Source organism: Stegodyphus dumicola, chromosome 1, assembly GCF_044657685.1.
Source record: "Stegodyphus dumicola isolate Sdum_Otavi_A_Nest chromosome 1, ASM4465768v1".
In the NCBI taxonomy this organism is placed as follows: Eukaryota; Metazoa; Arthropoda; class Arachnida; order Araneae; family Eresidae; genus Stegodyphus; species Stegodyphus dumicola.
The window spans coordinates 121,668,150-121,740,238 of NC_140768.1; positions in this window are offsets into that span (position 1 = coordinate 121,668,150).

Sequence of the window (72,089 nt, forward strand, 5' to 3'; positions counted from 1 at the left end):
TATGAACTTTTATATGCATCTCAATACATGCATTTCTTTCTCTGTTTCAATATTATGCAAAGCATAAAAGGTACTTTTGGAAAACGCGTAGTAAGATCCACATTTTGCTATTTTCCACCTAAAACTTTGTTCTATCTTTAAAACGGATATTTTGAGAAATGAAATCTTAAAATGAGAGGAAGAAGTTTAATTATCATACTACAGAAAATAATTATACTATCTGATAATTAATAAATCACATAGATAATTAATGTAAGATTTTCTCCCCAGAATTATTGCAAGACAAAATAAATATTTGCTTATAAGTTTAGTTCTTAAAATATTTACTCAAATGTAAATATCGCCTTATATTTGACTAGGTATTTTTTTAAGTAAATAGGGTATATATACTCGTATTAATATGGCACATACACGCATACATACACGGCGTATGTACTCGAGATAGGGCTCTATCGAGGAAGACTGAAGTAAAATGGTGTTGTACAATTGTGAACAAAGTAACTAGAAGTAAATTGACAATTATGACAATATAACAAAATCCCACTGCAGAAGTATTCAATAATATACAATAGTAATTTTATCATCATTATTTGTAGTATTAGCATTATTATTTATTTCTTTATTTTTATTTTATATGGGTACGCAGACTGAATGGTGACGAAGACGATGATAAAGTGAAGATGGCAACGACTTAAAGTCAACACACACTGCACTTCCAGCAGCAATGAATGACTGGTGACCTAGGAAGAATTTGAATTTTTTTGAGGCATTGTAAGTGGGCAACGGTAAGAATGGGCACATTTATGATACAGGGAAGTCTAAATGATGATTATCTTTATATATTACAACATTAATGATTGCATAGTACTAAGATTACATAGTAATGTTAACATATTACTATGTAATCTTAGTGGTGTGTAGATTTCTTTTTAAATTCCCCTGTGTAGAAGCAGCAACTTTATTTAAATTAATAAAAGTATTTACAGTGCAACAAGAGCAGATAAGTGATTGTGTTACATTCCAGTTCAGGATACATTAGCATGTCATAAATAGTCAAGTGCAAGACATAAAGAGAAAGGGTCTTAAATAATTAAAAAAAAAAAACCCGAAAACAACACATTAATCACATAAACATAAGGGACAGCAAAGTGAGCAGAAAGTAGGAAAAGCAATGAAACATGATGATAACAATGAAATAGCAAAACAAATTCTCGATGACCTGAAATCCGCTAAACTAAAATATACGTTTTAATATGGACATTTTAGGGTGTCCCGACACTCTTTATTACGGTAAGCTTTTCGCTAAATTAAAATAGTTTTTGCCAATCCTGTTGAATTTAGTTTAGTAAGAATTTAGTACATTTTGAAATAAGATATAATAATTTGATGAAAAAAACCTGCTTCAATTAACGCAATAAAATTATAATTGATTACAATACTATTTGCGCGCCTAAATTAAAGTGCCTGAATTATATCCTTTATGATACAGCTCGGTATATCTCATAGCATTATTTATTTTATTAAACTATGTACCTGAAACATTTTTACAGTAATTATCAATTATGGTAACACAGAGTACTTTTGTAATGTATCTATATTAATATATTTTTCATAATAGAGTTGCATTTGAAATAATTAGTTTTTCAAGCGTAAATATAATAATTAATTGCTTAAATATATTACGGATATGGTAAATATAATATGGTATTAATTGCTTAAATACAATATAGGTATACTTTTGTAGATATACCTAATTACTATTTATTCGTTGATACACAGTACTGTTGTTTTAAATGATGAAATATATATATATATGTGTGTGTGTAAAACGATTTATACATGTTTGGTAGACCACCATATTTCAATTCAATAGCCTAATGAGAAGCTTCTAAGGTTATTCTACGTCCTTGCGGCATGCCTTTGTGGTGTAATTAGAAAGCACTTTTAGCTAGCAGTTGGAAGTTTCCAAGTACCGGGAGGGCACCATAGATTTTCTGTCTATCCTTCTTACTTGACTATTTATGACATGCTAATGTAACCTAAACTGCAATGTAACACAATCACTCATCTGCTCTTGTTGCACTGTAAATACTTTTATTAATTTAAAGTTGCTGCTTCTACACAGGGGAAGGCGTGGGACATATGCCTGTTTACCACTGTTAAACACCAGGCGTCCCCGTCTTCCGTCACCTGTCACCTGTCTATCCTTCTTCGACAACCTAATGACTCTTCCTGTGGGGCTCGAACTAAATTGGACTATAATTCGTATTCACCAGGGTTGGCAATTGAATCCTGCCCTCCCCAGTCTCTTTTAAATGAAGGGAGAATGTAAAGGTTTTCCATCTATTTATCGCGTGTGTTCGTGGACGTGGTTTAGCATGTCCGGAGTTCGAATCCTGATAAGGGTACTGCACATTTTTTACGTCTCCTGCTCCAAAAGAAAATGCCTAATGATTTTTAAAAAGACTTACAAAAAGTTCAAATGTATGTCCAGGAAATAATGTGTGAAATCAAGTCCAAACTATTGAATGAATGAAATTGAATTAAAAGACAAGTTGTCTGTTCGGATGAATTCATTTAAAACTAGTGCAACGTAACTGTTGATGTAACATTTTAAAGAAGAGCTTGACACAAGGAAATGGTATACCTTCTAATATTTTTCAGGTGATTTTCCAGTTAGTTAGTTTACATGCCATTGCAGCACTTCCTTGTTGATTCTCGAAATTTGCAATGAATATAAATAGCATTTGTAACAATTTCTGCAGGATAAACAACCTCTTCAAAACCAGATACCGGCTGAATACAAATGGATGTCACGGCCAGCGGCCGGTCTGCGTTCCAAAATGCAAATGGTCTAGTTCTAAAGGACAATCATTCGACAGCCACTGTATTCGTTCCGTTTTCACTTACGAAGTTGACAGGCGCTTAATCCAATTTTAATTTATTGTTCTCTTGCCCACGGGGCGCCCGAATCGGAGTTTGTAACCTAATGAATGCTTAGTCTTCCGAAGAAACCGTCAAGTTGAGATCTAATTAATGGATAAAGACGTAAAGTAATTATAATAATATCGTTGGGAGGAAGCGCTATTATTTTACAAGAGCTGTAGCGTTTAAACTCGGTATCTAACGGGAATCTATTTAGAGGTTAGTTAGGCGTCTGGGACTTGGTTCAGAAATGCCAGGAGTCCACAGAGAAAATAGTTTCAGAATAGACGCGGGTGCAATTTAACTTGCTTCGGAAGTTGAGAGCGAGATGGGAAAAATTGTTGCAGCCTGGGAAAGAATTATTTCTGTTTACAAACGGGCATTGGGTAAATGTTTAGATAAGAATTTTCATTCGTGTTCTTGCTTTCATCTAAGGCCTGTTGTAATTACGCGGATTTATAGCCTTAACACTGAATTTAAGCACAAAAGTAAAAACTTTCCTAATGAGCATGAATAGAGATGTGAGTTATATCTGCACATGTTTTAGTATCAAAATTAGCAAAACATTTGTTTGTAGGAATCCTTGCAATACAGTAATGAAGAAACTAACATGTATTATTTATCAATATTTGGGTTGTCAAAAATTATATAGGTTCTTCTTTTACTGACTATGTGTTTATCTCCAATATACGCTAAATAAAATTAAATCAAACTGGTATTCTTATAATTAATATTTCCTTTAATTTATGTTTGGTACTATAGTACGAATTCCAAAACCGTATTTCAGGAAAATTGCTTCTGAAGGTTTGATGCAGGCTGGATTTTGAGAAAAATCACATTATCAAAGATTTATTATAATATTTCTCTTATGAACTTTTATATGCATCTCAATACATGCATTTCTTTCTCTGTTTCAATATTATGCAAAGCATAAAAGGTACTTTTGGAAAACGCGTAGTAAGATCCACATTTTGCTATTTTCCACCTAAAACTTTGTTCTATCTTTAAAACGGATATTTTGAGAAATGAAATCTTAAAATGAGAGGAAGAAGTTTAATTATCATACTACAGATAATAATTATACTATCTGATAATTAATAAATCACATAGATAATTAATGTAAGATTTTCTCCCCAGAATTATTGCAAGACAAAATAAATATTTGCTTATAAGTTTAGTTCTTAAAATATTTACTCAAATGTAAATATCGCCTTATATTTGACTAGGTATTTTTTTAAGTAAATAGGGTATATATACTCGTATTAATATGGCACATACACGCATACATACACGGCGTATGTACTCGAGATAGGGCTCTATCGAGGAAGACTGAAGTAAAATGGTGTTGTACAATTGTGAACAAAGTAACTAGAAGTAAATTGACAATTATGACAATATAACAAAATCCCACTGCAGAAGTATTCAATAATATACAATAGTAATTTTATCATCATTATTTGTAGTATTAGCATTATTATTTATTTCTTTATTTTTATTTTATATGGGTACGCAGACTGAATGGTGACGAAGACGATGATAAAGTGAAGATGGCAACGACTTAAAGTCAACACACACTGCACTTCCAGCAGCAATGAATGACTGGTGACCTAGGAAGAATTTGAATTTTTTTGAGGCATTGTAAGTGGGCAACGGTAAGAATGGGCACATTTATGATACAGGGAAGTCTAAATGATGATTATCTTTATATATTACAACATTAATGATTGCATAGTACTAAGATTACATAGTAATGTTAACATATTACTATGTAATCTTAGTGGTGTGTAGATTTCTTTTTAAATTCTTTCTTTAAACGAATATGGTGTGTGTGTATTTAATTATGGCAAATCACACTATAGCTATCTGTCTAACGGGAGGGATGCCTTCGTGGAGGACTTTCAAAGCGAAACTGGCTCGTATACACGTTACACATGGGGAAAACCACGAAAACACCCATGCAGCCAACTCGTTCGCGAGATTCGAACCTCAGACCGAACTACCAGTGTTCAGCGACTTTACCGCTCGGGCGCTGGTGGGCCTTAAACAAATATGAGAGTTACCGCAGTTTATTTATGAATAGAGCTGAACTACTTGAATGGCCTAACTACATTTGTTTGCTCTAACCGCATCCTTCAAACATGAAAGTGCTTTCATACCCTCTTTCTTGATTCTCATACAATAATAAAAAACAGGGGAATATGCGAGTAAAGACGGTATTTGATAAACGAAAATGGTCTTTACTCTTATACGAAGCAAAAATGGTCGAAAGCGAAAATGGTCTTTACTCTTATACATGTACTGCGATTTTATTGTAGACTGTGTTCCGAAAAAACTTTGAAGTAAAAAAGTACCAGCATTTGAATTGCAACATGTAGGATCAGAAAACTAGTAATGTATATTACTAATCACAAATGGAATATTCAGGAATACAGTTTGTGCCAGACTACAAAATAATGTAAGAGAAAATAACTTGGTATTAAATATATGTTTTAAAATGAATAAAACAATATCAAACACTTTTCGGAGATTTTCATTAACCTCTTCCTCGGTAAAGAGCTGAGCTGAATTAATATTAATTGTAATATATTTCAGGATTTTCTCGAGAGGAGTTAATACACTCTTTCTTTGTCTCTTGTCTACAGACCTGATCATAACACCCGAAATATTTTCCATAGAATTCAAATTCAGGATGTTAGGAAGGCCATTCAAGTAGCTCAGCTCTATTTATTTGAAACCACTTGATTGGTCTAAGATTCTATGCATGCTGACCAAATGCATGCTGACCTTACTTATCATGTGCTGGGGAATGTTTCGCTTTAACAAGGGTGTATTGGGCATTAGATTGTGTTTCTGCATATCTTGATATGCTTCAGCATTCACTTTGCTGTCAATGAACACAATAGGTATTGTTCCATATGATGCAAACATCTCCAATACCTGAACCGTCAACTTAGCATTATATCATTAATTAAGGATACCATGAAATTAATTCTTGTAACTCTACATACTGTACATACTTCTTGTGTAAATTAAATTTCAGTTCAAAGGAAAATGTAACTTGCTTCCGTTTGTTCTATCCCCACAATAGTTTTAAATAAGAAGTACTTTATTTACTGTATATTTAAATATGAAAACAATGAATTACACATACTCGAGATCTACAAACCTATTTAATGAGTTTAAGATAAACCGATGTTTAAGGACTTGATTTAAGACATTCGTTGATAACTGTACAGATTTAGCAATACTTAGGTCATTTTTCATCGAAATGCTTACAAGTGATCTTTTCCATGTGTTCATTTAAAGCATAATGCTTATGTTGTAAATAAAATATACTTCCATTTATTAAATATTTTAGACACCCATTACTTGTCAAAAATTATTTATCTAATTCCTAATTTCTGATGTATATGCACAAGTTCATATACATCAGAAAGGTAATGGTACCTATTGGATATCTAGTGCATTCAAAGCATAGTTGATGTTTTCCTGTACTTATTTTTTTACTGTACTTGTTCTACTGTACTTATTTTCGATCTAAGCATATTACTGTTATTCATTTGAATTTCTGCATACTACAGATTTGCAATCACAAAACTTCAGACATTACAATTACAGACATTATTTGAAACTTTAAGATATTAGCAACTAAACGTGCCGTACATTCTACGTAGCCGTTGAGTTTGATTTGGAAACTTGTTTTCAGATTCCGTAACTTGTCAGATTTGAAACTGAAAGTTAGTCGAGAAATAGATGTGCACATTTACAGTAAAATATCCAGAGTTTTATGCATATTAGAAACGCATAATTTAATTCGCTTGATGATGTGTGAATAGTTAAAAATAGAAAATTCTTGCCAATAATATTAGCCTATTCCAATATAAGACCTTGAGACACTCAAAAATATTATTATCAATGTTATCAAGTAGCTGTAGTTGTTCTCATACAATCCCAAATATTTGTAAAATAGCGAAATTGCAAAAAATCCAATTTTTGGTAAAGATATATGTATTTTTGCTATTAATTCTCAAATGTAAATGAACTAACTGACTTCTATTACCAGAAAGAAATGGATTGTCTATTAAGATGTATATCGCGTTGATATTTCAAACAGTTTGATGGACATTTGTTTAAAATTCAGGTCACGAAAGCCACACAATCTAGCTGTATCCCTAAACCACACGAAATAAATGAATGCTATTGGCGATAGTAATAATACAAAATTAAATCACTGACTGTAAAATTAAAGAAATAACCAAAATGGTTTAGTTTATTCAGCGATAGGGAAGCGTCTATCAATTCCTCTAATTTCAAAGTCGTGTTCAGACTATCAACTTCGTGAAATTAATACCTCCCGCGGAATATTTAAACGCCATTCGAATACAACTCACCGAAGCAGTTTAATTTTTTTTTAAATTTTCCTTTCAGAATTAAACATCAGTTTCATCGTTCATCGAGGAAATTTCAATTAACCGAAGCGAAAATTGTTTCCGTAATTAGTGACAATTAACCCGTGCATCCGCCAGTAACGCATGAATAGTATTATTTGGTTCATGCCCCTCCATCAGAATGATAGAGGTAGAAATGGAAAGTGCATGTCTGGAATTGATTTTGGGCATTTTGAGCATTGCAAATGATTGCAACGGTTAGTGAAACGCTTCTGGCGTTATTAAGCGTCAATGAGATTTAATAGTTGTAAACTGTGACGCAAGTTTGCTAGAGGCCAATAGCTGTGTATATATTTATAAACATAATATGAACACTATAATCTTAGAGAAAAGAACATAGTATCAATACTTTGTATTTTATCGGAGCTATCTGAAGTTGCCAAGTTGGTTGCACTGATTCTCATGGATTAAGTTTGGCGAACGTTTTGGCACAGTGCTATGAGAGTATCAAGCGCTGATCTAGAACTCTACAGATAAGCAGTTGTTTATATTTTACGGTTGCAGAACTCTCCAATTAGAATTCAGAATATCTGTATAACCATAGCATATTATTGGCCGACATGTGAAATAAGATTAGAATAGAATTAATCGGTGCGTATTAGTGGCCGTCACATGCAATAAGATTCAAATAGAATTTCCGCCGCATTTCCGAGTGAAATATTTTAGGACTTCAATAGCATCAGATTTTCTTTTCGAATGGCGAATAAATCTGCGAATTTTTAACCTATGAATTTCAACTGGAATTAAAAGCATTAAATTGTGTTTATATGTAATAATTTTAAAGATATATTTCTTGAAAGCATCCATAAAATTAAACAGGATTATTCCTTTCCAAAACTCAAAAGGCGATTGAAATCTGGCCTCCTAGACAAGGAAACAGTTAGTGACTTTGACTGGCCTACCGAGAGGCCCTTTTCCGAATGCCGGAGAAGGCATGAATATAATTTGTCTGTCCTTTCATAGGAGGTAACGATGGCCGCCTAATAGGTGCCTCCATAATAAAATGACCATCGCTTCTGGTTTTAGTAGTGATCAAAGCCTAAAACAGCTAGAGCCATGCATTAAAAAATGGAAATCTGGAACATTCCGAGTTTTGCTTGGTTTCTGAAATGAGTAAAAATGTAGTTTCCCAAAGTTACATGAATACGCCCTACGTTTCCTGTCAATACTGACAGACAATTTTGAAACCATATCATAATTTTCTTAAAAAATCATCCAATGATTAAAGAAAAGCTATGCATCAGTACAAATGTGTAACAACGCCGTACAATTGAATGATAATCTCAACCTAAAATAACAGTTTTGAATATGTTTACAGAACTTGACTGGTTTATAAATTCAGTTAAAAATTTATAACATAACTTTTATTTCCTTACATACTATACCTGTTTTTGTTATTGCTTCGCTTTTGGCACACTTCCGATTTCATCGCTAATGCAAATCCTTCATTGCAAAATTATTAGTAAATTCTAAAGCCGTGAAAGTTTAGCGAATCTTCATTACTCACCCCACGACCGCTCTGAGAATTTTGTTTTATTTTCGCCCTCCTCCCGATAAAATTACTGTCCTACATATAATAAACTTTTAATTTTCCTTTACCTTTTCCTGCGAAACTCTCACTGAAATGCACAAGAAGAAATCTAAAGAAATCTAAAGAGATCTAAAGAAATACATTAAGCTCTTCCGGTATCGTCGCCAGCACAGATCCTTAGCAATAATACTTTTTTCTTCATATAAACATGCCTCATTTATAAAAATTTCAATTCTATACTATGGTATACAATAAAACACATAATTTTAAGCACGTGATTTTAATTCCTTCTTTAAGCACGTAATTTGGTTTTAAGTTAGTTGTATGCTTATATCACCCTTTGCTGAATAACAAAATAAAACTGCGTTCTAAAGCCTGAATACAAGACAACATATTTATATTTTTCGAGAGAAATATACGAGGTATGTAAATTAAGTAAGGAGACTGAAAGCTTAGCGTTCGAAGCGGCAAAGTTGCGGACTTTTTGTTTGGAGGGTATGTTAATGAAAATTGGATGCAGTATTGCCAGAAATCTTTGAACTAAAGTAGCAAATAGAGAGTCGTCCACAAAATCTCCCTCAAAGATAAATGTTGAACCAGCACTTTTGCGAAGTTCTTGAAAGGGTCGCGCGTATAAGAATAAGAATCAAGACCACCTGAGCATCATGACAGTGCGCGTAGTCACACTGCATTTTACCTTATAACAAGATTGAATATGTATCTGAAAGGGGCGCCATTTTTTCACTCTAACCTCTCACTTTTCTAAAACCGCCGTAATCGACCAGCTGAAGGCACGTTCTGTAACCAAGTTCAAGCACTGCTATGAAAAGAGCCAAAATCGTGCCAACGCTGTGTGGCTCATCAAGATTATTTCTTAGAAGGACCGATTTGTGATATAGTAATTTTAATTGAATTATAAAAAAAATTAATCTTATTATTTTATTTACGAACCTCGTATATCCTTGATAATTAAACGGCCTCATTCACATTAATTTAATGCGCTGAGAGTATTCCAGTAGCAAAATAATTAAGCGGTCTAATTTTCCTACTTTGAGGTAAAAATGAATAAATAGCTACCTTAATGCTAAATAAATAAATTAATATAAAATTTAGGAAACACATATATTAAAATAAAGCTAAATATAAAATATTACAATAAAACTAAATATAAAATATTAAAATAATGCTAAAATTAAGTAGTAAATTAATATACGTATTTTAAGCTACTGTTATAAGATGAGCATAATGTTCAGGACATCATTTTAAAGAAATGATTATTATTAAAGAAATGATTAAGGAATACAAAGATCACACCGACTCATATCATACATTTAATGATTTGGTCTATCAAAATCCTGTTCTGAGATCACTGGTGATACATTAAACATCCGCAAGACACAAATATTTTCTAGACAGCATATTGACCACCAGTGAATCCATATAAAGAAATATTAGAAGTTCTCATTTTTCTTTTTATAAATGTTATTTTCTCATTTTTCAATTTATAAAAAAAGTTTTCTTTCTGTTACAATAATCATTTTCATTTCATATGGTTAATTAGTTAAAATGATTTAAATTGAAAGAAACATCTGATTCAGAAGTCGATTTTAGGACGCTTGGGAATATGAGAGTTATTTTAAATGCAAGCATTTAAAATAACTCTCTATTTTTTAAGATTATTTACAAAGAAAAAAGCACTGCACTTAGAATTAACTAAAGGGTGCAAATACACATTGTTAAGTAAATTTAAGTAAATGTGCTTTGTTGAAACTAAAACATAATAAATAAGTTTTAAATTTAATATAATTTTTAAATTTTAGAAAACACCTATTAAACAAATATGCTTGAAAAAGGCACTTCAAAGAAAAAACAAATTTTTTTTTATTGACACTATCACATTAATGCTAAAGCATTTAAAACAATGAAGAATTTTATGTTTATTATGCACGCTACCATGGCTATAAATTACTGCTAATGAATTCGTAGTAACTATAAATTATCACTAACGTGAAAAACAAAAAAAAGGAACAATATTATACTTTCATTATATTCTGAATGGTAAATCAGGGAATAAAATTCGTAGACAGGAATGCTTTATTCCTAATTGAAATTGATGAAATTTAGATTTTGTAGCTGAAAGAAACTGCTCATCTAATAAAATATGAGGTTAAAGCTTTTGTTTAAGAAAGTTTTATTACCTAAAAATAAGAAAGGCAAATTAAAATTCCCTTTTAAAACTACGGGCTGGCTGCATGGGCGTTTTCGTGGTTTTCCCCATGTGTAAGGTGTATACGATCCAGTTTCCCTTAGAAAGTCCTCCACGAAGGCATCCCTCCCCTTAGGCAGGTAGCCCTCGAGGCTTTGTCATAACTACACAAACAAACAAACCTTTTAAAACTATTGCATGTAAAATAAATTTTTATTTAAAATAATATGTATTATACGGCGCAAAATAACACCTTTTAATTTTAATAATTATAGAAGGCATTTATATGTTCTATGAACCCCTGAAAAGAAAACGTATCAAAACATTTCATTATGAATGAAATCAACTAATTCTTTCCAAGCAACAACCAAGTCGTAAATAATTTGTCTGTTGCCGAAAAATTTTCGACATACAGGCACGTCACATGCTGTCTTCAATGTCAGAATATGACCGACCTTATATAATAATATGTTTAAGGTTTAGCAATGTTATTTTTATTCCATATTTTGTAAAACTTACAAATTTTTGATAAACAAAGACTTCGATTTGAAAGCGAGCATTGGCAACACCTTTTGAAAAAAAGTAAGGCAGAGACTTTTGACACTCGGAAAAATCAGTATCAAATTATCGTATTCAGAGCTTTTAATTAATATCTCGGTTATTTAATCTCTCCGTCGTCCGTCACGCGTCTAGCACGTTCAAGTGAAACTTCCGCAGGGTGGCCGTAATGCGCTACAAGCGTTTTTCTACATTTAGAGACTTTTAAACGTTTAAAATGCTTTCTAAATGTTTACTTGTTTGAGTTTTTATTTTTGTTTATTCTAATACCTCCTAGAGGGCAACACTAATCAGGCATTCTATTTCTAATTGAATTTGCCCCGGGTGTTATGAATATTTGCGCCATTTTACATAAGATACAAGACAGTAAGAGATGGCTTCAACGTCTACTCAGCACAAAAAGAGAAAAAATGAGGTTGTGAATTGGAAAGGCAAGAAGGATATACGTTTGATGAGTACAGTCCATAATAACTCGATGATTGATGTTGGAACACGGAAAAGAACTGTAAAAAAAAAAACCAATAATTGTAAAAGATTACAACAACAAACAGATATTATCAAATTATCCTGCTGTTAGAAATAACCAGAGACATTATTTTCCCATTATGCATTATGCTTTATTTCCTTATAATTTTACTTAATATTCATTGACATTCAGCCACTACGAAAGTTATGTATGGAAAGTTATGATGTACAGAGAAAACAACATTACACGCTACCAAAAACAGACGGCCGCCGGGGAGAAATTTTCGCGGACAGGACAAGATGGCGAAAGGGTTAAAGTACGAAAATAAGAATGGTCGAAATACCTTCTTACGAATTTTTGGAATCCGGAAGGTACCTCTCTCAAAACTGAACTCCCCGCCGTTCCAGAGGAGATGATGTCACAAACAAAAATACAGACGCGGAGGATTTTAATAGTATAGATTCCATAAATATGATATATGGAATATAAGATACGTTTGCGAGAAATGGAAAGGAAACACTGATTGAGATATGTTTCCAAGGCAATGTTTGTTTTCTGAGTGTATTTTCTCTTTAACTCTGTATTTTGAACTTCTTACTGAGTTTTCAAATACATATTTAAAAAAAAATTTATGACCCGATTTTATGAGAATTTTAATTAACTAACTAATTACATGATGGTTACAAAACAGCAGATGACATTTCTATGCATTTTCCAGATTAATTTTGTTTTGCTTATTCTAATATTTTTCTATGAAAATAGTGCTTATTTCATAAAACAACCTACTAAAAATAATGGATTTTTATATGAGTTTCTACTGAAGTATTTATACTTTGTTTAACAGCTTTTGTTTGACAAATTCGTTTAACAGATTCACGTTTGGAATAAATGTAAACGTGAGTTTTTAAAAATATCCAAGTCCAACCACACGAGATTGTTTTCATATCCTTAAAATAAATTCATATGTAAACATCCTGCGAGAAAAAATATGTATTTCACATATTTTCATCAAGAATGTACGTATCACACAAATAGACGAATATGACCATGGAATTTCTATCAAACGTCACTATTCGAAAATTTCCTTTATTGCACTACATCCTATTTTATTGGAAAGAAATGCAAAATAAAAATTGACGTGAAAAGTGTCTCGCTTATTGATATCAAATTCCGTTTAAGAACAGGAAACAGTTTTCCACTTTTCATACAATACCAAACTGTATTCAATGTATATATACATTTTTCCAGGATTATAAATCAAATTTGATCATGAATTTGGGTCTGTGTATGAAATAATAGAAATTAAATTCTTTTCATTTTTAGCCCAAAACGGACGTTAGTCCCGAATGGATATTAGTTTGGAAACGGCATTTTGCGTTGAATCACTTTTCAGCTTACTGCCACCAAATATTATCGCCCTGCATTAAATTTAAATAAATAAAATAATGAGGAATCTACATAAATATATGCAAGTTTTTTGCATTCTTTTTGTATTGCTGCGAAGAAACAACGTACCTAGAGTACTACAGCCATCAAATTTTGATTTTGGTACCTAGAGCCATCAGATTTTGACTAACGTATTCCTCCACTCGAACATGGGCACCTAGAAGCCCGAATTTTGAATTTCGAATTTGCTTTTTTCTCCGTTTCATATTTTATAAAACTTTAACGAATTTTTGATTAACAAACTCAACGACTTCAAAGCCACCAGTGGCAATACTGTATGGAAAAACCTTTTTTACCTCCAGCTCGTGAGACTGTCTATCGGAAATTCTAAAAATATGCTGTTTTTAGATGCGTTGTGATTTTGCCGTTGAATCGAATTTTATATGTCGTAAGAACCAAGAATGTGATTTTTAATAAATAAAGTAAACATACAAAACTTTAATAATAAAAAGACAGAAAAAGTTTTGTGAAGCCATCTTAGTAAGAACTAAACATTTTTTTTAATGGTCGGGCGCTTTATTAATAGTCATTAGCTCTGCTCCACTACAAGGTCCGGAAGTGGAATTTAATTACGGAAGCACCTAATAGGTGGTCACAGTTGCCTCCTATGAACGAAGGGATAGTTACGACCATGCCTTCTCCGGGATTCGGACCCGGGCCCATTGCTAGGACAGCCAGGGTCTAGATGAATAAATCTTTTAACACATTTCAATGATATATCACATTTTATTGCATTTCGCATTATTATTCATGAATTTCTAGAATTAAAATACTTGAAACAATAATTCTGAAAATATATTAATAATTCATAACATAAGAAAGTTATTTTTAAAGCTAAAAAATACAGTTTCTAGCTTAATACTGAATTTATGCTGAGATAAAACGGATTAAAAAATTATAATATCGGAAAACTTCAAGCATTTTTTAATGGGAGGGCCAAAATTACATTCTGGAGCAAAGAACAAACCATTAACACATATCCCCTGTCTTTCAGCATTAACTGCGAAAGCTTTCGGGTAAAAGCAACTGCTTCGAAAATCCATTTATTCGCAGTTCCCTCCTGGAAGGCATTTGCGGTCTTGATCCATCTTGATACCATCGTCCACAACATACGGATCTGCCAAGGATCAAAATTTGACACTTTAAGATGCAGTTCCAGTGGTTTCGGAAGTTACCTTCGATATCAAATCGTAATGCCTTGATACCTAGGAGGTAATACAAACACGGTATGCTTCAGAGATTCCCATTAATTATTATTGATTACTACAGGACTGGATCTCGAGACTGTTGGCGGACATTGTTTATTCTGCGTTGGTGCCATAACTGGCTTTGCTTACATCATTAATAATTAAACAGAAATAATCCAAGGGATCCAAGGGATCGATCACTCAAGAAATAAAGGACCATAATAAATGAGAAGTATAAGTAGACTATTTTTTGGATCTAAATATTTAATATATTCAAATCTCATAAGTAAAGCTCATTCTTCATTTGTGGGAAACAGTTTGTTCAGTAATTTATTACGTAGAAAATACACCGCTTAGTTATATTAGTTTGGGCTTTTATGTAAAATATGCCATACTTTTGCTTAGAAAAAAATAAGTTCACTAAAGTGGTTTCGACTAACGCGTTGGATAATTTAGATGGATAATTTAGATAGGTCCTATTATGTAATGAATTATAATCGTCACAATATGGATTTATGTTAATTTTTGTTACACAATGCTTTATGCATCGCGTGTGCTGTTTAAATAATTATCTTTAAATTATCATTAAAAGTGTCTGTCTGTAACTTGTACACATTTCAATAAAAATATACTTTAAATTTCCGAAACTTTACTGTTTTCTTTTTAATAGTTAGCATAATAATAGCGATGCATGTTGTAAATCGTACATTGCTTTATTACATCAATCGGGTAGTAAAGTAATTAAGAAAAAATTGGAACCAGCCAATACTGTCTAAAACTGACTGACACCATTCGTACAATAGAACGGTCCATTTCTATACTAATGTAAATTAGACGCATTCGCAGCAAATATCTATTAAAATGAAGATTTGAAAGTAACAATTTTCACCCCTCTTTGGAAAATACTTATAACCTAGTATATTCATTTTGATGGAATAAAATAATTTTTTATTACCTGGTGAATTAAATATTTAAAATGTAGCACTCTTTTATTATGAACAAGGCGATGATATCATTGTCTTCATCATTGTTAACTCTGAACATATTTGAGCTTTTATTTCTTTCATGCATTCTCTATGCACGTTTTATAATTAATCTGGCGTCATGTTAAATGAATTACATTCATTATTATTTTCTAGTTTTCTTCAATGTTGTGAAAAAACTGTGAGGCATCTGAATGATTACTTAATCTTTACAAACACTTTATTTGTTTAAATGCAATTTATCACATTAGACTGTTACAACAAGCCATCTGTTGCCAATCATCCGTAAATAAATTAGCTCCATCCTTATAAGTTGTTTCGAGTGCAAATTGATAAGGTCCAATGCAACTGTTAGTTCATGTGGTAAATTCATATCGCTCAGCGAAAATATAATGAGGCTTCCAAATCAATAAAATGTCTAATCTTTCCTGTGTTGTGTTACTTCTAACGTCATAAAAAAGACTCCAGTAATCTTTATTTTATTAGTTTATGAATGCATGGTCTTTCATTTTCAATTCCAAATTTTGTGATTATAATGTTTTTTTTTTCAATACTTAGTCCCATTTTATGTTGCAGATTTCCTTGCTTTGTAACAATTAATTCCTCACAAATTTTCCCGGTTTTCAAATGACCGCTATCTGTTAGCAGCAGTGGGAGTAGTTATCTCTAGAATCGCAATGCTGTTTCTTAAAATAACATTAGTAATACTCGTGACGATAGAAATGGCAATTCAGCTCATACCATAAGTAATATATTTTAAATTCTGAACAATTGCATGTTTAAGATTGCAAATGATTCGATTACTCAAAAAGTCAAAATTGAAGCATTTAAATCTTATCTGCCATTTTTGAAAATGCACAGAATTTTTTCTCCACTTTTAATTTACAATACATTTCTGCTTTCAACCTGATCTCAAAATTTAATGCTCTATGTCCGTTCTGCTGCTCATGCAATTACTGAATGCCATACTATTCTGATTGCTGAATATATGCATATTCATAGGGTTTAAAATGCGTTTTGCTTAAAATGAGACATAATTTTAATTTTGCAACTTGCTAAAAGCAAATTTACAGTATATTTTTAAATTCTTTGTTTGTGAATTAAAGCATATTCATTACTTCTTAACACTAATTAGAAATACACCAAGTGCAGAAATATATACTATATGTAAGAAAAGCAGCGTAAATTAATTTCCCTTCTCTATTCTAAAAATAGTAACCTCTATTTGTACTGCGTCATTTCGAGAGAAATCTATGTCATATAATTTTTACGTAATTATGATGATGTGAATGGAACTAAAACTCATCCAGCCAATATTAATTTTACAGCAATATTAACTATCCAGTCAAAATACTTTGAGAACCTAAACTAACTCAGTCTGACTTGAGATTTTATCCTGAACATTACGCACTTTCTTTCTACGCGTTTTGGCTTAACTGAACTGCTGAGTGTCTGCTGCTGCTTTCTCGCTGCAAAGTTATCAAAAATGTCCCATCCACACTGCTAGGTGCATTCAAGAATGGACATCTCAATGACCTCAATGGCAATTGAACATCTCGCTTGGCCCCTTCAGTCTCCGGTCTTTAATATTATTGAACATTTATGAGCATATTTGGAATGGAGGTGGAAATCGGGAACCCCGAACTTTCGGAATTAGAGACCGCTCTGTAGGAGGAATGGCTTAATATTCCTTTAGATATTGTCCATGATTTTTATGCATCTATCCCACGTCGCATTCAATCTGTACTTCAGTCAAAAATTGGTCCAACGTCCTATTAATAAAGATTTTCCATTATTTTACAGATGTTCGTATTATTTTGTACTCCATCTGTATATAACGAAATATATGCATTATTTTCCAACCTTTGAATATACCTTAATACACTTTGAAACGCAGAATGGCTTTGACAGTATGCATAAATTTTGGAGAGGTACGCATACATATACAATGTACATAAATATATTATATCATTTCTTCCCATTACACATGTATACATTTGAAATCATGCTGCCTGAATTAAGGATGATTAGGAAGGAATAACTGTTAATTTTATAATAAATTAAATAAATATCTGAAACGATTCATCAAATCTGATTTGAACGTAAGTTTGAATATATGTACAAGATAATCCGCAGGTCCAATATCCGTAGAAAGGAGAACATCTAACTTATAAATTTGGATGATTATCTTGGAAGTCGAATTCAGAGCTTTCATTTCATTGATAGGTAAATTGAGATATTAACAATCAATTTCAAGTATTAATCTCCAGTAGCAACTTGGCGATTAATATTTTATTTTTGATGCAGGAATTGGGTATTAGCGACTAAGAAATACACTGCTTACATTATTAGTCGAAAGGGGCAATTTGCCAAGAAAGGCTGTGAATTTCGTTTTGGCATTTTGCATTGGTTCACTATAAATGTCGGTTCACTTTTCAAATTCTTGCCACCAAATATTTTCGTCCTGTATTATATTTAGAGAAATAAAATAATGAAGAATCTACATAAATGTATGTATGTTTCCCATATTGTGATAAAACAACGGTACCTAGAGTCATCAAATTTTGAATAACGTAGATTTCTATTCGAATATGTTGATTTGGAAGCGAAGCCCGAATTTGGAACCTGGAATTTGTTTTATTATCGATTTCATATTTTGAAAAACGTTAACGAATTTTTGATTAACAGACTCAACGATTTCAAAGCGAACGTGTATCGGCAAATTTAAAGATATGCTCATTTTAAAATTATTTTGCGATATCGCTATTTTTTGAATTTTATGATTTAAATGCGAAGAAATCATATTTAATAAATAAATGTAACACACAAAACGTTAAAAAACGCCCCTTTGGGCGTAATATAAAATCTGAAAATTTTCAGATTTTAATATTTTATTCTTTTATATACGCAAAATGTTTTTTCGGTCATGTTTCATGGAAGTCTGTAGAAGTTCTAAGATCCAGGCTATTCTATAATGTTTCGACATTGGTCTTTAATCAGTTGCACGATTTAATATAGGCAGGCAGCTATCGGTGATGCATCATAGCCGCGAGTGAGATTCTGAAACCTTTTTGTTTGAAAAGCACCACTTGAGATATTTTTTTCGACTAAAACTTCGTAGAAAATCTTATTATTAATCATTATTTTTGGAGTATTATTATATGTAGTATCGTTGAAGCAATCAAATATAATAAAACTTCTAACGATCTTTACATCCTGTACAAATGTTTAATTTCTTAAAGAATATGAAGAAACAGGAATTCCATAAAATATTGTTTTAAACTGGACCACCCAGTTCTGAGCATATCGAAATAGTTTATAAGATATTATTTTTAAGGACATTGTTTTAAGGTATGCGACATAAATGTGACCTTCTCTAAATTGCCCATCATATAGTTTACATGAGAGTTGATGAGTTATGCTTAGATGTTTCACAGAAGCAAAGAAAGAATTCATTTATTCTTATCCTGAGTGCTGAATCAAATATCTATGCCATATCAGACATCTAGGTACAATAAAGGCAGCCTTGAAAAGGATGGCCAAGAAAGACCAAGAACTTGACCAAAAAAAAGATATTGCATTTCATAAATGTATTCACAATATTTCATATTTCGTAATATTTTTAAAAATTTATATTAGTTTCTTTTTTTCTACTCCCCTAAGTAATGGACCAAAATATTTCGTTTCGTTTTTCATTTTTCAATATGATATGGTAATCAGTTCATTAAAAAAATCTTATTATATTTAAGTTTAGTTTTATACCAAGAGCCAAGTACTGCAGGCGAGAATGGAAATTTTAATTAAAATTTAGCTTTTTTTTTCATGGAAGCATGACTTCTTTAAAAAGGTATGTGCTGAGGTATAAATTAATTTAAAAAGTGAGAAAAAAGACAGCACATAAAAACTAAAGTTCTTCTTATGTAAGAACATCGCATGCAAAGTATATTTCCTAAATATATTGAAAGGTGCGTATAAAACATATTAAAATATGTATCAGTGTTTACTAAAATCAAATCTATAAGTACCAGATAACTTTCATCACTAACAATGATCCATTAAAGGAAATCCCGGATTGTTTTCGGACATTTTGTATAAATTCTTATTGCTCTTCGTTTTTCAGCCTTCAAATCTCTAACAGAATGTTTCAGTTGCTCAATTTCTTGTAAAACGTTCAGTACACTAATTTATATAAAGAAACACTTTTTAAATAAAATTTTGAGGTGTACTAGTAATTGAAGGAGAAATGATGAGGTAAAACGTTGTGGAAACATATCGTAACATATTTACTTTAAATATCTGGTATCATATACCGTAACAGTTATATAAATATTAATTCTCAGATGGATAAAATATATTTAGCAACCATAAAAGGGTTCGCAGAGAGCGCACACTATTAGCATAAATACGCTACAATAATATTAGCCGCTGCTGTTCATCGCATGTATGTTCCTTTCATTAGATACATTACCAACATCAGTTCTATGCTCGGTATTACATTTCTCATTGAAATCATTTCAAGTACTACACACGTTAATCTCTTAAATGCAAACTGAGTTTCTATGTGAAATTATTGGATTTGGTGCAGTTGCCCTAGGGCGTACTGAGTTACACTTTACGCTTTAATTCCAATAATCCATAACAAAAGAGGAAAATGTATCACATGGCCTGTTAAAGCAAAAGGACATAACAAATTTTCTTCTGTAAATATTTTGACGCATTAGTGGCTCTCAAAATGTATGATTGCTTCGTCTCTATGGGCGAGAGAAAAAAACTTTCAATTAAATAAATGGGAACTTATATGTAACTGATGTTGTGGATAGTATCATTTATTATTTGCGTATTTTATTCGTATAGTTAGAGGAGTTTTAAAAAAGTGTGTGACGTTTATGGGCACGGGCTGTGTTCCCTCTTCTCTGTGATAGCATCATAAATTTGGGTGAAAGATTGGTCATTCAGTTTGTCAGTATAACTATGTCAGTCTATATTTCTTGGAGACACATAAAAAGAAATTCTTCAATCGTACGAAACGTTTCATTACTTTTATTCCTGATAACTTAATTATTACAAAACTTTATCCAATCAGAATGCTTTCATATCTTTACAGTAAACAAGAACTCAAACTGCAGACGATAGAATCTCAGCTGTTATTAAAAAAAATTCCATTTCTAGTACAAATATTTATTTCATCTGCATCTTACAAAGCATATACCATCTAAACACATGAGTTTATGGAAATAATTCTTTCAAGGAAGTGACATTAGAAGATTTAAATGTGCAATGAACTTGGTATTGACATGCGAAATTTCGCTTATTTTAAATACATAAAACGGAAGTCCAAAGTTTTTCGTTTATAGATAAACATGCAATATTCTTTTTAGCATTTATTAAGCTTAAGTTTATTTCCACTTTTGTTTACTACATGGTAAACAATTCGTACAATTCCTCCCATTCTTCAGAAGTAATTTTAAACAAACTTTATTTTCCATAGAGTTTGTTTAAGTTTGTTGTAATTTTAAACCATAAAGTTTCCATAAATTTAATTCCAATAATGTTTATGTTTCCATGAACTTTGTTGTAATTTTAAACAAACTTTATGAAAAATAAAGTTTCTTTAAAATTACTCTATTATTTAAAGTCTTTTCTAAATTAGTATCTAAAATTAGCATCAATATTTTTAAAAAAATCCTAAAGTGTCCTGTTAATTTGATCTGAGTTTTCTTATGTTTTAATTTAAAATATCATTATTTCCAGTAGGGGGGATTTCTGTGTCTGCGTTCTTTGAGATTTTAGTCTAAGTAGCCTTGGAAACAATAACAGAATGTTACTGGTTTCCTCTATACTATTAGAGAGAACTTCGCAATAAGCCATTTGAGTCTATTTTTTTTTTTTTTTTTTTTGTAATTTACAATAATGTTCTATCATTTCTACCTTTCTGAACAACTAAGACTTTGAAATGTTCTTCATATGGTTCTTACTTAACTATTCATATTCGCAGCATATATCTCAGTAAAATTCGGAAAGCTTGCTGTTTATACGTGTTTCAGCACGAAAACTAAAATTAATAACCAGAAACTGCAACAAAGATAGTCTGTAATTGCACACATTTTGTATGCGAAATCGTACATTGTACACAAAAGACTTTCTAAGGAATATTTGAATATTTTTTCAATATAAAAATAATATTTTACAGTTCATCAACAAAATCGCACTTTCTAGAAATGTGAAACTATCATTAATATCCCAAGTATTTCTAAATTAAAATGTTCTCTTTAGTTTGTTCTTAAATTTTCGTTATAAAAATAAACAGAATTAATAATTATAAAAATAATTATTTTTCTGATGATATTTAAAACATTTTCCGTAACTAATTAACTATGATTTGTTTACTACCCTAAGTATTATTACTTATGTCTTATTAAAGCACATTTCTAAAGAATTGTTTTATAAATTACACGTGGTGAGGATACTGTATTTGCATTCATTTTAAATCTGTACTCAGCAATATCAAACCACAAAAGATGTGTATTTAAAAAAATAATTATTTTTGAAAAAGTATAATTAAAGTGATCTCCTAAGTCTGCTTACGAGCTAGAAATTTCGTGAGTATATCTAAACCCCACAGTTTGTGCTGCATTTTAAAAGTAGAAATTGCGTTCACCTTTATTTTTCCCTCTTTTCTTTTTCTTTCCTTTTATTTTTTTTCAAACATTTCGAAAATGTTTTTGCCTTTTTTTATTTTAATGTCGAAAAAGCAAGATTTTATTTGGATTTATAAAATTGGTTATTGCAATAAATAAAATACAGATGATAATTATTTGCTTAACCGTAGTTCGAAGACTGATACATTTACCTTCTGAACATATTCTTCTTTAGAAACAAAAGATTTTCTTACAGATGAATACCTGAAGAAACAAAATAATATAGAATAAATTTTCTTAACATGACGCAGTTTCAGATAATTTTTTAGGAACTATTTCTCTACTTTTTATGGACATCAGCTTTTAGCACGTTTAGTAAAATTACTATCTTTTATATTTACTTAATTTATTTCAATAAATATAAAATTTACATAAAAAATCTGAAAGTTTCAAGTTTTAAATCAAGTCCAAAGGGGCGTTTTATTAACATTTTGTGTGTTACCTTTACTTATTAAATATCACGTTCTTTGCACTTAAACCATAAAATTCAGTTCAATAACAATGTCCAAAAATAATTTTTAAACGAGCATATTTTTTACAATTTCCGATACAGAGTTCCGCGCGCTGGAGATAGAAAGTTATTTTTTCCCGTAGAGTGTTGCCATTGCTCGCATTGAAATCAATGAGTTTGTTAATTAAAAATTCGTTAAAGGTTTATAAAATAGGAAATCGATAATAAAATAAATTCCAAATTTCAAATTTGGGCTTTCAGATGCCCATATTCGCAGTAGGATTACGTCATTCAAAATTGGATGGGTCTAGTTACCGTTTATTTATCACAATGTGAGAAACATACATACATTTATGCAGATTCTTCATTATTTAATTTCTTCAAATATACTACAGGGCGATATTATTTGATGGCAACGATTTGAAACGTGATACAGCCTTTTAAAGTTTTCAACGCAAAATGGCAAAACGAAAACAAAGTCCTTCAGAGACAAAGCCCCTTGGACTAAAAAATATTCCATTTAAACGTGTCGATTGTAAATTCAATAGAATCAGAGATTGAATCATATACACGAAGAATACCACAAAACTGTCATGTGCAGTGACAACATCTTATATATAATTTGCAACTAAAGTTTTACCTCCATTATAGCTGCTTCTGATAACTTCCGGAATTACATCATTCTTATTGCTTTGATTCGTGCACAACATTAATGTGCGAATGTGTGAATCTGCGTTGCTTTCACAGACTTATTCAGAAGTACAGATAATTTTGTGGATCTCAGACTTCTATATAACTTACCAAACTATTTATGTTTGAAGAATTAAACAAGAATAACAGCTGGATTTATAACATTATCTTGTTTTTGATAGCATATATTATTAGATTCACAAAGTATGCCTTTTACAAGTAGAGGAAATGTTAAACATTATGTATTTCTGATCAATAAAATCTCGCATTTATGTTCAAAGTTCTTACTGAAAAATCTGTAATATTTTACAGAGTCAATAATCACATGGGGTGTGAATACTATATTGTACTCAGTTATGTGGTACGCCTATGTGGTAAAACATTAGCAAGATATTCAGTAGACCGATATGAAATTTGTAATACGTTTAATGTAGTAAACACCTATGTGGTAAAACATTAACGATATACTTCTGAAGATCGACATGAAATTTGTAGTTCGTTTAATGTAGTAAACGCCTATGTGGTAAAACATTAGCGAGGTATTTCTGAAGACCGATATGAAACTTGTAATGCATTTAATGTAGTAAACACCTATGTGGTAAAACATTAGCAAGATATTTCAGTAGACCGATATGAAATTTGTAATACGTTTAATGTAGTAAACACCTATGTGGTAAAACATTAGCGATATACTTCTGAAGATCGACATGAAATTTGTAGTTCGTTTAATGTAGTAAACGCCTATGTGGTAAAACATTAGCGAGGTATTTCTGAAGACCGATATGAAACTTGTAATGCATTTAATGTAGTAAACACCTATGTGGTAAAACATTAGCAAGATATTTCAGTAGACCGATATGAAATTTGTAATACGTTTAATGTAGTAAACACCTATGTGGTTAAACATTAACTAGATACTTCTGAAGACCGATACGAAATTTGTAGTGCGTTCAATGTAAAAGTTTTCGAATGATATTAACATGAGATGGAACCATTTTGTCAGCTAATTGGAATACGAGTAATATCCTATTTCAGGGTGCATATCAATCAAAAATCTATAGGGCTACCTTCGTTCCGCATAAATACAATCATGACTTTTTCAGATGCAGAAATCCAAGCATTCAAGTCCAGCTCTGCGCTGTCGAATAAACTAGCAAGGACATCAATACACGTTTGCTTCAAGCGCTATGCAAATTCATTAATTAAACTAGTGTACAATATCATTTGAATTACAAAGGCAGTGATAACATTGCCTCTTCTTGTTTTATTGAAAAAAGAAAATTTATGGAGAAGCAAATGTACCAAAATAAGGTCGAAAAGAATTCAGTTCATTGCTTTGTAACCCTCGGGAAGAAACAGTAATGTTAAAAAAGAGCGTTTAAAAGTTAAATTAATCTCCACATCAGACAGAGTGTGAAATGGGTAATGAAGACTATAAATCTCCATTTACCTACATGCTTTATCACTCTGCTGTTTTGGTTTCTAACCCTTCTCACGTACAGCTAATTACAAAGTCAAAATTATTGCACTAAGAAGACTCAATAGCATATTAAGTATATGTACAGCGGATTTTCATGTTACTGCACTGCCATCAGTCAAAAGAAGTAGAAATATATCATCATAGTTATGTTAACTATAAAGGAAATATTTCTACTTCTTTTGATTGAAGTTAGTTATATTACTTTTGCGAAGACAAATGTGGTGATATTCATAAATATGTAATGTAAAGTCTCAAGAAACATTCTGATGTGTTTAGCAAATCATCATTATGTTTGATATGTAGTGTAATTTATGGGTTCCGTACTTAAATTAGTTATGATGTTGTAAAAATAAAAGAATGAAGCACTTTTCGTCGGATAACTTGCTGTTAGGCAGTACTTAATATAAAAAAACTATGGCATTTTTGGCCCGTATATAATGTCTGTAGATACTGAAAGCAATTACAAATTCTGTATAAGATAATTATTTATCCTCGCAAATCAATAATTATAAATTTTTCAACTCTTGAATTTGTATTTGAAAATTATTATGAGAAATAGGACATGCATCCGAGATCAGAATAATGCATGTGCTTCGTAAATACTGTGCTCTGACAGCAATTAATGGTGCCTGAAATTTTCAGGTAATGTAAGATATTCACTTAACAGCCAAATTTATTCAGATTGGGATCGGATGTTTAGTTCTATTACATATATTGTTAACAATTTTGATTCCATACGTAATGAAAACAAATTATGCAAAAAAAGAAATAAATAATTGAATCATGTAACAAACATCTGCAGATTAATTTTAAAAATTAGTGCAATCTTACAATCTTAATTCATTCTCTATATTAGACACGTATAGGCAGTCGTTACGAAATAAAATAAAATAATAATTTTATTTTACAAATAGATAAAAATATAGATTACAAAAAGTAAGTAAAATTTAAGAGTTAGAACAATCTACTCATAATATCTGTAAAAAATTTTATTTTTCAAATTTAACTGAAACGAGCCCGAATTCTAAACTTAATGAATAACATTTAAACTAAATTAAAAAAAGAAAATTTATGCATTTCCAACATTTTAAAAAAGCAAACCCGAAACTGCTTAAATTACATTTCAGGTTCAAGTTTTTCGTAATTTTTAAATTCATCGTATCATTTACTAATCTCGTCTTCTTTAATATCACTAGAGAAAGAAAAATTTGCCAAATTCATTTACTGTAAGAACGAAAAATTTTTAAATTAATTAAATAATATTTTTTAATTAAAGAAACAAATTTTGTTGAGCACCAGAGTACCGTCAAAACAAAATTACCCGGCTTAATTTATTTTTTAACGTCATAAGCTACTTAAAGTTAATAATCCCGTTAGTTTCTTCAATAACGCCATACAAATACGATGTGCGAGGAAATTTAGTTAAGGAACATTTCTTTTTATTATCTTTATGAATAAATGAAAACTTAATAAAAATAACATTTTAATATAATGACAAATTTCCAAAGAAAAGTTACAGATATTACACACAGATTAGATTTCTCCAGTTAGAACTGAAGATTTGCTTCCGAAAACTATTTATATTAATCAAAAATTAAATGAGCCTACGGCAGTAATTAGAAAACGCACGCTAATGCTTAAAAATGTTCTGAAAAATTAATTTCAAATGTAGAAAGTGAATTCATAACTTCTCCTTATGTTTAATTTGATTGAAATCAGTTAATATTTTTATTAATTCTTTCAAGCGTTTGAAAAATTAAACTCATTATTTAAAGGAATTACAAAAACGGCAAGTATATTCCAAAGTATAGGTGTTAAATCTTTTATGGGAGTCACATACCTATCGTGAGCTAGTTTCAAAGAAAACTGCAGAATCATTAATTTTTTTCCTAGAATCTCGTATCCTCACCGTACAGTCGGACCATTCCGATCTGGGGCCGTTTAGCTGCTACATTTCAAACTTATAACTAGGTTTCCCACGCATCAATATGGTGAAAGAAATAGCAAACTTATTGTGACAGATTTTGAATCCATTTTCACGTTTTTTTTTTTTTTTTTTTTTTTTTTTTTTTTACGAAATTTTGTATTGATTTGCCTGAAGAAATTGCTGCCTCAGAGAAATACCGCCAAATGTAACATACGAAAACTTTTTCTCACATGACGCCTTTATTTTGTATATAAATTAAATACAATAACGTGTAGTGCGAAAAATAATCTTTGACTAATATTAAGATATAAATTCACCCTACATAAAAAATAAAGAGTTATGCAATATTCTATAATTCATTTACATAAAAAATACAGAGTTATGCAATATTCTTAATTAAAAAGATGGATAAAATATTTGTCGTATGGATGAATATAAAATATGAAATCACCTATTCGCTATAACTGAATTACTTATTTACTCTTTACTTTATTCATGCAAACTACATAACTGATGACGTAATGCATCATAAAATGTTGTTTGGAAATGTATATTAAAAACAAGATAAAGCACAGTGATAAACACAAAGTTGTAGAAACATTATATTTAATGGAATAAAAAGGAAGTTAATGAATTTTTTTCAGTAACTTAAAACTTATTTCTAAGCATACATAATTAAAATACATTAATTTACTTGCATTATATTCTGATCATTTTATTTTGCTATTTAGTTTTAATTTAAAATTCCATATTAGATATTTCGAGAACAATATATGTAAAAAGAGTTTCATAGACAATGAAAATGCATAGGTGTGAATAATTATGCAATAATCTATACATAAGAATGCGTAACTATTTCAAATATGCTCCATAAAAGTCGCATATTTTCTCAGGGAAAAAAATTAGAATTTCGACCTGTAGCAAATTATTATGTAAGTATACTTTATAGAAATAATTTTTACAATAATAATAACGGCAATTTTTATGCACTTCATGACTGTTGCTTAGAAAGTAGCAACATGACATTACAGTAGGAAATAAGTGCATGCAAACAATAACGGTTGCGGTATTCTAGTATATTCAGTGACTTACCTTCTGCACTGCAAAGTGTACAGCTGAGTTCCATTGCAATAATGATGCAAAAGAAAGTTATCCGAGCCCAAAGCATGATGTTGCTTGTTGTCTTCATTCGGATTATTGTATGTGCCATGTTTAAGAAAAATGCAAAGAAGTTTCTGTACAGATTTCTTTTTATTTAACAACAGTATGAGCTCGAAGTAGTCACAGCTCAAAGAGTGGAGGGCTCAATTAAAGCTGAAACACTTCAGAACACCACATTTATTGCATTAATTTTCAGTGATGAGTTAACTCCTGTTACTAGAGCCAAGATGAATTAGTTATGGTAGTTATCAAAGCGTTGCCGTGACAGGTGTTAATGCATAAGCACTTTAACCAGTCTGGTAATGTCCAGTTTAGTGATTCCAGCACAATGTATGAAAATGTCTAAAACTATTAATAGGTAATATATTCGAAAATTGAGCTGAATTAATGTGGATGTGTTTCAACTCCGGTGGATTCCGTAAAAATTTGCATTTTATTATCCGTATCTGTACAGAGAGATTATCAAACGGATTCTTAAATTAGGATTTATCTCGCTTCACGTAAATCTCTTGATGATCTTGATGGTAATATCACCAACATCATCTTTTGGAGAATTTAATACGTGTTCTCTTTTAAGATCCATATCTGCTGGAAATTTAATTTCTGTCAACCGCGCACATTTGATATTAAAATATGTTTAATATTCCAGAAGGTGATGAAAACGTTGAAAATATTTACACTAATATATATTTTAATCCATGCGTGGTTCTTTAATGATGCACCCACTCATGTACTTTTATAGAAAAAAATATCGAACATACAGCACTAAAACACTAGCAATCAAAGCAAATTTAAGTTATCTTCCCTCTAACTTTTTAAAGGGGGGAATAAGTCTTTAAATTGCGGGTCGTGGAGCACGAGCACTGCGGATAAGTCCTGTAACGTTCCTGGCAAAGCTCGCACGGTACTGGCCGGTCGATCGTTCCTCAACAAAGGTAGGGTTGTCACATTGCGCCAAGGGACTGCTATTGAAATTCGCCAAGAGCTCGCCAATGCGGTCATAAAAGTCACACCGTGGAACGACTGATTGCAAATATCTAAAAGCAGCATGCGGTGGAAAAGGAGCTTTGGCGCGAAGCGCCTGTATGCGGCAAATTGTTGTATTGTTTTCATGTAAATGTATTTTTGAATAGTCGCTGGGTTTATCTGTCGTCCTGTGGACTTAAAGCAAATGTCGTTATTGTCTCATGCATCAACAAAGCCTAATGTGATGCATAAGAGATATATTTCTTTTCAGGTTTTCGGTGGTTATTGTTGGGCACTGAAAGCATTTAAAAGCAAAATGAAAAATATTGGTTACTTAATAGAAGACATAATATCGAAACTGAACAAAAAAGAATTGCTAAAACGTTTAAAATGTCACAGTTTTTTTATATTATCAATTAGGTGTTTTCTTCTTTCATAAATTTTCAAGTGGTTAATAATGAGTTCTTTTAAACTGTTAAAAATTGCATCCAAATTATACAAGAAATAAAATGAAAAAAATTGTATGTGTCAATACTTTTTTTAACTTCGAATATAATCTCAAAAAGAACATGTTTCTCTGAAAATTTTAGTAACACAGTTGTAATAAAAATCGTATTATAATTATCAATATCAGAAAATTTTAACTTAAGACTATGTAAAATTCGAAAAATGTGCCTTTAAATTTTTGTCAAATAGATAAAACACTCACATTACTCCTGAAGAAAATTCAATCCATTCCTAAAGAGTTTTTTTTTTTTTTTATCAGCTTGGAAAACATTTATATAACTTACTAGGGCTTACAAGCAAACAAAAGACACGCATCTTAATTTGAAATCTTTTCTCTGTCTTCATCTTAACCCATTATTTAAGAACTTATAAAACATATTAAATTTTCCTTACACGGGATAGAGTTAAACTAGGTTTTGTACTACTCACATTATTCAAGCAGAATGGTTATGCAGAATATAATACCTTAAATCAAGAATTAAACAAAAATGAAAGAAAATCTGAAAGGTTTCAGATTTTAAATATCGTCCAAAGGGGCATTTTTTTAAAAATTTTGTGTGTTACCTTTATTTATTAAATATCATGTTCCTCGTACTTAAACCATTAGCAATGTCGCAAAATAATTTTAAATTGAGCATACCTTTAGAATTTCAGATACACAGTCTCCCGCTGAGATAAAAATGCTTTTTCTATACAACGTTGCCATTGCTCGCTTTGAACTCCTTATGTTTGTTAATCAAAAATTCCTTAAAGGCTTACAAAATATGAAATCGATAATAAAACAAATTCCAAATTTCAAATTTTGGCTTCCAGTTGCCCATATTCGCAGTAGGATTACGTCATTCAAAATTCGATGGCTCTAGGTACCGTTGTTTTATCACAATGTGAGAAACATACATACATTTATGCAGATTCTTCATTATTTAATTTCTTCAAATATACTACAGGACGATTTTGCTTTTGGTTAACTCTACGAACATTAAACTTACAAGCAAATTAAATACGTTTCGCACCTACTTTATGTTAATGAGAAATTCTTCATTGTCATCAAAATATTTCTTACAATAAATCTACATAACAAAAATTTTAAATCAAAGCTTTTCGGACTTCTTTAAAATTTCTTTCATGCATATTCTTTATAGTATTCTAAATTCCATCTTCAATACTTTGAAAATTTACTTCCGTTAGAGCTTTCATATAATAAATACATTAGTATCATTTCTTCATTTACTTTAATAATTTATTAAAACTAATTAAACTAGATTTTATTTATCACAAAGTTCTAACGAAGAAGTTCGAAATTCTGACTCCACAGGGTGAAAGTCTTCATACGAAGTCTTTCAGTTAAACAATCTACATTAATAAAGTTTGGACAATTTACTCTATTAGATATCGAGAGACTGGTCACAGCTATATGAGGTCAGATTTATGAAACGTCTGATAGAATATTAATGATTATTAAAATAGATAAAGAAAAAAAATAAAATCTGAAAGCATTCAGATTTTATATTATTCCCAAAGGGGAGTTTTTTAACGCTTTGTGTGTCACCTTTATTTATTGAACATCATGTTCTGCGTAAATAAACCAAGCATTCAATTCAAAAGCTACATCACAAAATATTTAAAACAAGCATATCTATAGAATTTCAGTCTCCCGTGCTGGAATTACAGTCTCCCGTGCTGGAAATATTTCTTTTCATGTACAGTGTTGCCATTGCTCACTTTGAAATGTTTTAATCAAAAATTCGTTACAATTTTACAGAATATTGCAGGCCTGGTGAAGATATGTTAGCAATTTTAAACGAAACACTATTCGGGAAATTTATAAACTTAAGAAAGTTTGCTTACAGGTTGAAAAATTAATAGTTCTTAGCAACTGCTTTCAGTAGATTGCATTGTTTCATATTTACGGTGACAAACGACTGAAGCATTATTTATTCTGCTAAGAACTCCAGGAACAAATATTTTGAGAGGAAGTCTTTAAAGTTATCAACTAATTCTTTCATACAAGCAAAATTTCATGGAGACATTCATGTATTATTTGCGCAGCTTCTATCACTGGAATGATCAGAAATTTGACTTGCAATTTGGTATGAAACCCTAGCATTCAAATAACACACTGTTTTATTATCAAGTAGTTTATTTGTAGTAGTATAGTCCATAATCAATGACATTGTGAAATGGTCAACATGGTCAAAAACACACCATTTCAGTTGAATCGTTTCTCAATTTTATAGGATGCAATGGAATCGGAGCTTCAGACTTTGTTGTTCCGTGCTATCCATATCATAAAGTTAATTGATTGTTGAGAGAGATAGTTCTGTCTATAGCTCATGAGTTGAAACAGAGAATTAATATTATTTTATGAGTGCCCTTCCCAGTATTCACTAAAGTTGGAAGAAAAAATAGCCTACTTAATTGATACCCAATATCTTAAATGAAGTAATCGAGAAATAAAAGACCGCTGGATAATATACGAACTTACAAAATTAGCAGGTTAAAAAAATATACACGTATTCTGGAAAGATGTGATGAACAATATTGTTTTTCGAAATGAGTTGCCTGTTTTGTAGTTGGAATCCTGAAACTTAACCTCTAGAACATGCAGACTAACACTTATGCAGGTGTGATGGAAAAGTTCATTACCACATTGAATTAATCTAGAAAAACAAATCATCAGGATCAAGAATCTTGCAGACCGATAAACAGGCGTGAATATGGTGGATATGAGAAGAATGCATCATATTCTATTGTCCTGTGCGAGTAATCAGTTTAATAGTGGACTCTAGTTTATGATTACGTTTCGTAGTTCTGACTTCAATCCTTGAGTTCCTGTGGCCAGAAAGATGAAACCTGAGGTATACGTTGATATTTCTCGACAGTTTTGCACTTCCATTACTCTGACAACAGTTTAGGAAAATATATTTTCTGTATCTATCAGATAGCTACCAAGTATGCATAGTGAAGGCTGTCTGTCTGTACTCTGAAGGAATAATTGCTGAAAACTGGACAAGTCTTGACACAGCTCTGATCTCAATTCCAGCGCACATTCCTAGGAAGACACTGAATGCAGATTACGCGCTTAGTCAAATGACACAAATTCAGTCCTAGGACTTCACTGCAGTTTTCAAGGACGAGTGAAAGTCAGTTTTAGAGAACATAAATTAAAAGTTTGTGGAAATGTTTCATGCGTACTCAATAAAACCTTACTTGGAACAGATTTACAGATTATATGTTGTGTGCTTTATCTTTAAATTATTTTTTTCATTGAATATGTTGTCCGACATTTCATGATAATAGCATTTCTAATTAGTAACTAGTGCTACAATGTTAACTCAGTTAGTTTAAATTTCATTTAAATATGCGTAAGAAAGCCAAATATATTTTATCCAAACATCTCAAATAATTCTCTAAAAGATTCTTAAATTCATTTAATGAGCTCTATAAAGACTTCAGAATTTATAATTGTTCAGAAATGAACACATTACTTAACACATAGTATTTTTCATGGTAATTAGGGGGAATTTTATGGTGAGTCTTGGATATCTATTGCAGTTTTCAACAATAGAAGACGCTGCATCGTATTAAGAACGTGACCATAATAAAAATGGTACTGGGTATGTTTTAATCTCATAAAAAAAGCTCATTATATAGCAAAAGGATCATTGCTAAGAGTATTCTCCAGTAGAAGAAATTATTCAGTACTGTTTTAGTGTTATTTTGTATCCTTTTCAAAGATATTATTGGGATTTTTACGTAGTTGTAGTACTCTGCTCTTTATTGGTGGAATAACTAAATTTTAAAAATAAATATTTTTTTTTCTAGCTGTGAAGATACGTTCTTGGAGACCCATTATCTTAGAAATCACACTTTGCAATACGCATTTCTTCTATTTTTATAATTTTTTAAAAACTTTACCTATTTTTAGCTCACTTAGGATGTGCATTTTTATAAATGCTTTTATTTAGCGTTAGTAATACTATTTCAAGAAATCAATAGATATCGTATTTGAATTCATGTGGCACTGGAGTTATTATACAAATTAAACGCTTGTCAATTATAACTGAAAAATATAGCGGTTATTATCTTACAAAATGATTTCAAAAATCCTTCCTAATATCAGTTCATACTCGTAGACAGGCGGTTCTTCTGATTTCATTCTAACCTTATTTATCGCAAAGATCTATATATATTGTATTACTGAGCAATGTACGCATTCATTGTTAAACATATCTGACAATTCTGAAAGTCAAGATTGTACTACATTAAGAAATATCTAATACTGGGTACATAATGGTTAGTAAACACAATTTTCACCTAATATCCTGAAAGGTGGTGTTAGGTTTCGTGAAAGAATCTGGTTTCATTACTGTCTACAAAGAAGCAAATTACTGTCTACAAAGAAGCAAGATTGTACTACATTAAGAAATATCTAATACTGGGTACATAATGGTTAGTAAACACAATTTTCACCTAATATCCTGAAAGGTGGTGTTAGGTTTCGTGAAAGAATCTGGTTTCATTACTGTCTACAAAGAAGCAAATTTGCTGAATTTCCCAAATTGAAGGTTGATTGTCGTATGAGAGACAACTGCAATTAGTTCAATTATCCACGCCTTCAGATATAATGCTTTAGAACAGCACTAAATATGCGAGAACCTACGAATTCAAGTAGCCTAATTATGCAATCAATAAATTAGTCTTGATCGGCTTTCCATTGCCATTAATCTCTTAAATTTCCGAGCTTATTTCTGTGGGAAATGGCTGCATGAATATGCATATCAGCCAGCCATTAAATTCGTAGGAATATGAAACTGGACATTTTAAGTCTATTGTTGAATTACCAATGCTGCAATGATAAAGATTGTAAACAAATGCTGTTATTCATGCCTAGTTCAAACATGAAGTAGCTAACAATGGGATTACTACGCATACAGAAGATTTCTAATATGATGTTAGTTATTTGACATTCTTACATATTTTTCCAATTTTACCTTTCGTGTTTATAATCCCAAAGGGGTGTTAGCCCAAAAGACCTATTAGTCCCAAAACTGCATTTTGCACCGAATGACTAAAAGCATTGAATTATTTTTCAAATTTTTTGACACCAAATATTATCGCTCTGTATTATATTTAAAGAAACTGAATAATAAAGAATTTGCATGAATGCATGTATGTTTCTTACGCTGTTAAAACCAGCGGTACCAAGAGCCATCAAATTCTGAATAACATAGTCCTTCACTCGAATATGGGCACCTGGAAACCCGAATTTAGAATCTGGAATTTGTTTTATCATGTATTTCATATTTTCTAAAACTTTAACGATTTCTGTAAAAAATCTTAACGATTTGAAAAGGAACAGCGGTAACACTGTACGTGTACGGAAAAATTCTGTAAAACTTTTTGAAAAATAAATAAATAACATTATGTTAATTTAAGCGTACAGAAACGTTGCTGTTGTTCCAGAAAAGATCTTATTTTCACTTTAAAGTGTACCTAGTAGGTAATGTACAGATTACTTAAGTAATTTGAGAAATGAAACAATTTTCTGCACTCCTTTGTTACCTTTTTGATCACCTTTGTTACAGTTATTCTGCAGATTATCTAGATAATCTGCAGAATAACTGTATAAAACTTGTTTATGCCTTTGCTTATAATGTATTTTATATTCTCTCCAAAGATAGTAAAAATCTATGAGCTACATGCATGCAAACAAATACAAATTAAACATTCCATTAAAAATTGCATATAACTTACATGCAAACGTCTGTGAAAACCTAAAGAATAATTTTGCATATATATACTTACATGCAAATGTCTGTGAACACCTAAAGAATAATTTACTGTATGTTAGAACAATTCAATTAACGTTCTATAATACATGCATTTTAAATAAACAAAAAAACGATAATAAGTTTTATTATAAATGTGAAAATCATGTCATAAATAAATTTTAAAAGCAAAGAAAAAAGAAAATTACTATTTTAAGAGCGGTTTTCACCAGTTAGGAAAAGAAGTGGTGGTGACAAGTTTTATATTTAACTGAAGTATTACAGTTGATTGTTCAGCTTAGAAAAAAAATAAAAGATAAAACGGAAGGAAACAGAAAATCGATTATCTTATGCCAAGAAGTTTTCTTCTAATTGTGTAAAAAAGCATTTTTTTTCTTTTCAAAGATCTTCCTTACATAAACATATATAAATGTGAACTTTAATTCAATTTTATTGAGATCTCTCAGATGTTTGCTTATTTTATTGTTAACTAAAAGCTATTAGCTTTATTATTAAACAAATACGTTTGTCATTAAAAATGAGAAAAAGAAACCCTCATAAAGATGTTAAAGAAAAGAACGAAAAATATTACAAGAGTATAGGATATAAATTTCTTGCCGTTTATTTTCTTCAATTTAACTCCAATTAATGCGTTTTTAATAGCAATCATTAGAGTAACAAAGTGAAAATAATATGAATGAATTTATAACATTGATATCACCATTTTGTTTTATAGCTGCAATAAATCAAATATAACAAATATTTTTTACATGGTAATTTAAAAAATACAAATTAGGAACTTGCGTTACGACTTTAAGAAATAATTTCTGATTTTTTTTTTTTTTTTTTTTTTTTTCAATTTGGATATAGATTCTCGAATATGATGGAAAATTTCTGGCTTAGAATGGGAAAATTGGGTTTAAGTCTTTTAAATTTAATTTAAATAATCTTTCAAAATTAGATAATTATGAAAAATAAAATATCAATTATATAAACTTTTAATAATTAATTGCAACAAATTTCCATTTAACTGTATTTCTAATATAAGTAATTCTAGTTATCCGGATCAATTCTTTCAATTCGCAGAATAAAATTCTGGTTCTTATGAATTCATTAAACTTGATTATAAATTTATTAGCCCAAAGACCTATTAGTCTCCAAAACAGCATTTTGCGTTGTTCCGCTTTCTGCGTTAATACACTTTCCAGACTGTTGCCACTAAACTTTATCGCTATGTATTACATTTAAAGAAACTCAATAATGAAGAATTTGCATGAACGCATGAATATTTCTCGCATTCTGATAGAACAACTGTACTAAGAGTAATCAAATTTTGAATAACGTAGTCCTCCAACCGAGCATGCGCACTTGCAAGGCCGAATTTTGAATTTCGAATTTGTTTTATTACTTATTTAAATTTTGTAAAGCTTTAACGGATTTGTGAGTAAGAAACTCAAAGATTTCAAAGCGAGCAATGGCAACACTTTACAAAAAAAAAAAAAAAAAAATTATCTCGAGACTGTGTATCGGAAATTCTAAAGATATGTTGTTTCACTGTTTTTAAATATTATATGATATTGCTGTTCATTTGAATTTTATGTGGTATATGTGCGAAGACCGTGATATTTAATAAATAAAAGTAACACACAAAACGTTAAAAAACGCTCTTATGGGCGTAATATAAAATTTGAAAGCTTTCAGACATCTTTTCTGTTCTCTCTCTCTCTCTTTTTTTAATTATCAGATCAATAACATAATTATAGTACCATTTATATTTCCAATACCTATGTTATACTTTTATGTGTTTTATTTCGTCTTTTTACGTCGTTACTCAATACTATCCTAGTGTAATTTGCGTTGAATGCACAAGAATATTTGTTTCCTTTTAAGTAAATAAAAATGATCTCTGTTTTAGTCTAAATATGATTAAAACTTTGTATTCAAGTGTGGCCAGATGTAAATGAAAATAACTTGAAATATTTTCGTTTCGTCTAAACAAAACAGACTACGAGTTTAGGCATAAAAAAAATTGTTTTTTAATTAAATTTCTTTTAACTGCAGTTACGTAAAATAAAATAAAACGACAGAAAAGATAAAGTTGTTTCACTTATATCACAATAAATATGTATTAGGCAATCCTATTGTCCGAACTTTGCTCCAAGTTCTAGCCAATGATACCTGGAAATATTTTCAAAAATTCGATTATTCGATTAAAAAAATCTGAAAGCTTTCAGATTTTAAATTACGCCCAAAGTGGCGTTTCTTAACGTGTCTTACCTTTATTTATTGAATAAAATGTTCTTCGCACTTAAACCATAAAACCGAATTCAACAGCAATATCACAAAAAATTTAAAAGAGCATATATTTTGAATTTCCGATACGCAGTCTCGCGCGTTAGAGATAAAAATGTTTTTTTTTTCCGTACAATGTTGCCATTGCTCGCTTTGAAATCGTTGAGTTTGTTAATCAAAAATTCGTTAAAATGTTTCAAAATACTAAATCGATAATAAAACAAATACCAAATTAGGGCTTACAGATGTCCATATTCGGTGGAAGATTACGTTATTTCAAAATTGGATGGCTCTAGGTACCGTTGTTTTATCACAATGCGAGAAATATACATACATTTATGCAGATTCTTCATTATTTAATTTCTTTAAATATAACACAGGGCAATAATATTTGGTGGCAACAGTTTGGAAAGTGAAACGGACATTTAAAGTTTTCGACGTAAAATGTCAAAACGAAATTAATAGCCCTTCTGGGCTACCCCACTTTGGGCTAAAAAGCCCCTTTAATTCTTTTGGTATTGTTGAAAGAAATCGCGTTACAGTATCTCGAGAGGATGTTTGTAAATTCGAAATTTAATTTTATCTTTACCTTAGAATTCTATAATTTTATTTTAATTCAGAGTTTCATCAATGTATCATTGTGCACAATTGGTATACTTAACATATGCATCAATACTAAATGAAGCTTCATTGATTGGTATTCTGAAATCAAAACAGCTGTATATAATAACTTAACACGTTGTAAGTTAAAAACTAACTGCATGAAACCGCTTTGTGAAAAGGCTTAAAAAGCCATCCTTACAATCTAACGGGCTTTGTCTTTTGATGTTAAGAGCTTAATTTATCCTGCTTGTATTTAGAAGACTCAGGATCCCAAACGCAGCGACTGCGTGATGCTTTCGTATCTCATAGCTCCAAAGAACCTATACGTCTCTGCACCTTTATTACAAGACTTCATGTTTCGGTTGCGCCTTTATACGAATTTCATCTTAATAAAAATGCTCATTTGTACAGAAAATACAAATTATCTTAATGAAAGTGCAGAGGGTAATGTATAAATTACTCACTTTGCATTCTTTTCTTTTCTATATTTTTTGTGCTAGCGTAGTCTTGCAGTAAGAACGTTATAGTGATGCATGAAACGTAGTCATTGAGCTATGGAGTTAGAAACTAAGTTAAGTTCCTTTCATTAACATGGATATGAATAGCGATATGAATATAATAGCGATATGAATGGATAACATCTCTCTAGAGGAATGAAATGTTATTAAAACTGTAGTGTGTGTATTTAATTATGGCAAAGCGCACTAGGGCTATCTGCCTAAGGGGAGGGATGCCTTTCGTGGAGGACTTTCTAAGGGAAACTGGCTCGTATACACGTTACACATGGGGAAAACCACGAAAACGCCCATGCAGCCAGCCCGTTCGCGGGATTCGAACCTCGGACCGAACTACCAGTGTTCAGCGTCTTTACCGCTCGGCCGCTGGTGGGCCCTATTAAAACTGTAGAAAGTTACTGTTGTATTATTAACATATTAGAGATTGGAATTAGCTTTTTAATTCTTATACTGTCAGGCTGATTGTAACTGTGTATAAGTAGCCTTTTTAGTACCTCTTTTTGACACTGTAAAGTTTAGTTTTTTGAGCTCTGATGAGCTCCAAACCATTCCGTTAGTTTAGAGGAAGAAAATTAAAGTTAGACGCTACAACTATGCTCTAGATTAAATGTTTAATGGCTTTTAAAATTGTACCAAGTTTCGGAACATTTGTGCATGAAACTTATAACGACTGGCTTGTTTTGAAATCATTCAATAGTGACCCAACTCTTGGTAAAATTTAAGCAAATTATCGCTAAAGTTACAATTTAAAACTTGAGAAGGGCGTAAAACGCAACTTCATTTAAAACTCAATAGAAACATAAGGCCCACCTGTGCGTGCATATCATCCATCCACTTGTGACGATGTAACTTAGTAACACTCAGTCGAATGTAAAATTTAAATTAAATAAGCTGTTAGTTGAAGGTCACACAATTCAATTAACGCGAAGTTGGTTCAAAACTTAACCGGCGTGGATATTAAACTATCTGCAAATCTAATGCAAGGCCAAAGGATACAAACCCTATCAGTTCTAGCAACCTAGCAGTGTAGCCTCGAGAGGCAGAACACGCTAAATTCTCACCTTAAATACACGCGAACTAATTTGTACTCTGGCGGGAACACGAATGGGAGAAGTGATAGTAACTGGTTAATTAACTTAAAGAAAATTTACAAACTTATAAACAATTTAATTATATAACAAATTTTATTTTAAATAATAGAGACTGTTTTTGCAGTCAAAGCAAACTAGTTAAAGCTCTTTTATCTTTTTTTACAAATAATAGTACTGAGCATGCGCTTGTAAACGAAAGCAGATATTTTAAATCATTCATAACGGAATATGTTTAATTTTTACATTTCTTCTGGTATCTTTTAAAATATGTGTTCATATGTAAAAATTTTAAGAATATTTTAAAATTATTTTGATGAACAAATAATGCTTCTGAAATTTTATGAAAGAAACTGAGTGTACTGCTGAAAAGGAAATGGGAAGTATAATACAGAAATTGGAGATATTAAAGAACTCACAGCAAAGAAGAATATCTTACACCAAGTATATTTTTACAGGATAAATTTAGGGTTTTAAGTGAAACTAATTGAAGATTATATTAAGTATTGGAAATTTATCAGAAGTGATAAACTTTTGCTGTTTGGCCATGTGATATCCAGCATATAGTCAGCAGAGTGCATTACATTAGGTATAGTAGAAACCTATCTATCCTAACTTAGTGGATGGAACCAATTCGAAAATTAATTTATCAGATAAATCAAAGTGATAATATATGACGATTAAAGTAAAAATAAGTACATACAATGCAACTAAACAAAATCATGAACTACATGAATTTTGAACGTGTGTGTTATTAAGTATTTGCATTTCAATTTCATATATAATAGTGATTGATTATTTGAAATTCTTACAAGTTCTATATTACGTCAGCTTATCAGGACTACTATTTCTTCTAATCATTTTGGCAAACATGTTGGAGTTCTGAGTAGGAACGGGGAGTTTACTAAAAACTATGTTCCTTAAGGGGACGGTGGACTTTAAAAATTAGTTTTTTAAGTTTTTGTGCTTTCAACAAGAAATTTTACATATATAAATATTATAACATTATTTACATACATACATATTATAACAGTTAATAAAATATATGTTGAAAATTTCAATTCATTTTAAATTAAATTTTTTTAAACAAATAATTAATTATTTTAATTAAAGATTAAAAATGCTCTTTGCACTCTAATTTTAAATATTTTTCCTGGTTTTTTCTTTTACTTATAAACACCTAACAAAAGTTTTTGTGTATTAGTTATTGAATATGATGGATCAAAAATTTTTAAAAAGGATTTTTGTGAACTTAAACCCAGTTTTTGGAAAAATATCACCTTTTGCTAAACATTATCGAAGTTTAAACTTTTTAATAACCTCATATCCAAAAATGCATACACAGTTCTACTGTAACATATAACAAGATAGTTTCTTCCAAATATCATTCATTTTGAACTGAAAATGACCCACATGGAGCATTTTCAAGACATACGAACTGCGAAAAAATTTGTTTTGTGAAAACCAAATTTAAAGTTTTTCTTCAAACTTACCTTTAATACATGATCATGAGAAACAGCAAATTAACTTTAGATACGAATTTGTAAATACTAGATAACATTTTCGTATGATTTAAATATTTTTAATCTCATAATATTAAATATGACAAATATAAACATATCGCAAATTGGTATGTGATTCTAAGTTATAGGGAGAAACAGTTTATGCATTATATCCAATGAAACTTTTAAAATTCACCCGGACATTTTGTTTTACCTTCATTTGCATATTTATATTATCTTTTAATGCTTTACAATATATATTACTATTTCCGTTTTTTTTTTTCAAGCAGGTAAACTTCTCTTTTTGCTTTGGTTCAAATGACGTTGATCCTTCTTTTTTGCAACGAATAGGGAAAACCAGACCAGTTTGTTTCCCTCTGCTCGACGCGTATAGCATTTGTATAACCAAAGTTAAATTCATAAATAGTTGTCAATACTTGACATTTCTAGCCTTTTTTTTTTTTAGAAATAAACACTTCTTTTGGTCAACTATATAAATTATAACTGTTCAAATACGTTTTCTTTATATTTCCTCCAAAATTTAAAGGGTAAAGTTTACATTTTTACACATTTTAAATGCTTGCAACTTTTTTAAAAATTATAATATTTGAATTCGGTTTTTTGCATACGATGTAGTTACGTATATGGAATATTACGAGAAAAAATCAAAAATAATATTTTGTTTGATTTTTAGCTATTTTAAAGTCCACCGGCCCCTTAAAGTGTAGAAGATATAACGCAAAAGGTTTAATTAAACCCTTTATTCTTCACAGTTTATAGCTACTTCCACACTTTAGGATACAAAGACCAGTACTTGCGGTCTGAACATAAAAAATAAGAACTATAAACTAACTAAATTAAGTAAGAATTAAACTCAAATGCTTTACAAAGACTATTAACGCAAAGATTGACCTTTTAATCTTTACGTATGTACTAGTCCGTCGAATGCGGGAAAACTACAGTACGTCTTCAGTATCAAGAGAACTAAATTTCTGACCTAAAAGGCGGACAGCAACTGACTGGAAAGGGCGCGTGAGATAAAGTGGCGAGAAGTCTCTCTCTCTCTAACTCCTTTTTGGCTAAAAAGCTACAACTTAAATACTAAACTAACAGTTTGCATACTAAAACTAACCGCTTTTATTCTGGCCGGAAGTGGAAAATGAGAGAGGAGAGTAAGGTTTTAAGACAAAGTAGACGTTAGTAAAACTTAAAATCCTTGCAAGTTTAGACAGCAATAGTAAGATACTGACGTATTAATCTCTTTTCCTAATCAGCACAAGCCCAGTAACACAAAAATCACTTTAATTTTTGCATCCAAGTACAAAAATAAAAAACAACAACAAATTAACAAAAGTAACAAAAATATTTCCTATCTACTGTGGAAAACTGAAAGATAAGTTTTCAAGTTTAAAAACTGTTGTCTGCAAAACTCTTAATACCAACGATTTCTCATAAATAAATTTCCCAAAATGACGGCAAAAGTATACTTAGGATTTTCTCACGATTTATTTTGTAAATGATCGAATCCAAGAATAAAACTGATCCAAGACTGTTTTGACTAATTCACACGCTAAGCATTTTTTTTATAAAATCTGAACTTTAATTGATATAATCAATCAAAGAATATAAATAATACTTGAAGACATCTTCTGGAAGGAGACTTGTTTTGCAGTTAACTATTTCTCCATACATACTAGCTTTCTTTTCATTCTAAAATATGTTTTAAACTTTGGGGAATAAAAAACAATGAAAGCAAATTGTTTAATAGTTGAAGATAGCTTGGTTTGAAATTTACTGCTTTAGTGTTATTTTTTTAATCACCTTATTTTGTCCAGAGAGATTTAAGCGAAATATGATTAGGCGAAATTTGGTTATAAAAGATTTTTACTATATACAAAATTTCAATACTTAAGACTTGTCCATATGATTTATTATATCTTGCTTTTCTCAATATACAATAATTATTGCTTGGATTTAAATGTAGAAGAATAAAGTTGGAGACACTTTCATGTTTTGTTTTAACTTGAGCATCGAAACAATAGCATCAACTCCGGAGCTTCAGAAACGAGTTTTCTTAGCTTTTAAAAAAACAGTTCTATTGAAAAAGACCCATACAAAGGTTTTGAAAATAGTTTTGAAGAGGTTTCACATGACGAGAATGAAAATTTATTTACTTTCACTCAGGAAATGACAAAGAATCTACGTGGAACCAAAACTATTAGACGATGATGCAAAAGAGAGAGAGGAAAATGCAAAAAGAAAAAGAACCTTTTAATTTAAAAGATCCATATTTTAGATTTACTAAGCATTTTGCACAACTACTTTGTTTCTATTAGAGTCGGCGAAAGTTAGATTGAAACTACACTAATAAATTAGCTCAAAGAAACGTAGACAATCAGAGGCTTAAACTGCAGTAAATACTGAACAAAATTAATGTTGAAGCATTACTCTCAGATAATCTATAGCTGAGAATTCCTTTTCTGGGCCCACCTAGGGCCTAGTGCTAACACTGTTGAACACTGAATCGCAAGGGATCGAATCCCGGGGAACGGACTATATGCATGGTAGCCTTTCTTGTTTTTCGTCATGCGTCAGGTGAATAGGAGCTAGTTTCCCTTAAAAGGTCTTCCATGAAGGCATCCCTTCCTTCATAGGCAGGTAGCTCTCAAGTTGCTTTGCCTTAATCAATTAACCTAACCTCTTCTTTTACAGATAATTACTTTAAGAGGGCTATAAATTGCGTTTTTAAGTTTCTTTTTAATATTCCAATTTTAAAAATATGGAATAGTCTCACCCGTGTTATTGCGGAGTAAGTGGTTGTCGCATCAAGCGGAAGGCAACTGGTTCGAGTCCTAGCGGATGATTATTTAATGCTTTTAATGCACAATTGATTATTTAATGCTTTCCTCAATGAAAAAGCTACTGGTCTATATATCATTATTTGTTTAAAAGCAAATTAAATGTAAACAAATATTTTGAACTAACTAGATTCAGTCTATTAATTCTATTTTGTTTCGAAATCTTAATTTATTGTTGCATATATCATTCAATTTGCTTAAAAAGAACCTTTAATATCATAAGAAGATATACTGAAAAAATAAAATTCACTTTAAAAAAATGGCTTTTTCTACCCCTTGAGGTGATTTCTAATTATACAATGATAATTTAAAATAATTAGGCTTAAAATTTTATATTGATTTTATTTTTACCATTAGCTTTAGTGATTTATTTGTCTGTTGTGAGTTTTTTTAAATATTTTATTTGCAACTTCACACAACATTCGCAAAAATGACAAAATCTTAAATTTCCGCTTCTCGTATTTAAAAATAAATAACTTTACTTTTATTTAAAATAATTGCAATAATATATTCATGTAGAACAGTAATTTAAATAAGCCTAAACCCTTTAGCATGCTTTTATTAAAGTATGTTATAGTTAAGAGCATTAAGCGTATATACGATACATTCACTTAAATATTCAAATCAAAATATAGAAACATTTCAATATTTATAATAAAGCTCCATAATATAGTAAAACATACGTAATATTATTCTCAGGTTCATGTATGTATTTATAGCATTTATAGAGACCTTATGCAGAAAAATTTTATTGCATAAATTACAGGACTTTAAATTTCTTATCTTATATTTATCGCCCACCAGCGGCCGAGCGGTAAAGACGCTGAACACTGGTAGTTCGGTCCGAGGTTCGAATCCCGCGAACGGGCTGGCTGCATGGGCGTTTTCGTGGTTTTCCCCATGTGTAACGTGTATACGAGCCAGTTTCCCTTAGAAAGTCCTCCACGAAAGGCATCCCTCCCCTTAGGCAGATAGACCTAGTGTGCTTTGCCATAATTAAATACACCACCACACCATCTTATTTTTATCAAACTTTATCTCGAATACCATGGTTATAATTATTACAAAGTATTTAAAAATAGGTTCACAATGTCATGCTGAATTAATTTTATCACGGATCAAATATTAAAAATCATTAAAGATCGTTTGTTGATAATATAAATCTATTTATGAATGTCGACATAACTGTAAAATTTGCGTGAAAACTGGTGCAAAATATTTTTGCATTTCATAGAAATGAACTATTATTCTCATACGATATGAAGTGATAAAATTCTAATTAAAATAAAAGTAAATAAATAAAAAAGGTAAAAAACAAAATTAAAAAAGAAAAGCAATGCTTGGAAAACTAGTTAAAGAACGGAGGAAAGAGAACAGACGACAGCTGATGGTTCATGAGCAAAACTATAATGCTTTTAGTTGTTTAGGAGTAGCTCTTTAATCATAAATATAATCTTATCAGCTATAAAAATATATAATTATCCTTGTAGATTTATTGAAATAATAATAATTATTAGCTACTTTTCTCTGTTTCTCAACTTACATTCAGAAACCAAATCTGGATATTAACAATCAGAGATACTATTTGAATTTTCTTTTCTTTTCTTCTGTTGTTTCGAATAATAGCTTAGGATGTTATATAATGTTTTTCGGAGTTAAGGTTTCAAATGTTTCGAATTTGTATGTTTTTTCAATGATAAATTTTACTTTTAATTGAATTGTACTTTCAATGATAAATTCGGTTTCTTAGAGAATATAGTCACAGATATAAGTAAAATAAATCAGTAGTCTCATATTTTCCTTAGAAGACTTTTTTACTTGTTTGTACTAAGTAAAGAAAGTATTGTAATCACAAAAAATTCCGGGTACTCTATTTCAACGAAGAAAATACTCATTTTGACCGCTATCTTGTGCAATTTAACGACATTTTTTGCGTGACATCTGTACGTACAGCATCAAAATCAGAGTAAAAGACTCTTTCCCCCCACAAGCCCACCAGGGGCTGAGCGGTAAAGTCGCTGAACACTGGTAGTTCGGTTCGAGGTTCGAATCCTGAGAACGGGCTGGCTGCATGGGTGTTTTCGTGCTTTTCTCCATGTGTAACGTGTTTGCGAGTCAGTTTCCCTTAGAAAGTCCTCCACAAAGGTATCCCGCCCCTTAGGTAGATAGGCCTCGAGGCTTTGCAGTAGTTAAATAACCTAACCTAACCTAACCTTTTCCCCCCAAAAATAATAAACTGATTTAAAATGGATTCAAAAGAGATTTTTTTTTCACGGCGTCTGTACGTGCGTCTCTAAGTATGTATCTCGCATAAATAAAATACGAGTAGTCTCAGAACGTTGAACTTTTGTATAGAACAGTTATAAGATGTAGTTCTGCACCTCCCTTTTTGGTGGCAATCTTCCTCACCAAAAGTAAATAAATTATATGTATATATATATATATATATATATATATATATACCCACTCTGTTACTCGGCTCCATGAGCTCAGGTTTTTATTCTTATATGTTGGTAAAATGTGCAATTTTTGCTTTAAAAATGATTGAATTATGTTGTTCTTATCTTCCGGTTAAGGTTTCTATGCCTTTAGGTAATCTGCACGCAGTATTTGTAGAATTATCAACAATTTAAAAGTTGTTTAAATGCAGCTAACAATTGTTTCTTTTTAATTTTTCTAATTTCTTTTATACATCGTTTTATAGTATTTCAATAGAACATGTGGCAACGATTAGATAATTATTTAAATGGTATAATTTTTGCGCATTCTGAGTTATAAAATGAATGAGATGTAACCCTGTTAAGTAAACCTAGCGTTAAGTGGCCAGAGTGTCGCTATGGTAAATAAATAGTGGATTTTAAAGAATGCGTTTATTATATTGTGGTTAGTAGATTTAAATAAGTTCAATAAATTTAATTGAAATGCAGGAAAAAATGCGTATAATTTAGTATTCCGTGCAAGGAAGTCATGTATAGTATACACATCAGATTTTTTTTTTTTTATATTTGAATGCCGCTACTTAAAACGTTCACCTGTCATTAAAAATTTCCTATGTATAATCAATAATTACTTTTAAAGTGCTGAACATATAATAAAAGCTTGAATAAGTTGTTAATGTAACTGATTGCTGCCATAAATTAGATCAAATTCTGATCATATAATCGTATATCTTTAACCCCATTATAGAATACGGAAGAATTTGTATTGATGGATGGGTAATTGTTAATGTAGAAAAACTGGCCATTTTAAACACAAATAGTCCTCCACCCGAACATGTGCACTTGGACGCCAGAATTATTTTAGATTTTGTGCGATTTTCATGAATTTCTAATTTGTTTCACTAATGTGTATACGAGCCAGTTTCCCTTAGAAAGTCCTTCACGAAGGCATACCTCTCCTTAGCCAGATAACCCTAGTGTGCTTTGCCGTAATTAAATAAACCAAACCATCACTGTATATTTCATATTTTTAAACTTCAAAAAAATTTTAGTAAGAAATCCAACGATTTCAAAGCGAGCAGTGGTAACGCACTGTTTTTGAGTAAAATACTTTTATCTCCAACACGATAGTGTGTCTATTTAAAATTCTAAAGATATGATGTTTTTAAATATCTTTAGCCCAAATGCTGTCGAAACGTGTATGTATGTGTAAATGAAGAAACGTCCCTTCGGGCGTGATATAAAATCTGAGAGCATTAAGATATTTTCTGTTTTATTAGTTTTCGTCTTGTATTTATGTATCTGATTTTTTTTTCAATAAAATTTCCCACTAGGTAGCATTCAGTCCCATACGGCTCAGCCTATGACGGATGTATCTTCGCTACGTACTGTACTGCCTTTATAGAGAAACTTCTTATATTTTTTTTCAGCCTCTGAGTACCCTTCGACTCTGCTTGATACTCCCATGCGCCTCTTTTTCATCAAAATTGGTCCATTCTGTTTTTCGTTGTCTGTGTTTTAAAATATTTCTTAAGACGCATAGGATCGTTAATGAAAATACTTTTGCTGTAGCTTTCCTTTGCTTTATAGAACCACCATGTGAAATACTTCACCTTGCCCCATCTCTTTACAAAATTCGCGGACCAAAGAATTAAGTTCATTTTTACCCACTAATTGCTCTGAAAGTATCCTGCTGGCCACCGGAAATGCAACACCCTGAAGCAAGCATGCAAATAACATGAAATTTACAACATGCATTAGCGGAAGTGGCGCCACTTCGGAGCGCTATTTAAGTTGGAGTTTTCGAAGATTTCAAGTTCGGCAATTGTGTTTTTCTTGTTTTTTCAAAAACACGATCAATTATGCCTCGTGGTAAACAGCGATCATCGTTTGATCAAGTATCCTAGTTCGACAGAGGAAGGATAGTGGCGTACCGAGAGTGTGGATTATCTTTCAGGGAAATCGGTAGTCGTGTTGGACGAAACCAAACAACTGTAAGGCGGATATGTGACCATTTTATGCAGGAGGGTACGACGGACAGACGTGTTCGATCGCATCCACCTCTGTGCACCACTTCACGTGATGACAGGAACATTATGGTCATGCTAGTGAAGGATCGCTCAGTCACATCACGAATCATATCACATCACATTCAGTCTGTAATGCATCATCCAGTGTTTAAGCGTACCATTCGACGCCGTTTACCGCAGAGTGGTCTGTTCGCAAGACGTCATTGCTTCGTCTACCCTTGACTCAGAACGACAGACGTCTCTGCCGCCAATGGTGCGATGCAAGAAGGATGTGGACGGCAGAATGGATGGAAATTGTCTTTACTGACAAGTCACGCTTCTGTCTGCAACACCACAATGGTCGGATTCGTGTCTGGAGACATCGTGGAGAGAGGCTGCTGAACAGCTGCATTATGCACCGCCACAGTGGTCCTGCACCGAAAATTATGGTATGGGACAGTATTGGAAATCACTCTCGCATTTAATACGCGTCACTTAATACGCATTGCCGGTACTTTAAACAGACAGTGCTACATCTCCGAGGTGTTGGAGCCAGTTGTCCTTCAGGGCTTGCCCACAGCCATATTTCAACAGGACAAGACGTGACCACACGTGGCACGCATTGCCCAAGGGTTCTTCGTCAATCGTCAGATTGAATTGCTTCCCTGGCTGGTTCGCTCTCCGGATTTTTCGCCGATAGAAAACATGTGGTCCATGGTTGCTGAACGATATTGACCCAGATTACATCCCAAGCTGCCACACCAGATCAACTTTGGCAACGTGTGGAAGTTGCTTGGTCTGCTGTACCCCAAGTACACATCCAAAGTCTATTTGAATCAATGCCGATGCGTGTGGCAGCGGTGATCTCCAACAATGGCGGCTAATCTGGCTACTGATTCTGGAAGGAACCACATCTCACAGAAGTCTATAAATTTAATCATTTGATGCTTGGCCAACATGTTACCTACTAAATAAATTTTGTTGCGATATCTCTTGTCTTTCTTGGTGTTGCAATTTGGGTGGCCGGCGGTGTACATTCTCTACAATCGGCTTTTTGTAGCTGTTCTTTCACCCTGAGATCTTTTTTTATACAGGGTGATTCTAAATTGTTTTTACAAATTAAGAGGACTGCTACTACTCATCCCGATTAGCAATAATTACCATAGAGCATGGGGTCCTATTCCGATCTGACAGGCAGAAAAGAGGAATATTAGAATTCCAACCTGAATTTACAACAGTGATGGGAAAGCGAACAAAAAAAGACCAAAAGTTGCAAAAGTTGGCGTTCGAGTGTTAATTCGAGCTCAGACTTTGATGACAGACACTCAAATGAACATCTTTGGTTTGCAAAGTCTCAACCTCGCAAACGATTTAAATTATTAAGGAGGAAATTATCTATTGGGGGAAAACAGAAAAAACTGTTACCGTGATATCAAGTATCAAGGTAGCAGCTATTTCCCCTTCGCCATCTTCTATCCTATCCTCCTGTACTTACTGTGCTGTTCTTATTCTACTTGGAAAGTTCTTCTGTGGGATACGAAGTTCTGACAGCGGGAACACGGCATGAACTTCTCATGCTAATCTCGGCATACAGTGGAAGTTGGAGTTAATTGATAATATTCAGCCCTTGATTAGATAACTGTTGCAATCGCTTGCGAGGTTGACACGTTGCCAGCCAAAGATGTGAATATGAGTGTTTGCCTTCAATGTCTGAGCTCGAATTAATACTCGAACGCCAAGTTTTCGGTTTTATCCGTTTTGTGCACTCTCTGTGAGTTTTCAACTGAACTGATCGGGCAAGTTTTAGTCTCATTCATTCGCTCTCACAACAGTCTTGTAAGTTCAGGTTGGAATTCTAATATTCCTCTTTTCTGCCTTTCAGAGTGGAATGGGACCGTATGTTCTATGGTAATTATTGCTCATCTAGATGAGTACTATCATCCATCTTAATTTGTAAAAACAGTTTAGAATCATCCTGTATACTCTAGCAACTCTTTCACGGTTTCATTGTAATCTTTCAAACCCATTATTTCAAGCCCCGAAATATCACAGATAATAAACATTATTTAAAATTCGAGACACATATTTAGTGATTGATCAACCATTACTTTGACTCATTGTATTTTTACGAATGATAACTTTGAAACATCGAGTTTTCAACAAATTGCAAAGTATACATACTGTTAATTACCAGCCATATCTACAAAAATAAATTCATTTTGAACTTCGCAAAGACGGTGCATGTTTCGCAAACTGTTTGATTTTAATAACTTTATAACTGGAAATACTCGCTTTTATCTCTAAATAAAGCCTTTTCTTTCCTGAACAGGTAAATTAAAACCTTTCTAAAAGTATCAGACTCTTTAGGTGGAAATAAAATATTTTCTTTCTTTAGAAAAATTTTAATTGGTAGCAACAAATAATTTCGAACATACTTGAGCTGAGGCTACCTTTACTCTCCTCTTTAATTAAATCAAATACTAAATAAATATATTCAGTAAATAACTGGCTTTCATTATTTAAGTTTTACAGAAAAAAGAAATGAACACTGATTTCCAATTTATGTACATAATAATTTAAAATTTTATGCTTAACAATCGTTTGTTTGGTATTTTAATGAGCTTAATGCATTTATATCCTTTCAAACTTTGCTAATATTCTAACAGAATTTAGTATTATTATTCCCATCTAAACAAATATTTATTTTAAATCCATCAAATCCTAATATTTATTTGACTTCCAAAAGAACTTAAAAATTTACCTAAATATTTGCTGTTCGTATTGTAAAGTTTACAGTTTTCTGTGCTTATAGAAAAATTTGTCATTTATTGTCTAATATTGTTTATTCCTTTAATAACCTGGTTCTCGGCCAGCGTCTAAAGATTCTTTATATTGTCTGTTGTCTTATTCCTCTTATTTGGTTCATTTGTTATATTTCTTATGAGATAAGTCTTCGAGTGTAAAGTGGGAATAATAAAATAAGCAGAGACGCAATGTGCAATTTTATTTCGCAGGCAGAAGGGAAGCTGAGCTTTACTTATTGTCTTTAGTTCAGAAATGCTTCATCTTTGCTTTCGGGTGCTTACATAGAAGCAAGAGTTTTTTATCATGCTGTGAAAACTGAAGCAGTATCGTTTTGTTATAAATTTTATACATTCGAAACGCTTCAAAAATTCTTGTTAATTCGGTGCAGAGTACTTTAGCAGTAATATCCTCTACGACAGCTTCCAACAACTTATCATTTCTTCAGTGTTCAAATTTTGTCGTCAGGGAACAGGTGACCGGTCACTGCGGGTCCGGACACCTGGGCGGTTTAGTAAAACTATACGGGTATCGTCCAGAATCCACAACTGTACAACGCGAGAAGTCGTTGGTGCCTAAAAGCAGGGAGTCAGGAACTTAATAGAGACTTTTGTTGATGCTGTACGCAGAAATCTGAACATTTTGAACTCACATTTAAACATTTTGAACTCACATTTAAACATTTTGCACAATACAATAGTTGTATACTGGTGCACACACTGTAGCTTTTACATAAATATTATGCACTAATAATTAAACATTATCGCGGTGCATTTTATGTGCACCTAGATTTAGACACTGGGCATTTAGACATTATTGTTACCATAATGTTTGTTTTACACTGCGTACAATGTTGCGCGTGCATAAATAAACATTTTACACTGACTTTATTCTTAATTACAGGCCAGTTCTACAATGACTTAAAGCATCTAAATTAATTAGTAAATTGAAAAAAAAAAAAAACAATTCAATTTTCTATAATATAATAATTGCAACCGTGTTATAATAATTGCAATGGAGTTTTAACATAATATCAGAACTAATAAAATTAATCTTCCAGCACGCGCGCTTGGCAATTTTACATGAGCACGCTCACGTCGTATTTTTTACGACATCCGTTATTTTACCTTTTTTGGCGCACGAAAAACAACAGAAATGAGTGAATATTGATAATAAATTTGTTAAGAAATAGAAAATTAATCTTTTTATTGCAAAATACAAGTGATATCACATTCAAATATAAGTAAATTATTTTCAAGTTCTTATGTTAGTGAGATAGAAATGCAATGATGTATTTCATTATAGAAAATTTTAAATTTATTATTTAATAATTATATTTTAAAATCGAAGCTAATTTTAATATTCAGCAAAGACAAGTATAGACAATAAAATAGAAAAACACCTTGGTAGGGAAAAAAGTAAGTTTAGCATTACCTACTTCTGCAAGGAAATTTACATCTTACCGGTTACAGAAACGCACTTTAAACTAATTTTTATGTTTTTGTTTATTTCTAAAAAATACAAATAAAAGAAAATAAGGAATGGAAATTGCTATTGTTCTTCCATCCAAAGGTTTCCTTGTCTTCCTTTTCTTCATCATATAATTCTTGAAGAATCCGACCAAAGTCAGCTGGTTGCACATATGTTTTTGCCATGAAAACTGATGTAAAATTTACAGAGCTAAATGTATTCGAATTAAAATTAATACACGAAAATGAATGACACAGATTTATAAAATATTTGAGAAAAAAATATTTTAAATCACGACCACGCACGTGTCGTAACTTTTATGAAAAAGCTGCCACGTAGCACAAAAGCCCAGTTAAAATAAAGTCAAATGACTTCCTGTTGGCACATTCCATGATGTGGGGAAGGGTAGAAAGGATGAATAGAAACGACCTTCAGCTTCGATATGCAAAAAATGTGCGTTAAAAACTGAATTTGTAGTAAATTTTGCGCATACGCACGTGCTGGAAGTTTAAAGACGGAATTCATAATAGAATAATCTCGAAAAATAAAAATGCGAATCGGAAACAAAATTATACAAATAAAAAATTAATCTCCTTTTATTGAATCTCCAATTCAAAACTCATCAGGGGAAAATGAATTAAAGCTTCATAAATATCGATTAATATGTTTCGAAAGTATGTTTCGTTCTCCTGGTACATATGAGATCAAAAGCCGTAAAAAGATTTCATCAAATATTTATGAAAGACTTTGGAATTCATATATATAAAAACGAAACCTCAAATATCAAATATTCCCTTGCTTTTATTCCAATTTGCTGATTAATTTAGATGCTTTAAGTTTATTATTTTACTTCAATTCTGCAGCTATAGTACAGGACAGGTTTTAAAAACACTTTTATTCTAAGTTGCAATTCAAATTTTTAGAATATTTATATATTTCTTTTTATATATATGTATGTATACATCATTGCAGAACTGGTATATATGCGTATATATATATATATATATTGTAATAAAATAAAACCTAGAAGTAATGACCAGCAGGAATTTTGATGGCGTAGAAGTGTTGATTCATAATGAATAAGAAATTGGAGGCGAAGGTATTTTTTTATTTCAGCAAACATGTTCCGGCCACAATCAAGTTGGCACATTCATTCTTCCTATTCCAAAAAATTTACATTTTATATAAATTTTCAGCAAGAAAGAAGGAACAGACAGACTGCAGCCAAGCTAGGTGAAAGCGTAAAAAGCAAATGTGTAATGTTCAGGATGAAATCTTAATTTAGACTGAGTTAGTTTTGGTTCTCAGTGCATTTTGATTGAATAGTTATTAATACTTTTTTAAAATTATTATAGGCTGTTTGAGTTTTAGTTCCATTTACATCATCAGAATTACGTAAGAATCATATCATATAGATTAGTTTCGAAATGACGCAGTGCAAATAGATGTTACTACTTTCAGAATACAGAAGGGAAATTAATTTGCGCTGCTCTTTTACATATTCTTTATTTTTCTCATATATATGTATACTATATATTATAAGATAAGAAATAAGAAAGCAAACTTCTAAATTTAATTGGCTATAGCATGTTTTAATTTTTATTTAATTTGGGAGCTTCCTCTCTCCATCTAAAAATAGCGCTATATGTCTAAACTGCGTCATTCAAATTAATCATGCGATTCTACGTAACGCTTAATGCAGATATCTCTTGCACAATCAAGTAATTGTAAACCAAAACTTTTTTAACTCGGAACTGAAACTTTTGACTCTCCCTTCTTTCTCTGAAGTGCTATGTCCTCTTTCGCTTACGCTTTCCTCCTGGCAAGACGGCCAATCCACGCTGCTGCTTACCTGCATAAGATGACTTCATACTTTAAATCTCGTGTACATGGAAATTATTGTAATCAGATGTGACTTAAAAATATCTTGTTTGCAAAAGGATGATCCGATATGCGTAAAATAAAGATTGTAGTACTTCAACCTAGTTGTGTTAAATGAGTCATCATTCTTTTTTACTCAGCCCCTCTACAACCATAAGCTGATAAAAGTACCCAATTCCTTCTTCTGCTCATTAAAATATGACACATACAGTGGTGGCCAAAATTGTGGACACTTTTGGAAATTTTTATGTTTTTGAACTTTGTATGCTTATAGAAAACGTTACGTTTCACAAAATGCAAACTTGTATATATCATTTTAAAGAGAATTTATTACTGAATTCAATACAAAACACAAAATTCAATTATTTGCAATACAAAAAAAGTTAAACGATAATCGTATCGATATACATTAGATAGTGATGATTGCAGGGAGTTATCAGTACTTAGTAGGGTACCCTTTATTTTTTATTACAGCTTCACATCGACGTTTCATTGAGCTGACAAGAGTTTTAAGCTCTTCTTTCGTTATTACATGATGCCAGGAAACAATTATAGCCTCAATTAGTTCCCTTTTATTTGATGGGTGCCTCATTCGGACAAGAGTTTTCAAACGGTGCCACAAATTTTCGATAGGATTGAGGTCAGGACTGTTTCCTGGCCATGACAACAATTTAATGCTCTTTGTACGAAACCACTCTTTCGATATTTTGGCCGTGTGGCAAGGGGCAGAATCCTGCTGAAAAATAAACGAAGCATTGTTGGGAAAGAGATCTCTGATGAAAGGTAGAAGTTTTGGTTCTAGAATAGTGTCAATGTAGTTTCTGGCATTCAGTGTCCCGTCCCATCGATGACATGAAGGCGACCAATACCATCTGCTGACATGCATGAATAAATCATAACACTAACTGGGTTCTTCACAGTTTCTTGAGTGCAGTCAGGATGTAGCTCTTCTCCTATTCTACTTCTTACATATTTTCGCCCATCACTACCGAATAACGATATCTTAGTTTAATCACTCCGTATAACTTGTGACCACTGATCATCTGTCCAATTAATATGTTCCTTTGCCCACTTCAGTCTTTTTTTTTTCGTTGCTGAAAATTAAGATAAGACTTTTTTCGTGGAATTCTACCTCTCAGTCCAACATCTGTTAATCTTCTCCTGATTGTTCTTGAACTGACAGAAACATCAGCATCATTCAGATCACTTCTGATGGCCGCTGATGACATTTTTCTATCTTGGACGCATAGTCTTTTTATTCTTCTGTCATCAATAAATGTGGTGCACCTTTTTCGGCCTTTTTCTTCTTTGTTTTTTTATTGAATTTGTCTCCTGATATCGTAAACAAAACTTTCGGACTCCAGATGTAGTCACTGAACCACCCACCTGTCTTGCAATTTCAGCATAGTAAAGACCACTTTCTCGCAACACAATATTATTACATCAATTTCTAGGTGTACAATCTACTCTTTTATTTGATGTGATTGCTTCTTGACTAAATATTAAAAATTCCTACTTGTAATTGCAGTGCATAAGAAACAGGCCCTCCTTCTACAGAACAAAGCAAAATAATGAATTGTTTCAAGTGTAAACATGATGTCAGCTTCTACTGGCAGTTACTAACATTTGATTGGTTCTCAGAACAAGAACAGTGATTGGCCAGGAAAGCTAGACATTACAAACTACTTCATAACTGTGTTTTTTATTTATATTAAAGTACATATACCTTTTTTTTGTATTGCAAATAATTGAATTTTGTGTTTTGTATTGAATTCAGTAATAATTTTTCTTTGAAATGATATATACAAGTTTGCATTTTTCGAAACGTAACATTTTCTATAAGCATACAAAGTTCAAAAACATAAAAATTTCCAAAAGTGTCCAGAATTTTGGCCACCACTGTATATATATGTAATAGGATACATATCCTGTGCATTAAAATTCCATTGTCATCCCAGTGTCTGCAATAACCAACCACTTCTTTATTTATAGTAGATGGCAGCTCAACACAAACCAATCCATATATTTTAGCCATGTTTAGTTTTTTAAGAGCCTCATTCTTCAAAGAAATCTTCTAGATTTTTTTAGGGTATAAAAGGAATTGTTTGAAAAAAAATTTCTATGTTATTTTTTGGCTGTATGCTAGTCATCTTATTCTATTAGTTTTAAATCTGTACCTTTAAATCTTGCCTAAAATCAAACGGCGAACCCTGGGTGTGCTCAGACCGAGTTCACCGATAATCTAGGACAATTGAAAGTCTGTATTCTTTGTTTCTCCGCATCTCACTGGTCAGTTGTTCATTCACAACAAGGCTCATTTCAGTACTCCTTTCGAAGCTCTATTCAATCAGTGTGCCCAAAGTGGGCACACCCACAGAATTAAAACGATAAGTGCTATCTCCAGAAAATTTTACTTGTGCACATATAATCTAGCGTATGTTGTGATTCAATAAGCGCAACGTAATTCAAGAGCGATATTAAAATATGAAAAAAAAAATTATCATAGAATCGCTGAGAGCTTAAAACTGAAATCTAGGCCAGCCTTTCACAATTAATCCAGCTTTTGTTTATAGTAAAATAAGGAATGTTTTCCTAGTGCCATCGTTTCAAATCATTTCAGTGCTTTGAAGGTCAGCGTTCTTTCTGTGAATAATTGTACTTTTGGCGGTAGATGAAAACAATTCACTTTAGTCATGGCCGGAAAAATGCCGCGTAGATGGTTGGACATTATGGCGTAATGGATGATCGGATGCATTTTTAGAAGCACGACCAGCTTGATAGTTAAACGTCATTCATTCTTGAATGACCTATTTCTTAATACATAACTGTAGAAGATTAGGGGGTGCTAAACACGCCCCGTAATTTTAAATACGCAATTTTAATTAATGGCGAATAGTTAGCAGAGGTTGAATGACAAGGTGTCAGCTCGCAGGCGAAAATAAAAAAAAGAAAGAGATAAACTTACTTTTTTCTGGTCACTAACTACTAAAGAGTTTTCGCCAGTAGATCGCATTTAAGTGCACTAGGCAAAGATATTTCCAGATAAATGGTACTACGCAGTTACTAGCTATTTATACAAGACAGGTGCACAAAGTACAGCTAATCTGCGATTGGCTAAATTTCGGGTTTCAGTTCCACTTACATCATCAGAATTAGATTTTTCTGGAAATGACGCAGTGCAAAGAGAGGATACTATTTTTGACATATATATGAGATAATTTGACATATTATATGAAAGGATACAGCTACCATCTGGAGACAAAGCCGAGTATAAAAATTACATCGGGACTTGCAATTCTCATGCTAGGTCGCGTTACAGCTAGCAGTCTACAGCTTCATAAGATATTCATAAGATAATGTAGAGGTAGTTGTACTCTCAATCAAGAAACGGCATAGTATGATCCTTTTGCGTTTGATAACAAAGTGCGTGTTATCTTGGATATCTTTGTTATCTCTGTTTCACAGTGTGAAGAATTTTCCACACATCCTTGAAGAATCCGTCGGGGTAAATTGTTTCGCAGTGTCTATAATTAGATTGAAAATATTCATATTTTTAATTGGTTTAGTATAGAATTGGGATGACTTTGGACTGAGATGCAATCGCCTGCAGTTTTAATATTCCAGAATATTAAATGTAGGGGGTTTATGCTAACTTTCTTATTCCAAAAATACGCCCTGACTTCTAGGAAAGCCACAGGTGCCGAAATGTTTTTTGTTGAATTTGGCACAGAAATTTATGTTATTTTTTCTATTAACTAGTGTTTCTGACTTCAATAAAGAGATCTGTACTGTTGATAAAGTTTATTTTCTACGATAATTTATTTTTTAACCATTCATGAAGATAGTTTTGTTTTGTTAAGTTGAACCATGTTTGTTTATTGAGTCTAAATTTATGGTCACAATATTCTTATCAGCATAGGAGATTTCTTCTCCTATGCTATATTCCTATTCTCCTGTGCTTCTATATGTTTCTATATTTTAGCAATATAAAATACAAATTTGAATTATTAAATAAGAACTGCATTAAAAATAACAAACATTTCCTGTAATTTTTTTCCCCTATTCTTCTCCCAAATTGCACAGCGATCTATTTTCGCTTCAAAAAATTCAGAGAGACTCAGCTTTCGTGTAATCGTCGTCAGCAGCGGCTATCGAGGAAACGCATTCTTTGTTCTCTTTAGAGAATTTTCAGCAAATTTCTGTATTCTTGCAGAAATCTTCCCGCGTTTTTTCATTGCTGACAAATTCCACTAGCTCATATTTTCAAACTACGTTTAAGGCAAAAAAATATCATGATTTATTTATAAAAACCGTTAAAACTTAGAATTAAAAAAAAAAAAAAAAAAAAAAAAAAAAAACCGGAAATGGCAATGTTGCTTGACTGAAGAATTGTTATGAAGATGGTTGCCGGAAGAATGGTTACGCCCATTCTGAAAATTTGGCGATTTTTACTGAGGTAATTGAATTAATACGTAAGAACCGGAATTGCATAAAATTATTTATTATTCATATACAAAATTAAATTTAGTCTGGACTTTAGTTTTTCAGATTATGGCTAAGCTCTAGAAGGCTCTCTGGGTAAAAAGGATAACTTCAAGGAGGACGTTTCAAAAGAAACTGGCTTTCATTTCCGGTGTACACGGAGAAATCTACAAAACTACCAGAGTACCTACCCCGTTCGCTCAAACTTGTACTTGGAACAAGCTACCAGAGTTCATTGATTTTAGAGCTTGGCTGTTGGAAATCATATTACTCAGAATTGAGCTACACTGTCTGCGATGATATATAGATTTTCGGTAGCTGCGTAAGAGTAACAATGCTAAAACATTGGAAACTATAATAACAGTATTGCTTATACTGCGTGAGTAAGAAAAATAAGTACAGAATCATATGTTAACGTCAAATAAAGATAATTATGTATTAATGCCATACTCAGCATTCTGATCAAGGGTTTTGATCCATACCTTAACGCCTTAAGAAATATAACGGCAACTATAAGAAAAATTTTGAATTCGTATATAAGGCAATCACGAGATTATCTGTACCTTTAGTTAAATGCCTGTTTAAATAGATGTCTGCCTAGTCTTCGCTTCTGTTTAGTCTTGTCTTAGCAAACCTGAACTTGAACTTTATCTTTAAGAGTATTATCGAAAGAACTCACAAGGGGCTTTAACCTAAGCACAAAGAAGAAATATTTGCAGAGATAAATATTTCAAGTATAACTGAAATAAAAATTGCTCTATTTCAAATTTTATTCCTTTTATAGCAGCTTTTCTAACATGTATTTCCTAAAATTTATTTTCACTTATGTATTGACAAAACTTTCTTCTGCTTAGCAACTTCAAAGCAGAAGTGAATACAGAAAGTTTCGTGATTCTGAGACTTCATTTACGCTTCCTACTAAAGCTACGGTTGAATAAATTGCATGCATATGTATGAGGCGGTAGTCTTCGTATTAATACAAGTACATGCAGTACTTTTAATGCTACGCGGGTTTGAAAAATCATTGCACTTATTCCTACGGCGAAAGTGTCAATGACCTAGCTATGACATTGCATCATTTTAAATGTATTTTTGAAGTGAAATTCTAAGCTTGGATAAATCCATCGTGCTTGAAGAGACAGTGAATGCAAGGATAGTGCAAACATAAAACAAACAGAAATTAGGATCTTTCAGAACTGCTTATTGTAGATAGCGTATAATGGTTTTTGAAAGTATATTACGTGATTTTGAAACTATATGAGAAATCATATAACACAGAATTTATATATGATATATAAAGAAACGCTGTTAAGGATAAAATTAATTCTAGTAAGCGCAACTGTTATTAAAAAATTATACTTTGACGCTTCTTTAAACATATGCCACGTCATAAAAGCAATACATAACTGTCATAACGTTAGTTATCAAAATAACTGTAATAAAAAAATCTGAAACGTTTCAGATTTTATACTACACCCCTAGGGGAGTTATTTTAACGTTTTGCGTATTACTTTTATTCATTAAATATCACGTTCTTTGCATTTAAACCACAAAATTCAATTCAGCAGCAATATCGCAAACTAGTTAAAAGAGCATATCTTTAGAATTTCCGATACACAGTCTAGCGCGATGAAGATAAAAATGCTTTTTTTTCGTACAGTATTATTGCCATTGCTCGCTTTCAAATCGTTCAGTTTCTTAATCAAAAACTCATAAATGCTTTACAAAATATGAAATAGATAATAAAACAAATGTCAAATTCCAAATTTGGGCTTCTAGATGCCCATATTCGGGTGGAGACGTAGGTTATTCAAAATTTGATGACTCTAGGTGCAGTTGTTTTATCAAAGTGCGAGAAACATGCATACATTTATATTCTTCGTTATTTGGGCTAAAACGAAGCCGCCATTTTTTTTCTTCATATGTCGTTTTCTTACTTAATTTTTTTTAATTTGTTATGAGTCAGCATAACAATAGCATAACGAGAATTACTTTCTTCGTTTCTTGTTACTTATTTCATTTGCTATCCATTTAAAAATCTCCCCAGGAGATACGTCTTAGACTACACATAGCAGATATATTTACCTAAAATAATATTTTTTTCTTTTTCTAAATGTACCTGACTAAGTTTTTTATACAACAGTTTTTAAAGTGTTGACAACTGTACATGAAAATTTCCTTGAGTATTTTAAAAAACTTACTTTTTAAAACTCTAAATAGCACGACTGTTTTTTCTACAGCAGATCTATACGAATTACTTCGCTTTCTGCGAATAAACTTCTCTTTTCACACAGTCTGAGAACACAAAAAAAGAAAACTTTAAAAACTTAGAGCTATTACAATTATTATTACTGACTCCTTAAATGGAATTACTTTATTGCTGAAAGCATCACTGAAACAGTTACGATAGGATTCTGGGAAGTAATCATTACATGTAATTCAGTTCAAATACGTATTCGTTCAATACTTCTTTTTTTGAAATTTTTTGCATTCATTATAGAAGGAATTGTAATTTAATTTTACTATTACACAACTATAGTGCACTCTAGCTCTAAATAAACACATATCATGGAAAAAAATATCTGAAAGGTTTCAGATTTTAAATTTAACGTTTTGTGCGTTACATTTATTTATTAAATATTACGTTCTATGTACTCAAACCATAAAATTCAGTTCAACAGCAATATCGCAAAATAATTTTAAAATAAGAATATATCTTTAGAATTTTCGATACAGAGTCTCGCGCCGGAGATAAAAATGCTTTTTTTCATTTCAGACAATTGCTGTGAAATCGTTTAGTTTTTTTTTTTTTTTTTTTTTTTGTTAAAAATTCGTTAAAGTGTTACAAAATATGAAATCGATAATAAAACAAATTTCAAATTCAAATTAGGGTTTCCACATGCCCATATTCTATGGAAGATTACATTATTCAAATTTTGATGGCTCTACGTACTGTTGTTTTATCACAATGAGAGAAACATACATACATTCATGCAGATTCTTCATTATTTAATTTCTTTAAATATAATATAGCGAGATAATATTTGGTGGCAGCAATTTGAAAAGGTATTTATAGTTTCCAACTCAAAATGCCAAAACGAATTGTCCCTTTGGACTAAAAAAACGTAATAATTTTTGATAAGACGATTGTACATTTGTCCATAGTTTCCTAATCATAATTATAGGCTTTAAGGCACCCAAACAGTAAAATCGCTGAACACTGGTACGTCCGATCTAGGTTCGATCCAGGTAAGCGGGTTGGTTGCAAGGGCATTTTTGTGGTTTTTCCCATGTGGAACGTGTATACGATCCAGTACCGTTAGAAAGTCTTCCATGAGAGTATTCCTTCCTTGAGGCAGATAGCTCTAGTGTGTTTTGTCATACTCAACTGAACCTAATTATAGGTTCAATTATTTTTGATCACAAGAGAATGCCTTGTTCTGCACTGGCGCGGACTCTGTATACGAGTATAACTTAGCATAGGCGGAGAATTCCGATTAACAGAGATATGTAGATGAGAAAAGAACATCACTGATTTTGCTTGCTCAGAGACACGATTTTTAATTCATTTTGTATGAAGCCAAAATTCTGGTAGATTCTTTTTAAAAGAAGACACGTTGTCGTTTGTGTCAAAATCTGTACATTTTACTCCAGCAATGATAGAGATCTGTTAAATTTGCTACAAATTTTTACTAATTCGCCACTTTAGACACGCTAGTTTCCATGATTTTAAACCATCCCCAATACAACCTTATGCTTAAAAAATACTATCGCCTGTGCATGCAGTTTCAGCTAAATATATTAACAATTTTCTTCGAGATAACCACCTTACTTCAATGTGCAGCAAGAAGGACTCGTGGTGATTTAGTCTGCGTTTATGTCCTGCTTTAAATGGCCACGATTTTGCACGATTTATAGTTATCTTTATTAATGTCTCACAAAAGTTTCAAACTAAAAAAAAAAAAAAAACGGAAGAATCTCTAAGAAATCACAATATTATCGCTACTAACATTCATGGCAAAATGAATCCGAATCGTTTAGGTATGTGTATTTATAAAAGACTAAGTCTCGAAAAGCTTGGAGAGATTCTAGAAATTCTCAAAGGATCAAGAATGAGCTAGAAATTTCTCGAATGTGAAATTCCCAAGACTGATCAAGTATGTTCTGGTAAAGGAGACTCGAAATTCACCTTAAAGCATTTCCGCTTTCAGAGCGTAATATCTAAATTTCTTATTTTTGTCCTACGTTTTGTTTTTTATGCTTTAATTTCACTCAGCTTTCATTTATTTTATTTTTGTGGAGCATTCAAGGAAACCTGGAAAGTGGACCGATTAAAAACTGCAGGTTCAAGATGGTATAAGGTTGGCTGCTTCATACAACTCTGGTTGCTTATTTCCTGGAGCAAAATTATTTTATCTATAGACCCGTTGCTCTCATGTCTGAATCAAAGTTGCATGCATATTGTAAATGATATATATGACTTAAATCAACCGATTTTAATCACATCATATTTTACGTGAAGTTTACAGTTAATTTCAATCATTTCGAAATTCTGATAAAACTATTTCATTAACTCCGATACAAAAGTGTATAAGTTTGGCAGCTTCATACAACTTTGGTTGTCTGTTTTCTAGAACAAAGACTTTTTCTATGGACCAGTTGCACTCATATTTGAATCAAAGTTATATGTATATCCTATATATATATATATGTATATATGTCTTAAATCGACAGAGTTTAATCACATCATATTTTACTTGAAGTTTACAATTCATTTCAAGGATTTCGAAATAGTGATTAAAGTATTTTTCCCAGTCAACTCCTATGCATCGTAGTAACATTTTAAGTGTATGAAACCCATAATGTAAGATAGCAGATAATTATTCTGATTTAATCAGTTTTCGCTTCAGTTTTTGAAAGGATTCACTTGCGTTATTCATTCTGTCGTTAAAATGCGTTTCACTGCGTAATCAAGATACTGTTGAGTACATTTCTCCCGCATGAATGTAAATTAAAAATCAAGCTTCAATTATGTTATTATTTTCAAAGTTTCACGAATGATTTTATTTTAGAGAATCACTTTCGGCAATTAGGCTATGATTAGAATACGTCAACATCCGCTTTCTATTACTTCACAATGATCATACTTTGTTCAACGATTTCACTTTTTAAATATTTAGTATAAATATTTTCATTTTCTGAATAGGACATTTCATAAATCGCAAATTTTGCTAACACTCGAGAACATTCTATTCAATACTTCCCTTTATTACTGAAAGATCGGAGTTGTTTCCATGTGCTGCACTAAAAGCGCAGATGTTACGAGCTTCTTATCACAAAATAATCGTTAACATATTTCTCTCTGCTCATCAAGTAAGTATTAACCAGGGGCTATGTTCCTGAGAGGTACGTCTTTCATCTCTTCCTGTCTTTTCAAAATGTATTACGGTTGAAGTTTACTTTCTTCTGGTAATGGAATTCGAATTAATGCATGTTCTGAAAGCAGAATTTGATGGCATTAACGTAGCTTATACTTCGTTTTTCAGTTCTATTCATGGAAGCGGAACCTTAATAAAAGTAACCATAAATCATTTTCATAGCATCATTAAGGAACGGGAAGCTTTATTTTGGATTGTTCTTCCGGTAAGTTTGCTGCATTCAGATCTGCTATCAAATGTTTTCATTTTTTTTTCCTTTCGTGAAATGTTTATTCTAAACTTCAGTATTAATGCATCTTAAGCGATCTAAGAAAAGGGAAGCATAAAGTATCAGTTAGGAGCAGCGAACTTGCGTTGGTTAACTGATTACGGCAAGGCACGCAGAGGCTATCTTCCATTATTTCACTTACCGACCTCAAAAATGTGCATTATAGCATTGCTGTTAATTTATAATACACTCAAAGCTAAGCTGAAGTTTTATTTAGTTGAAACTCTTTGATGTAATCTTGGACTGGAATATTTCATAAGGAATGGAATGATTATTAAATGCAATTAAAAATGAAAAAGACTTTCTTTCTTATTAGATTCCGAATCAGTAAAGTATTGGTAAAATAGCATCACTAAAGTACCATTATGCTAGTTTAATTGTATATTAATATTATATATATATATAAAGGAAAATAGACAAAGCTTTCTTAAAAGATTTCAGAAACCAAGTTTAAAATCTAATAGACGAATTGCGAAGTTGATGCAGGTTCTCAAATAATGAATTTTTTTTAAGGTAAAAGGTTGAAGTCTAAATTCAATTTCACAATGTATTTTCTATAAAGGTCCCAACCATTTTGTATCTCGAAGAAAGTCGTATCCAAAGGTAGCACAAGTAAAATATACAATATAGAAAGCATTGCATAATTAAATAAGAAAATAAAAAGAAAAATTGATCTGATTTCAACGCTTCAACCAGAATTTATCAAGGGAAAAGTGTTTTGAAGCCGAAAACCAAGTTGATCAATGAGTTCCGAATACAAGTTTCTTTCCTGTGAGATATTTGATATTCACGACCGTAAATTGCCACCGTTATATATATGTAACTGTCAGTTAGTTTTTGAATTAAAATATTTCTTTGAAATTCAAAATTCTTTTCATTGTAGCCTTAAATTCTCCTTTTGGAAGACGGCTTTCTCGACTACAGTTTTTAATTTTGCCAAAGAAGCCATACTGGGACCCTAGGCGTCTTAGATTCTAACGGTTATTTTTCATTATTTCGAACTGGTGTCTGAAAAGAGGTTCGTGTGTAAAACATTTTTGCTATATTGTAGATTTCTTTTTCAATTTATTCATTGAACTTATTTGATTTTTTCTACGTATTATGGGTAAGCTTTCAATTTAAGGAATGTATTTATGTATATAAGCTGAAAAAAGGTGCAACGGTTTAGCGATGTTTATCTGCGTTATAACACATTGGAGAATCTTTACTGCGTAGTTAAACAGATAGTACACTAAGACAGACGGAGCCGTCAATTCCACACATAATCTTATTTCTGGATAATCAATTCTGTGGATGAATATACTTCTTCATTCCACATCCTCATTGTTGGTGCGCTATGCACCTCGCAGCTTTATACAGATTATAATTTCAAAACAACAGCTGGCAGAGGCTAAGCAAGCGTCTTAACTAGTGTCTTAAGTGGAAGAGAGATGAAGGAAATGGCGCACAGTTATCAATATTGAAGCTTATAAGAAGAAAAGATCCATTTCTCAAAATTTTGAGTTCAAGTTCTGAATTAGCTACGTGATCAGCTTTACGAAAGTCGTATGATATGGATTAATTTAGAAACGATGCAGTCAAGAAAAAGGCGTCACTCTTTTTTAAATAGAGAAGGGGAAATAAGAAGCTATTTCTAGTTGAAATTATAATATTGATTTACACCGCTTTTGGCCTAAAATATGTTTAATTAATTTCGTTTTGGCATTTTGTGGCGTGCTGCTATAAATGACGTTTCACTTTTTAAATTGCTGACACTAAATATTATATAGTATTATATTTAAAGAAATTAAATAATGAAGAATCTATATGAATGTATGTATGTTTTTCGCACTGTGAAAAAACGACGATATCTAAGGTCATCAAATTTTGATTAATGTAATCCTCCTTCCGAACATGGGCAACTAGAAGTCCGAATTTTGAATTTCGAATTTTTTTTATTATCCACTTCATATTTTGTGAAATTTAAGAATTAAGGAGTTATTGCTAATTAACGTTTAATTTTTATTTACGTATTTTCTGCTTGCACTTACATCTCTCTCTCGCTCTCTTTTTACATAAATGTGTGTGTAAATATACTAAGCTTAGCGAAGTGACGAGTACTTAGACGTGATCCTAGGCAAAGGGAGCAGGCGGAAAAAAGTGATGCGTACTAACTGCATTCGTATTTCTGAGTTCAGAAGGTCTTTGTGTTAATCCTGAGCATATATTGAACAACAAATTTCGCAATGCAAAGAAACTGCGGGGAAAGGACTATGTAAGGTGCTTCAGAGTGGTGCAAAATTTTCCAAAGTGTATCCTTGAAGAGGGGATATGTTTAATTAAAAATTAAGAATTTAAAACTTTAGTTATAGTTATAATTTAGTTATTTTGTTTCCTGTTTGATATTTTACTTACATATAGTGGTTACATTTTCGGTTTTAACTCGGAGAAATCAATCACAGCTGTAAAAACCGTAGCGCTGAATATAATTAACCAAGATGCCATGAAAGTTTATTTGAATTTTATCCATGTTTTACCTATCTTAAAGAAATCATTTTTAAATTAATTTCTTTTAATGTGTGAATAAGAATATATTTAATTGTGGCCGATTAAAAACTAATGATTTTAAGAATTACGCTGAAAAACAGAAATAAATTTCACTATGCGATTTCTTTTTATTTCTTTTTTATTTATTTATTTATTTGCTGTCTTTAATATTACTAGGGAGCTTTAATCTACATTCAAAGACAAGTAATTAATCAAGTTGAAGAGCTGTTATGTTAGTCGAAGTAGAAAACATGAAACATCAGCCGTGCTCACTGGCATTTGAGCTACGAAGTTTCGATACGGAGCCGGTGGTTTTACCGGTTGCATCATGAGAGTATACACGGAAAAGATGATAATATCTCTCGCGCACGGCGAATAATACGCAAGGGAAAGAGGGGTCCTCCCTTCCCCCTCCCACTTAAATACTGATTGAGGACAGGGAACGAGATCTAGACACCCAAATCCAGGTGGCAACGAAATTATCTACTATTAAATTTAGTCTTGCTCCAGCATAGCGATATTAAGCTATCTGGTGTAAAAGACGGGAAAATATCACATATGCCATTGCCTGTATTCGTGTGTCAGTCTTCTGATTGCCAGCTATCAATTATCCAATTGCCAGCTACCAATATGTACTACCAATTACACAGGGAGAGCACGGGCTAGAGAATGCTGTAATTCTTTATAAAGTTTAAGAAATGTGTTCATAAGCGTATAAAACACTGTTTAAGTTTGACAGTTTTGTAATTTATCTATTTAATATATTACGCAGTATTCCGGAATTATAGAACCCTTTAGAAAGGTAATATTAATAGTTATTATTCAATTTATGTCACTGAAAAATAAACACTTTAAATGAATTCAAAATTTACTTGATTCTTACATTTCACGTTTTATGAAGCACTTACTCCGTATTCAATTGAAGTTGTATAAATGCATGTGATATTTTTTTCTTCCTCTTTAGAAAATTAATTACAATTTTATATACATTATGAAATTTGAAATGTTTCATGTTATAAAAGTCAAGATTTTGTTTTAGAACTGGAGTAATATATATTTTCTATGAAATAATATGCACTTTACCTAATACATATTTCCGAAAACATTTTTTAAGAGAATTTACATCTTGATAATGTTCTAAAATATTGCATTTTTTCCTTCACGTACGTACGGGTTCGTGGATTAAGAGTGAATAACGACGAAACTTGATGAAGTATTAAAACACACTTTATTGGCCAGTATTTTTCAAGACAGCTCCAAAGTCACGTTTTACATCGTCGAAGAACTACTATAAACACGCTGAACAATCAGGGATACAGCCTTCAGGCTATAACGGTGTAGACAGCTTCACTGCAGAGAACCGGAGTACAGCTCCCGACTCTGCTCGGTCGTTCTCGGAATTCTACGTACTCTCGAGACTCTCCACGCTACAACTCGCGATGCACTCGACGATACACAAGAGTACAGCTCCCGACTCGGTTCAGCCTTTCCCGGAGCTCAACACACTCTAAGGTGAAACTCGATGATGCACTAACTTGCGATACACTGAGAGACTCTCTCGATGCATTCGACAACTAACTCGGCACTAGACTAGACGCTCACTGATTGGCTATCAACTCGTTAGACTCCGCACTGACTCGCGATGGTCTAACTCTAACTCTCCGCGTACCAGCAGGATTTATACAGCATTTAGCTTGTGTTCGAGAACATTCTGGGCTAAACCAGTAAGAATTCGTTCCAGAAAGTTTTCCATCAGTCTACGGCATATCGCCAATTTGTCGCCAAATATCGCCGAATGGACGATTTCTCGCCAAATATGTCAACCCTACCTTTCCTTGACATTGTATGCTAACCTAAACCTGCTTTGCGGGGAAGCTATCCTACCGCAGCTGGACATTCCGTAACAATATTTATATCTATCACAAACATAACAACATCCAAAAGAATAAAAACCCATATTTTGCGATATAAAGCCTTTTTTCCCTATTGCTTAAAAATAACCGATAATCAAATTCCATGTATTTTGGCTTACTAGTGTGGAAGAAGATTGCTATTTAAATATTAAATTTGATGGTTTTTCCCTTTAATAATTGTATTCCTACTTTCGAGAGGACAGAAATGATATAAATAATACTATTTATAAGGCCATTAGGAACTGGAACAATCTTACGTTCCATAATGATTCTATGAAAATATTTCACTATTCAGCGAATAAATAAAACTTATTTATAATTGGGGACTTTCTTTTATCCAATTTTCTAGACAGGTTTACGATGAAAACGTTTTTGGCTAAATATTTTAGTTTATTTTCATAACCATTAAAAGTCTGACATTTAAGACTATTTTATTAAGTAATAATTCAAAAGTACTGAATTTATCTCTCATGAATATTTTTGTCATATGTTATAAGATCATTACATTGTTGTTAAAATTATACTGAATGCTCTTTTTTATGAAAGTAAGAATCGAAAATGCTTTTGATGCAATATATCTGAGTCTATATCGATGAATAGTGTATTCGATATTGAGAAGAAATGAAAAATTTATATACTGTCTAAATGTTCCATTACCAACAATTTTAAGTAAGCATATTTATTAGAGATACTAATTAAATATTTCAGTAATGAGATTATCTGAAATTCTTTATCCATGCAACATAAATTAATCCAGATTAGAATTTAGATGATTTCTGCGAAAATTTCCAAATCCGTTAATTTTATTAAGCTAAAACAAAACTGGTAAAAGTGGCTTAAAATAAAATCTGCGCTTTTTCCTTAATTTTTTGGAAAAAAAAAAAGAAAAGAAAAGAAAACCGTAATTGAATTTCACGTATAATTTTCAGATTTTAAGATTAACGCGTAAGAAGACAGAAAGAATTGTTCTAGTAAGTTACTAAATCCGAGTTTAAATGTTATTTAATGGAATATTAAATTGCGAATGTCACTTCACATTTTGTTCTTTAAGAATTTTCAATCAAGTATTACGCTCCCGTTAGTGATTTTTAGAACAACTGTTGAATGCACTTTCGCATGCAACGAAAGGACGAAGTTGCGCACACAGCGCCATTTACAAAAACTTTAAGACTGAACATTTTCAACCTATCTCACTAAAACTGCCAAATATCAACCGGGGTAGTGATTTTAATATATCTCAGCTTGACTGCATTGAATACCTTTATCTTAAAGAGCGATGTTTTATAACGAAATTATTCATTTTGTTTCATAAAGGCAATACCTTAAATAATTAATTGAATTATTAGACACCAAGAAGCAAAAATAATATTTTTTCAAGTAATGTAAGTCATGGATTAATTGTCTTACTACAAATAAAAGTGTAACGGTTTTTTTTTTCATTCAACTTACTCTCCAGATTTGGATATAGTGACTAATTTCTGTTGTCAAACACAAAATTCTTATATTAAACAAAGTAATATGTTTTAACACTTCAGATATTCAGAAAACATTACAAATGGATGAAACAGCGATTTAGAATTTAAATTTTACAAAGCAGTTTAAAAGCTTACAAAAATTATTAAATTTTATTATTAATTATTAAATTATTAAATTAATAACAATTAATATAATTATTAAATTAAATTTAAATTTAATTTTAAAAAATTAAAAAAATTAAGGAAAAAGCGCAGATTTTATTTTAAGCCACTTTTACCAGTTTTGTTTTAGCTTAATAAAATTAACGGATTTGGAAATTTTCGCAGAAATCATCTAAATTCTAATCTGGATTAATTTATGTTGCATGGATAAAGAATTTCAGATAATCTCATTACTGAAATATTTAATTAGTATCTCTAATAAATATGCTTACTTAAAATTGTTGGTAATGGAACATTTAGACAGTATATAAATTTTTCATTTCTTCTCAATATCGAATACACTATTCATCGATATAGACTCAGATATATTGCATCAAAAGCATTTTCGATTCTTACTTTCATAAAAAAGAGCATTACAAAGCAGCCAAAGATATATAACAGAACAGAAGCTAAGCCGCCTTTGGCAACCATCCTTGCCCTGGCGTACAAGGATGATTGCCAAACCGGCGGATGTAATCTGTATCTAGTACAAGTTACTTTGCAACAATAAAAGACCATTAGGTAAACGTTAGCAGTCCAGATGCTATACATACGTATACACACATATAAATATTACATACGAAGTGAGATCCTTTAGACATGAATAAGACTTATGATATAGTCTAGGTATACACAAAGAAAGTGCTCTTACAATTTTGAATAACAGTATGCATTGTAAGAGAAAGATATATGAGATGGTTTACAGTTACATATATTTGACTCACTATTCTATCTCCTGAGATGAAAGTAAAGCTACAGTTCTAGAGGCGGAATCGCTTCGAGGAGTGAAATCGCATTCTAAGAGTGGAGCACAGTAATTTAATATATGGTGCCCTATAGAGAGAGCACAAGGATTAGACTTATTGTTTTGTGCCTCATACTCTCCAGTTCGAAACACTGGGATTAGCAATATGCTGTCTCTATGTA